Raw genomic sequence first — 72,089 nt, 5'->3', positions numbered from 1 at the left:
TCCTGAGAGATTGGAGCTGCAGAATAAAGAAGGCATCTGTACTCTTCCAGGTCAGTCATGCCCTGTTTGAGAAGGTTGGAATTTGAGATCCAAGGATAAACATCAGTTCCCCAGAGAGAGGACGGTTACTCATGTTCGAATGGTACACGGGGAAAATGAATCTCTCCACAAGCAAAACAACCATGAAGAACACTTTCATAGGCTCTTTTGGGAAAGTTAATTCTTAACCTGCAGCTTTAGGCTGCGCAGCAACTGTCTTGGGCTCATCTTCAGCCAGTTGTTTAAAACATCAAATACCTATCGCTGTGGAGAAGATGAAGAGAAATGACGATGCAAATGAAAACAGAAAGTGCCACATTTTTCAATGAAACATGCATTTTGCTTTTGCCAGCAGAAATCACTGGAGATGAACTTGAATAAGCAATTTCTCTGCAAACGTGTAAAAAAAAAAAAAAAGAAAGAAAGAAGTGTTTTGATGTGCTGCGCGCAGCATTTTCTATTCATTTCGATCACCCATCTCTTTCCCCGGGGGAGAGAATAATATCTCCATGGGCAGAACCAAGAGTAAACAGCTGTGTCTTTGTATTATGAGTGGCTACAGGTAATCAACAATGCATCCACTTACCCAATGCTCTTCACAGAGGGGATTGTTTTCAGCTGCACTCAGTGATTGAAAGCATTAGCAATGAATGGCAAACTGCTTAGATGGTTCACAGACTTTCACTGTGACCATGACCACGGCGTGATCATAAAAAAGAAAGAAAGAAGAACTACCGTTGTCGTATTCACTGATCTCTCACAATCAAGTAAAGCGGGTTTGAAATTGCATGCACGCTGGAGGGTGTTTGGTTTATATTATAATTTGCCGTTTTTAAGCTAATATAGTCCCAGGCAGTGCAAGCTAAATGAGAAGTGTGCTGTTTTGAGTAAACTCCAGGTGCGTGTTTGCTGTATCTGGAGGATAAAAAACATATTTCGGCTCATGATGCATCCAGTACCAGATGCACGGGGTAACACGTTAAACTTCAAAAGTGACACCTTTTTTCTACATTATTTTACTCAAGAAAGATCTCAGTTTTTATCCCCCCCCCCCCCCCCCTCCAACACACACCTGTTTTCAAAACAAATGTTATCAGATCAGAGGCCATCCAACCGATTTAAACAGACAAAGCTCAGCTGTTGTGACTTGTGGTAACATTTCTTGTTGAAAATAGCTTATTTCTATGAAAGTAAATCACACACTTAAAGGGCTTACATTAAATTGCCTCACAGTGGCTTGAGGGCATCACTTCTAAGCTTTGTCTCCATAAAAATATACACGCGTGTACTTTTGAGGAGAAGATTAATGCACAGGGAAATAAACCTGCACTTATTAGCCAATGTTGTTTTTCTGAGGAATTTATTTGTATTTTTACTGCTAATGAGCAATTTGCCACAGAAACAATGCTTTATTGTTACCGTCGGTCTGCTGAGATGCTTCTCAGAGAAATGGCTCTATCCAGGTTAACCAGAAGTGCAGCACAAAAATGAGACTTTGTGAGTGTTAATGAGAGTTTGGTGCTCCTCAGACCCTTGAATCCGTTTTGAAATCCGTTTTGTTGTCAATAATAGTAGATGAAGTTGTAGCAATGTTGCTGATCATCAGCTCTCAAGTTCATCTCTCAAAGGCTGAGAGAGTGAGAACAAGTAAGGATTGATTGCTTATAGACATGTGTCCAAATGCACCACAGAATAAGGAAGAAGATGAAGATGAAAATCTAGTTTCTAGTTTTGAACGTGTCTCTGTAGTAAATAACACCGGGGAAAGCAAGACTATTCAAAACGCTGTTATGAAGTTTCCTATTGAATCTCTTGCGCAGTGAATGCAGCTGTAGAATAAAATGATGTAGTTATATATATATATATATATATATATATATATATATATATATATATATATATATATATATATATATATATATATATCCTTTTTATTCATTATTTATTTTATACCTTTCAATTTGAGTTGAGTAACTGTGGTTGTTTTCGACTTGTGCACTCAAAAGCAAAAACACATACCAAGTACAACAAGAGCAAAGAAGAAGAGCTCTGAATCCCCACCGCCTCTTTGTCTCCGGGGTATGAAGCTCAGTCATGGAAGCAACCTGCACTTGTTTGGCTTCAGCAACAACTGCAATCAAGACTGCAAAGAAAACAGATTGTGTCTGATAACTGTCTATTGAACTGCAGTGCAGCATGTCATGCACGTGGGCTCACGATGTATGACATGGAAACGACCCAACAAAACAGAACTTTTATAAACCGCCATTTTGTCCTTCCGTGAGTAAGTTTGGGACTAATTATCGCTTAATAGAAGCTACGAGGAATATGCATGTGCCACATGAACTAATGTGATTGTAAGCAAGCCAATTATAACCTAATTACCCAGCTTACCTTGCCTGAATTAGAGCACAGTGGGTAAACCGATCATGCTTAGCAGAGTTTTAGTCAAGGCAAGTGTTTATTAACACAAATGAGCCGGGGGCTATCTTTATATAAGTTATATATATAAGGCTGTTGCTGTTTTTTTCCACCCTACACAGCACCTAATGAAATCTCCCCTCCTGAAGTTTCAGCTCAGTGAAAGTTTGAGTTTCAAACTCTCTCACACTGTAAAACCTGCATGAACAGAGTGGTATACGGATGGCATGTGGTTGTAGGTCAACCTCTAAAGTTAGCGTCGCATGGGACGGGCAGACATTTCAATACCTACAGGTTCTACTCAGCAAATACATTTTCACAAATTAACACCACTTTTGTAATTTTTGATGCGTGAATGCACTCGGCTGTCAGAAGCTAGCGTGAGGCTAAACGAATGACACTAAGGTCGCATGAGCGGGAGTATATACATGACTAACCCTATAGTAATCAAAGCCTTCACTATATACATGATGATAATATTATTTGTACTCGTGACTGTATAATACACTATAAACCTGTAGAAAAAAGCCCAGTCAAAGAAAACTGTGATATACCATGAAATGTCTATGAAAATACTGTGATACAGATTTTTGGTCACGCTGCCCGGCAATATATGCTTATTAAGTTGTCGATAACTGTATCTGTTTGCCATTTGGTTTGCTATTAGAGTTTGTAAAGTAAAAAACAGAATCTCTTATTTGGAAAATAAGGCGGATGAGAACCGTGGGAGTGAATCACAACAATAAAATAACATTAAGGTGTTCCAGTTATGTGATGAAGCATTTTAAAACGTGTGTGTGTGTGTGTGTGTGTATATATATATATATATATATATATATATATATATATATATATATATATATATACATACATACATACATACATACATACATACATACATACATACATACATACATACATACACAGGCTATAATATAAAAAAATATAAAAGCAATAATAAAAAAGAATGTGGCATTGCCATCCTAAGCTATTGTAATTCAGTGGGTGTCTCTCTTTTTACCCACCAAGTTTGTAGGTCGGACCAGTCAGCAGCACAGCCTGCAGCAGTGTGTCTCACAGCAGGCTCCAGTTGTGTTGAGTAATGCTGAATGAGATTCAGAGATGACAACCTGGACAAGTACGAGGCATCGGTTGCAGGTCTTATAGGGAAAACCTTTCATCCTTTTGTTTGCCCTCCGCTCGACGGTCACAGAGGTCACATCATTAGAATCCCATTTTTCACAGCCACTGCATTGTCAAAGTGTGTGTGGGTTTCTCTTCTTTGGGTGGTTTGTTTTGTGGTACACTAGTAAACAGACCTCATCCTTACATGAAGGTCAGGTAGAAGGTCAGGTAGTTGACACTAGTGCTTTACTAAACATACTGTTCGTACAAATAATCTCTTGTGGTTTTATCAATTCATCTCGACAATCAGGTGTTAAAGTGTTTTGTTAAACAAGAGACAAATCCATGTGTTTCTTTTTTGGAAGGTTAATCATGCTCTCAGAACTGTGTTTTTCTGTTTCAAAGGGAGACACATAGTGATAAATACTGAGTCCATAATGGTTGGTCCATGGAAAGGTAAAAATCACTGTTTGTTTTTAAAAGCGGCGAGCCAACACAGAGAGAAATCCTGTTTATCGCACTGAACTGAGCTGCTGCATGGTGCATGAGCAGCTGCCTAAACACTGTTGAAAATGCCCCAAGAGTGCAGCTGCACTCTGCAGCCGAACTCAGACTGTTCCTCATCAGGGTACGAATAAATCCACCACTTCTGTTCACTCTCAACATGCCGAGAAACACATGTCGATTCAACTGTCAATTTAATGGGGAAATAACGCTTTCAAGGCTGCTTAGCACAAAATGTCCGTATTGCCAAATGCTTCATAATACACAAACTGGAGGTACAGTAAACAGTAGAATTACACAATTTCACATTAGATTGTAATCTATCAGATATATACCCATGATTGTTGCCCTTTGATTGGCCAGCATGGCTTTTTGGCGAAGGCTGAGCCAGGTTAAACATTTTCGCAAGAGTCCACTTCATGAAGATACACGCTCAAAATGAACGAGGTGGCTGTGTTTTTGTTTGGTTTTTGAATATACGTACCCTAAAGACGCAGTCTCCCCACCATTGCAATATTTATTCGCCCTTCTTTGCAACTAGGTTGCCCCGGAGTGAGCGGGAGTTAGAAGTTAGCAAGCCAGTGGCCAAGACGCTAGCAAGCGTACAAAACGGCTATCTCAGCTTATTTCTATTACGTATGTGTAAGCAGCTAGATAATACGAAGCTAGACCATGGCCAAATATTCATTTGAATGTCCTGCAGACACTAAGCGGGTTACTTATGTATGCCATTTTATTTGCTGCTGTAAATGGTCAATTAGCAAGCTAGATAGTTAGCAAGCTCACTACCTCAGTCACAAAGGAGTTTTCACAGTTTACAAAAGGTGTATTTTTACATTTTCAGAACAGCATCACTCAATATTAAAATCCCACGTTGGACTGTTTTTAAATGTTTAATTCATGTGGGCTCTTGGTAGGATTGACATGAGCCACGTAACATGATAGAATTTCACAACACAAAATAGACAAGAAAAGACTGAGAAGCTAAACACACTGGTGGCCTCTAGAGGCTGTGCTGCTCTTTACATTGTCTTATTGGCGTTAAGTAAGTTCACCGTCCACATGCTTAACTAACGTGACAAAATGCATACTATAATACAAATTATAGTGCATTGCTTTTTGAATGTATAAGCACAAATAGTGGATGACACTAGCCGGACTACCTGGGGCCAGCTGGGGCATTGCATCAGTGCATTTATTGGAGTGAATTAGGAGATACAAAATACATTCAGTTCGAATAAAACAGACACTTTTAGGTCCTTCTTCTCTGGTCACGGGTGTCAAATTGTGATAGAGCACTCTCTCTCCTTGGCTTTCCTCTCCAAATCTCATAAAAAGCGGCATGGAAATGGGAAACATATTTCCTGGCAGAACCCTACAAACGAGCACTGTGTGGTGAACTGAGAATCACAGAAATGTTCTATATACATTTATCCTGAAACCAGTACAGTGCGCTGAACTTTTGTGCCCATTTAAATCAAAACATATACTGTATTTGCATAACTCTTTGTTAACCAAATGTAAATGAGAGAAAATCATTGAGCAGCATTTCATAGAAATGACACAATGGAACCTCTCTGACAAAATGTCTCGTCGAGCTGCTTCACAGCGCTGCTTCGGAAACAGAAATAGGAGTAAAACATGGCTTGTAGTGTTTTAGTTACACAAGAGCTCGAGATAGGAAAAGGGTCTCGGGTAATTATGCCCATGCTGAGTCAGAAAATTCAGCAGCTGCTGCCTTATGAATAATCTGCAGAGGCACATCAAATACACTGTTTTGACTCACATTTCTGTATATGTTTTAAAGTTACTATATTTCACTCAGTGTACAACCTATGTCTGGTAAAACCTTGTATTGTGAATGGTCTCATTAGCTATTTCAGATGACAAAACATCATTTTGTTTTTAAATGACTGCAAGTCACCCTTTGGCATCAAATTGTTTTCACAAAGTTTTTGATTTAAACCAACTGTCTTTTCTATTCTTTTCATTGATTTGACTGGTATGTTTTTGACAAGAGAGTTTTCATCTGTGTTTTTCTACCTTTTCGACCCGCGGCACAGTTTCTCCAACAAAAAAATCCCGCTACACACCAACAACCAAAAGAGCTACAAAATGTGACATTGTAGCGTAGTACAGTTTATATGGTTGGTGATTATTGAGCGACCTACTGGCATGGAAGAGAATTTAATTACTACAAAACGAAAAAAAAATATTATTTTGGACCGATTTAGTGAAATTGGACATTTTCCCACGGCACCTGACGATCTCTCACGGCACACTGGTGTGCCACGGCACAGTGGTTGAACATTACTGCTTTAGATAATGAACCAGTACAATAGACAGGGGGAAACACCTTGTTGTGTGACACACAGCCAAAGAGCAGCATGGGAATTGTTCAAATAAGAAGCTTGACTTCATGCAACCACCTGCATCCAAAAACAGCAAAATAGGTTTGTTTTAGTGGTAAATATTCTTGTTAGATCGAAATAACATTTGCTCGTAAGTTACTGTAAAAATCCTTTAAAACATCCAACTGAGCGTTCTTAAAAGCGTAGAGCCAAAACCTTCACACGAGAAAGATGAAAACAAATCACGATGGAATCGGCGTTTCTTATTATTAATTCAAAAGTTGAATGCTTTATTTCATTTCAGATTGAATGATCTTCAACAACCTTACTCTGTTAGTCTTTCCATTTGTAAGATATATTATTTAACAAAATCCTACTGTACCGTGTACACTTCTACTCTGTAGAGCTTGGTTCAAATACAAATAAAAGAGAGGTTCAAATGGTCTTAAATTCTCCTTTTCAGCCCACGGGTGTCAAACAATGACACACCATGCTGCTGCCCTCCAAATCTTGTGTAAATGGCATTGGAGTGAAAAAGATGTTGTCTGGCAGCATCTTAAACAAGCCACATGGCAATATCATGAATGGAGCAGAGCACACGTTCCTCTAATTGGCATGCTGTTGTATAAGAAATAATTGGCTCATTTTAGTCAGTTGAGTGATGACTGGCAAATGTGCCCTTAAAGAGTATCCATTCTGTTCTTTGGGGACTAATCTGAGAAGCATTCATATTTATTGTCAGTGCTCAGTTAGACATGGATTTCCTTGTCTCTCGTGTCAAGGGTATGAAAGGAACGGATGATTAATGATGCAAGTTTCTCTTTTAAGTGCCATTATGGGGCGTCATTCACCACTGCTATAACCTCGAGCACCACATATCTTTATTCAGTCCAAGCTGCCTCTGTGAAGAAGACAAAATTCAATCACTTTCTCCTCAGTAGTGAAGAGGACAGGCTGGAAACAACGTGGCTGTGTTTGGAAAGCAGGTGAAGTGGAGCAGCTATGTTGAATTCTGGGGTTTGAAAGAGTTTAAAGGGCCAGTACGAAGGAGCATGGAAACAAAATGTTCTTTGTTGTGCTACTCTAAGCCTCCACTGGATTTATCAGTTTTTCACTATTTGTAATGAAAATGTATAATGAGTCATTGTGACATTCAGTTTTGAATGCATTTGAAAAATGCCAGTTGTTAAACAATGCTTGCTTTGCAGGATCCACGTGCATTTATAAAACACTCTCTAAACTCCTATAGCACGCAGTTTCCTAGCATGAAATTGCCCTGCAGCAATTTCTCACACCGTAAATGAAGGGAAAATGTTCCAAGTTCTCCCACACAATTGTCCTCCTACTGTAAATAAACCCAATTACCAATTGCTACACTTGTATCTCCACACATGAATATCTCCCACAAATTACTGTGCATCCATTTGCAACTATTTTGCATTAGCAATCAGGCTTCGGGAGAATGTCTTTGGGTAATAGAATTACTAATGCAAAATAGATTGGATTTCTCTGTGAATTAAATGAGTTCTTTTCTGCTGAACATCGTGTTGCGAGGCAGCCTGGAACATAGCACAGTGTGTACATGTTGAAACCCTACTCTTATCTTATCTTAGGCAGGTAGTTTCACTTTTTTCCCTACTCCCGTGAAAACACCAGCGGAGAGTTTGTTCCACGGCTCTGTCTAGAACAGGTGAGGCTGAAACATTGTGTACACTATCTCTGTGTATGACAGATTACCTGAGACCATGGAGTTCACCGGCCTTCTGTTTATCTGCTCTAACACTAGTATGTTGTTAGCGCTTTCGATCCCTGTTGGATACTGTATCGTCCCTGTGCTTGACACCGAACGCCAAGAAAGGGCTATTGTGGTTGTGCCCTTCGACAGGCTGAAGATAAAGAACAATTCTCCACCAAACAATTGTTCTGGTTGAATTAAAAGATAAAGAGCAGATTAATACACCTCTATAGTAGCGCTGTTAGAATAGAGGTGCATTATTCTGCCCTTTATCTTTTGTAGTGTTCAAATGCATTTCTTTGGATTGACCATCACCCCTCTGCTATTTGTTAAGTTGAGACAAGATGTCTTACGGATCATGCATAGTTTGGGGAGGTTGACAAATGAACGGTTGGTGCGATGGTCAAATCAAGATATTTTGGGATTGATGGCCAGAAAGAACATCAATCCAATCCGTGTGTACATTCTTGTTCTCCAGAGTATAATTACCTCGGACTTTAAGAGCCACTGTCAGGTCAAAACGTCCCCGTGGCCAACACTAAGAAAAGAAAAGGCTTCATTTCCATAAAACAAATTCTGTTGTGGATATTCATGGTTTACAGACGTGACTTTTCCTGCAGCACCACTATCAGGCCAAAGGTTCCACACAAACTCATTTAAAATGTGCCGGGCAGATTCCTTTAACGATTACTCACTCCAGTGGTCGAAACATTTTAATGTTGCATCCACTGTAGTGGTAGAGTAGACTCTTGGTCTGCAACTTGATAATGCTTCCGGGACATACACATCACCTCATCCTGCAGGACACGCTGTGTTGATGATGAAACTAAACCCTCGGCACAGTAAGGCTGTCAACTATGTAATTATTCTGCACTTACTGTGATTTTACTATGCTATCTAGTGGTGGGGTTGCTGCAGCTTTGAGCTTTCCTAACTGTTAAAGAGCATCAATTCTGCTCCTAAAATCGTAACAAACATGGTCTGTGTTGCCAGGCAACAGACAAATGTATCAATGGATTTAAGCATACCCAGACACACTATTATAAATGGAGGGACTTGTTTGGCGTGACATCAGCTCAGTCACGACGGTTCCCAGTGCTATATCCTTAAGTTCTTTCCTTAAGCAGAGCAGGCAGAGCAAAATGTATTGCAAATAGGGTGTTATGTAGTGTGCTCATCTCTCTGTTTACACCTCAGGCAACACAACACAACACAACAAACGCTTTTAGTATTCCACTGCAGTAATAATGTTTTCCCTCGCTCAAGTTTTGCAATCCAATACCCTTTTATAGATATGGTAACATTAATACCGATGCTATGTGCATTAGAAATAGGTACAGCAACTCAGTGGCCTACAGTATGTGGATGTGTATGAAGAGTATGTATACGCGCATGGTCAATATGCTTTTGTCATGCTTTGTTTTCGTTATATGCGCCTCCTCCTTTCTTCACTTGTCTGAGGAAATCTACTTTGACCAGCTCTGATTTTAAGGAAAATGTAATTATTTGTACTGGTCGTCTCCCACTCCAGATATAATTCAACATTCCAACAAGACAAAAACACGAAAGAAAAGAAGATGTAAATTTAATCTGCGTGTCATGCGTTGGGTTTCCTGAGTCGTTACATTTCCTGAGTGAGTCTGACCAAGAGGCTTGAAAAATGGTGTTGTGACATGAAGCACTATGCAGCTCAATAGGAATGCACAGCGCCAGTAAGGAAAGAGAGACCATATGAGTGAATTCAAAAGGTATTTCTCATATAAACAAAAAGACCCATACTTTGGTATCCTCTATGAAATGAATCTGACATTAATCTGCTTTATATTCCAATAAAAACTGTATCTAGAAAATCCATACACACACAGTCAATGAATTTCCAAAAATAGTGATACTGTTATATTCTGATATCAGTAGAATTTGGCAAACTTTTACATAATTGCTCAGAATTGGCAGATTAAAATAACCCAAGCCAAAAGAAACATCCTGTTTCACAGTGTACTCAGGCACATGGCTCAACACTAGGGGAGATCTGGATGAAATGTTCAGATATAATTCACTATAAATTTACCACCACATGTGGTTGCCAAATATTAAGTAAATGAAGCAATACACGGAGGAATGCGAATGGAGATTGTAAACGCAACATGCATATGAAATCCATGTGATAGGCAAGTCCAAACATATTCCTTGCCACATCAACACAAGACAATATGCAGTGCAGGTATATCATAGTATAGCTTTTTAGTTTTAATCCACCTTGTAGTTAGGATTTATGTGTTTTAGTATTCTATTTAAATTCCCTATTATGCTGATGAAAGCAATCTTAATTTGATTCTTTCCCGAGAGGCGGTGAGTTAAACCAAATAGTTTCTCTGGATAATTGATCTGTCACTTCTGGACAGCAGTCTAAAGACTAAACGTTTGATTTTAAACTCATACTTGTGGTGCAGTGCGCGCTGGAGTCGTTCCGTGTGGACTAAGCCAAGCCGACAAGACCAGTGAAGCAGTGGAAATAAGTTTTTCCATAAACATCGGTTACAGTTACTGAGGGGCTCAAAGTCCTGCAAATACATGTCATCCATCCAGAAACAGATGAGATGAACAGCTGCGAGAAAACGGAAACAACTAATAATTAAGGACATGACATAAGAACATGCTCACATCAGGTTTTTACATGTTGGACCCCGAGGCACAATTTATCAAATGTGACAGTTTTCTCAACTGTAAATGCCTTATCTGGTACTGACTACGCTCAGCTGTTAACCCCTTCCAACGCTATTCTTTATTTATGAATGTGTTGTATAAATGCATTGATTATGTCAAAGAGTAATCCTGTAGTTGTCCTAACAAGCCGCCTAGCGGCGACCATAGCTCAGTGTATCCATCATGTATCACCAGCTGCGGTGTATGCACACAACTAGCAGGCTCCAGTCCATCCATCAGGGAGCGTTAACAGCGACCATGTTGCGTGCACCATCCCGTAAAAACGCAGCCTCTTTCCCAGCAAGGCTCTGTGTCTGCCTGGCACACTCCGTCAGGATTTCCGCCAGCGTTTCGCGCCCAGTCAGCGTGAACCGTTTGCCGTTGAATAAATGCTACAACTCCTCAAGACCTGAGCCAGGTTACTGTGTCTCGCTCGCCACCGGAAGTGAAAGGGTTTATCCTCGAAGATGGCATCATCTGTGGGCTGACCTGTCAGGTGGACCTGCACCTGTATGAAAAAAAAAAAAAGGATACGCATATGGTCAAAATTCTTATCGTCGGTTGGCGTTTAAACCTCTAATTAGGAACATTCCTAACAGTAACCTGTCTTTTCTCCCAAGTTCTGTCATTTCCCCACAGCAGATGGACAGCGAGCAGAGAGAGCCAGCGGAGCATGCAGGAGGCAGGCCTCATGATACCGTAGAACACGCAGCAGAGAGGAAGAGGAGCAGGGAGCGAGCAGAGAGGGCTCAGGTTCAGCACGTGTTCTGCTATTCTCTGCTCCAGATGTGCGCTCTTGCTCTTTCAGCATTTTTACCAAAAGCCTCTTGTGTTAGAACAGCGAGGTTTCCATTTGTTCTCCACACAAAGACGCTGCTGTTTACCAACACAGTTCAGCTGTGAGATGGAAGCGCGGCTCACGAGGCAGCTCGTAATGCATTTTCACGTATATTTTGAAATGAGTGTTTGTTTTTTTTCTGTTGGGTTCAGTGTGCATTTCATGTAGTTGTGGAGTGTGTTCTTTTCCCTCAAGAGTTGTGCACATCACAGCATGTTGACCTGATTCAATGACGGTTATGTTTACGACAACAAAGTCACGATATATTAAAATATTCATATTTCACTGGAAACAAATGTGAAATGTTAATAAAGTCAATAACACGTTTACTGAGTGAAGTTTATGAAGAATAAAGAATACACACCTTAATTGATATCAGTCATTCCTCTGTCCTGTGTCCTCCTGGCTGATGGTGCGTGCCTGCTTGTGTAAAACATATAATTATATAATCGCGTGTTCGTGTCTGCTTGTATGTGTGTGTGTGTGTAGTTTGAGGTCAGCTCGATGTCGATATAAATGGCTTTTTTTTAAGCTAACAAAAACCACTTGGGTTCTTAGTTTCAGGTGATTATACATTAAAAAATAATTATGAATATTATCTTCCATTGATGCCAATTAATCCACATAGATTGTACACGCTTCCTTTAAAGTCGATGAGATTAAGTGACATAAAATGAGATGAGAGCAATCAAGTGTATCCCTGTCAGAGGTCTGTGGCCAACCTTCACAGACCAAAGGTTACAACGTAGAACTATTCTTTCCTTCTCGTTGCCCATATTCTACCAAATCGTCAGAATTGAATAGTTGTATCTCAAAGTAATATTCATGAACATCATTGCAGGAGACGTACCGGGGTTAAAGAAGCGCTGGTCCCCGGGTGATCCTGCAGCTGACTCCGTGGCACCGTTAGGGGTGCAACAGGCAGAACTATCCAGCAGGAGCACCCGCCTGTACGGTCCAATGGGCAGCAGGCTTTGACAAGAAAGAATGTGTGGAATAAAAAAGTCGGTATCTCTGGTTCTGCTGCGTCAATTCCGATCCCTTTTCGTTTGTTTTTTTTAGCTTGTCCGACGATGTTTTAGAAGTGCAATTTTAAACCGGTAGACGACTCTATTAATGTGCATCGCCACTGTTCACGAGACAAGTGAAGATACCGTTGTCGACATCGGTTACAAACAGGCTCGGCAGGGAATGACAAGCTAACAAGGAGATGAGTTTAAAACAGACAGGTGGTGATGTTTTGCACCTATTGTTCTCTATGAAGTGATGTAATGTAGTCCTGGTAAATAAGATGTGCAGTGAGAACTGCGCAGAACTTTAAATGAAAGAAAGTCCAGGAGCAGAGCCTCGCTGTGAGCCAACACCATCATCACGTTGCTTTAGACCCAGGCCATGTTGCTGGGCCCGCTGAAGGCAGGAGAGGCCCGGGAGAACCAGAACCAGGACTGCGTGAGGCAGACGGTCAGTCGCTGCAGTAAAAGGAGACGTTTGTTAGTTCCTTAGTGCAGAAAATAAAACTAATAAACAGGATCATCCGATGTCATAAAATGAGGGTTTTCTAAACATGACAGTGTGTCTGTGTGTAAATTGGACTCTCATTTGTCATCAAACTAACCAGCAGCAGAACATTCTTTGCAAAGAATCAAATGAGTGATGTCACGTGACAAAGACATTGCCCTCCATTTTGTTTGTATTTCTGCCCTACTTTTCTACGTCGAATGGTACAGAAAGGGGGAGAGTACCTCCAGTTCAGAAGGAGTAGCGGAGCCATAGGGATCCTAGATCTGCTCACTCAGCCTTAGTCCTTTAACATAGGGTTGAAGGTGCTGGGTGTGGGAAGTATGAAATGGGAAACTAATTTGGCAAAAAATATCTAAATTGTAACATTGAGGTAAATGCATGGAAGGATAGCAACACACAAAGAATGGTTCATACCAGGTTTCCTTTTTACACTCATTGTGGGAAAGAGGTTATTGAAAAAGGTAAAAAAAAATCATTCAAAGAATCGCCTCAACTTTGTCTTCTGGGAGATAAATATCTAAAGCAGAATTAAAATCAGCGCTGACTGGCTGAATCACTGCAGTAAGAAACATTTTTTGCGCGACTAGATGAGTGGGACTCGACCAGAATTATGATGACTGACAATGCTTCCCTAATTGATGATGGCTTGGTTAAATAAGGGGAATTTCACGAGGCCTGGGATACGTTTTTCAATTATGTAGAATATATAATAGGTGCCTATAACATGTACGGGGGAGTACGACTATTATATAGTATCATGTATATATATATATATATATATAAATTGAGATGAAAAAAAAGGTGCAGAGCGAGGCGTTGCAGAGACTGGAGCTCTTACGAGGAGGGGGAGAGGAATCACTTTGAACTCTGCAGGAACACCAAACAGATGCTAATGAACATGATGCTTTAGTACAGGCCCCTGGCAACAGGATTAAAACAATTTAACAGGGAAGTAAGGACGAGGCGATATCCACATGAGCAAGCGTGAACACTGAAAATACTGTACTGATGATGATTCATACTTGGCCTGGTTAGTAATACCAAGACAGTGATTTTCCTTATTAACTGTTTTCAACAGTGGAGCCTTTTTAAGTTTACACTGATCCAGATCAAATGTTATTTTAAAGAGACATTTTCCATAATTTGAAATTCAGTAAATGCTGAATGGTATTCCTGCATGCAATTATGCTTTCGAGGTCAATCTGAATAAGGACTTCATAAGTAAATGGCTTTAATGGCTAAATCTCTCTGCCAATGACCTTTTCTCCATGAATTTCCATCAAGGACATAATCTAATGGGTTTCTAATGATCACTTCATGGTCTTTTGTCTCGAGCCTTGTGAAACAAATAGAACCTACTAATGTGTAGCATTAACATATCAATTGTGGATGTGTTAAAAACATGCACTGCATGGCACAAGGAAAGACTGTTTGTTATGTATCCACCTTGTTTACCTGACATTATGTCAAGAGTCCAATTGTTGTCCATTATTATAGTGAATAGAGCGTCACTGCCTCCCACCTCAGACCCTGTAACAGGAGAGCTCGCTGTAATTGGTTATTTGACCAGTGTAGTTTACCTGAGATGGACTGTGATGGATGCAACTGTGAAAGATGAGGCATAAAATTACATATACTCTGACAAGCGGCCAGATAGTTCTTGTACAAAAGGTTGGAAAATGTCATGAGCTTCGTCTTGGTGTAGCAATAACAAGCAGTAGCACAGCACCAACAGCATCATGAATAATGTATTTACATGTGCACACACAACCCTCATATGCACACGTGCGGAGAAACACACAGACACATGCACACACACACACACACACACACACACACACACACACCAAGCAAATTACGTCAAATAAATGCTTGATTATAATGTATGAAATGTTTCTGATCAGTCGGCTGAAAAACTAATTTCATTTTCTCATTAGAAGTCCCTGCCTGAGGCTCATTCCCATGTCAGTGTTTATTACTCTGAAAACAGAAAATTAAAATCATGAGGACGGTCAGAATCAGAGCTGTCAGTCACTGTGTATGGCTGCGAGAGCGAGGAGAAAAATATTAAAGAGTGGACAACAACTGACGGGATCCATCTCATTTTACGGAGCCAGTGGATCTCCAGCCTCACATGACCTTTCCTTCTCCTCCGATGTGCTGCCATGCTGTCGTCCCTCGTGTTTCTAATTTGGCAGGCAGGCGTAGTAGGTTAGTGGATAGTTTCCATTCCAAGTTAGTGAGTAGGTTTTTTGCAAGCTAAATAAATGGCTTTTAGCGATGAATTGATTATCGGCTGGGACCATTTTTATGATCAGCTCAAATATTTCCATGTGTGTTCTCAAAGAGGTTCCAGTGCAATTGAGTGCAGTAGCACCTCGTCACCATGACTCAAAACACGCAGTTTAGCTTCCGTTGAATACAAGCAAACCACTTCTGTGAAACGGTGACATATCGTCAAATATAGTCAAGCTTCTCTGTGAACCTGATCGTTCACAATGGAGTTGGTAGCTCACAAAGTAAGGAACTCACACTCTTAACATGTCCAGTAAAACTGCTTCAGGTTGATACCAATGTGCAGCCCTTCAGATGTGGCTTCCCTTCCTATGTCACATGTAAACTCATTAGAATAGACCACTCTCCAAACCAGCTTGAGGACTTCAACTTTGTAAGTCGATTTTGGCAAATTGGGGGCTTAAAGAGACAGGAGCAAAAACTGAGTGTTTTGGGGATTTGGGGGGGAATATTCAGACAAAACAAGAAAGATTACGTGTTTTTTTTGTTTTTTACATAAAAGTATGTAAATATGCTCTAGTAGAAACCCAAAATGCAGTATGAGCCTGAACATTGGCATGTGTACCTTTGTTGTTATTAATAAATTAAAAAAAAGGTTTTAATATAAAGTAAACCATTGTGTAAAATAGGTGTCACTGTCAACTTGAAACAACATGAATAATTTTGGAACTCTTTTCTTCATGGATTCGGCACACTTGGTCGGTATTTTTATCTCCTCCCCTCGGATCACACGACAGGATCCAATTTCCATGTGTGCCAAACACTGTGCTGCGGTGGTGTGAACTCCTGTAACCGCTGGCACACAGACCCACGTTCAACAGGCGTATGTGTCTCATTGTTTTTGAGGTAAATTTCAGGTTGACGTCAGATTTTGCTCCAGACACTTCAAGCCTTTTAAATCCTTGTGGCATAATTCAATAAAGATCACACCAAGTGTTCCTCTCACTGCAGTTAATTACACACAGGATTTGTATTTTAACAATGTTTACCTGACCTTACACAGACTGTAGCCTCCATGTTTACTTCTTAACGCTGCCATGACTATTTTTACATTCAGGCGACATAATCATCTTACGGAGAGATGCTGAATATAATGTAGCTATTAGTTTACTGCATTTACTGTATTAAAGCTAGCGCAAGGCACATGCACTACACTGTTGGCCATGTTCTATGGGGATGTTGCCGTTAGTGCTCGCTGAATGCTGCAAAATTGACATTTATACAAAAGGCGAATCAAATGAACCGCTCCCTGAATCAATTTAGTTCTGTCTGAGTTACAGCAGGTTAAAAGAATCAGGCTTCTCCTGTCTCCACTGAGGGACAGGTCTGCACTGTCCTCCCCTCAATGCACTCTGTGCTCAGTATTGACGGATCAGATTCCCTGGGCAAAATCAAGTTAGTCAGACACATTGTTGTTTATTACGATGCTTGGAGAAGTATTGCACCTGAGGCACTTATCTTCAACAAATCACTTCTGCTTTCAGTTGAGCGGACCCTTTCTCATATTAGCATTGACACAATGCTCCCAGATTGTCGTGCTGGACATAATCTTTACTTGAGCTCTCATATCTTCTCTGTTTTATCATCGCACACTAAAGGCTCAGACTCATCTGTAATGCCTGGTGAGGTTTTCCCCACGAGCTACAGCCACCCGATGCAGCTAATGATACCATGCATGTATACCAGACAGCTATAAACACGTGCAGAATCACAGCCGTTTTCAACTTTGATGATCATGAACACAGTATAAGACAAAGTTAAGAGTCAATGCTTGAAATATTTCAGGAAGTCAATATTTTTTAACCTCAGCCAATCAAGAACAGGATGTTTTACACATTCCTAAAGCATGACCATACAGCACATGCACAAAGTGTCTCACTGAGCCTGAATACGATTTGATTTGTTTTGGATTCTTCTTTGTATCGAGGCGCAGTCAGCCAAGCCCTACTATAAACAGACTTTATTCCACATCACAGGAACATGTGTCCTGACCTTTCCACCAAGACCTTTCATTTATTTTCTAATACAGTTCCCCTTGTGAGTTACTCTGTTCTCGTAGTCATAGGAAAGGTCAAAGCAAGCACTCATGTCTGATGTCTGCCTGCTGAATTAGCTGTGTCACCTTTAATTTCTCCGGATTCAGCCCTCACCACCCTGCCGGGTCTCATTTGATTTTAGCGTGTGTTCAGTATTCATGCAGTATTAAGCGTAGCGATGTGCTGTATATATGAATATGAATAATACTGGTGTTTTAATTTAATACTTACAGAGGGTCTCCCTCCCAGCTTAAGCTGTGAATGAATAAAAGCACTGGAATATTAAAGACTATTGTATTCCTGCAACGAGTGAGCACCAAAATAAATCTGTTCTGTATCACTCTCCACTTCATTCAGTGGGTAAAATAGATATTAGGAAACTGCAGAGAGGTGCATGTTCTATACAAACCCCATTTAAACAAAACACATACATGTCTTTTAATAACCAACAAATGAATGAGGGGGATGTGATTTTCCATTAATTACAAATTGCAGAGCACGCTAATTTGTATTGTTCTGCAGTGAAATTGTGAATTGAGGACGTTGTGAAGAAATGACCCCTTCATGCATGAGAACAGCATCTGAAAGAGGAGCGGGGTGGAGCCTGTCAGAGCGATGTTGATCGATGATGCTGCCTCCGATTATGAACACAGAATTAGCACATTAGGGCCCGAATGATGAATAGAGCAACCACGAGCCAGTTCCCAAATCACCTGAAAGAGCAGCTAGACAATTTGACTACGTTGATTTCAGCAGTGTGTTTGCATGGAATCTCCAGCTCAGCTCTTCACGTTGCCCCAACTGTCCACGGCTTCAAGTTAGATGAAGGGGAGGCTTGACCTGCAGGGCCCTTGAAAAGGTCAGGTGAACTGGGCCTCGCCATATCTGCTTTACTCATGTCAACGCATGCTGTCTTTCTTTACTAAACACTTACACGTAAACTAGGAGAGACTTACCTCCTGATGGGGGCTAGATATATCACTCCTTCAGCTAATAGTTTAGATCAGTAAATTCCACAACTCGTGGCCGACCACCCATGTTTGTTTTTCTCCTGGAACAGTTGCGTACAGAGCCGGTCCTGACCCGTGGGCCGTGGAAACCATTTGCCATTGCCACACAGTCGCACCTGACACCACAGTGCTCCATATTACAATCCTCCCTCATTGAAAACTATTCGCTCCATCTGTCAGTCGGAGAATGAGTATGACCTACTGTAACATAATGAGGTCAAAACAAGCTCTTATGTCATAGAATATTTTCTATAGGATCTTAAGATGAATGAACATTTAAGAAGAAAGTGTAAGCAATATACATTTTTGAAAATTATAAAATCATAACTGAAGTCTGGCTCTGCTGCCTGGTCATCTGCCCTAAAATGCCATGCATGCCTCTGGCTATACAATGTAAACAAGCCAGTTATATGAAGATAACATAGTATTCGGGCATCTGCCCTAATTTTCAAATATAAAATACTGTTCATAGAAGGCTTGGCTGAATACTTGTCACTCACTGAGAAATGTGCATCCAAATCTCCCTGCATATGCGTAGCTAATCAGCGTATAAAAGTCAGTATTTAATCAATAATGCATGTCCACAATTGCTCTCCATCTTGCATTAGTCCAGCAATGTAACGAGAGCCTAGCTAATCATTGACTTGTCTTCCAATGACGTGTGCCTCTGAGGAGTACTGCGCTGACTGCTCTCCACAGGGGTTGCCGCTGCTGTTGTTTCCTTCCGCGCTCGCGCACATAAAACGCATGCGGACGCCAGTTCGCGCGCGACGCTGTTTACTTTCCCGCGGTGCGGTTCATAAACACTCAACGCTGGCATTTCCATGCGAGGCGCCGAGTCACCGACAGGCCGGCAGCCAACACGCAGGAACACTAAACACGCTGCCCAGCCAGCAGCCAACAGGTGAGGAGGCATTCAGGCCTCCAGGGGGCGCACTGCGAGCGCGAGCTGTACGGCAACGTGACGTCGCGGTGCAACGTGACGTCACGGTGCTTCGCTGACGTCCAACTTGAAAAGAGAACGCTCAGTTCACCCCGATGCCTTTCCCTCAAATCCACTTTTTTTTGTTTTTCATTTGGTAATAGTTCTGCTTCCTCCTGTCATCAAAGTTAGAAACATTGGCACGCTTTGACAAGGAGGAGGAGGCGGGGCAAATTGTGCAGAGGGGGCGTGGCCTTTGCGTTGCATAGTGAGTGTATAGGGCTAGAAAAAAAAATCTAAATACAAATACAGGCTTTGCTAATCAAAGCAACAATAAACTCACTATTTCTTTTTTAGTTGTTTTAATGAGTAATTCAAAATAAAAGTGGGTCATCGTTGCGTTTATTTAATATCAACGTGATTGTCGCTGGACTTCAAAGGCTCCTATCGCGGCTGGGCCCTTATCCTCAATGTTGAAAGCATAAGATCGAGTGGCCCCTGCCAGAGCAGAGGATCATACAGAAGCCTAAAATAAACACTCTATGACCACCAGCCGGTTTGTCCTGCGAGGGATCAGCTGTGCAGTATCGTCTTCCCAAACTTCCAGATGGCCAGTTTTGCAGTTTCTTGCAGTTTTCTTTTATGCAGTTTCCTCTCTTTATTGAATGAAATGATGGACAACGCAGAAAACTAAATGACAGGAGGCAGTACTCAGCCAAGAGTAGATTTCATTCGATTGGGCATTATATTAATCCCAGCTCAACATTTTAGTGTTACAGAATCTTAGTAGAAAAAAAGACAAAGATGGAGAGTAACACAATATACAGTGCTGTGACCGCCCCTCCACGTGACCTATACGGCACAGTGAAGGTGGTGGGATATATTCTTATCCTACTTATTCAACAAGCTAACTCACAGTAGTTGAAGCAACGTGCTGTTCATTTAGTTGTAAGTCTCTGCATAATCTTTGGCTTGGGGCGGCACGCAAGTGTTTTCCCTCTATTTGCCTGATTAAACCTCTTCTCAGGATTCTGGGCGTGTACAGAATTAGACTGATTGACACCTCTCGCTCGTTTGTTAGTTTTGTTGCACCTGTTGGGGCGGGACAGTTTACACCTTCATCTTTCTCCTTTCTACATGGAGTTTGGTGACCTGAAGTAAATCCCAGCGTTACTCCGCCCGAGTGCAACCCGAGCAGCGGGTCTAATCAGTCAGAATAATTGAAAACACCTGTGTGAGAGTACGTCTCCAAGATCCTATTTGAAAAGTATTAGTCGGAGGTTCACTTTGTACAGATGCGACATTTATGTTGTGCGGTGCTGAAGCGACACAGTGATGTGACTGTGTGTGTCTGTGCCGCTCCGAGCCTCCCAGTAATGAACCACGACAGCGGAAGTTTGTCTGACCCGATAAATTGAACCTCAGCAGTCTGTCTCATCTATTGTCGTCCATATTGGTGCAATAAACTTGGCCAAGACACATCACCTGAAAGCAAAAGCTGAAAGGTTTTATGAGAGCAAAAAGAGGATAATTGGCTGCAGACACACACACACACACACACAAACTGCTATAAGGCTGGAAATAGGACGGTGTTAAATAGCTGACCTCCACCAGCCATGTGTTACTTGTTTCTTTAGTCAGTGATAAACTAGACATGTGAATTGATTTGGACATCCGTAACTCTTATTAATAGTAATGATACCAAGAGCAAATGTGTATACATATAATCTGTAATCATCTGAAGTAGTGTAAATGAAACCTTTGCCTGTATCTGGTGGGTGGATCGTGTTTGTGTGCTATCTCATTTAGTTTTTATGGGCACACCAACTTCGCCACTTCACCCAAGCGTAGAACCTTTTTCGCCAACTTCCAGTGTTTCCACTCAGGTGTTTCTATGCTCAAATTGAAAATGTGCATAGAAACATGTGGATGGAAATGCACATACTTTGAGGTTCATGGTTTATGTATGTGGGAGCAAACCTACATAAACACCAGGAGAACGTGGAACCTCCGCCCAGAAATGCGGGACTGTGAAAGCTGTTTCTCCGTTGAGCCAGCATGCAACCTCTCAGCATATTGCATGTGGAAAATTCCTAAAAGCTTTTATTTTTTCATGGGTAAAAAAGGGCAAGTTCATCACATTGATAGCTGAGAAGTTATCTTTTGCATCCCTGCAGATTCAACTTTGAATACATCATTTGCTTGCAGGGTTTAAAAGCTTTACGGAGGCAAATCCCACAATTGCAACCCTAATATTATTTACTCGTATATGAAGTGTTTACAGTAGTGAGACCAGTCTGCTTTTATACTCTTTGAGTATCATCACAATGAGAAAAAAGAAGAAAAAAAAACAGTCTATCTTGCCGGCCTCGACGCAAGCTATTTTAAATATTTCAGCTGCCCCTGCGTTGTAAGTTTAAAAGTGCAGCGTCTTCAGTATGTGCTAAAACACTGGTACATAAATAAAAATTAGGCCGCATGGCCTTTTAGGACTAAAAGGACGGTAGGTGAGAATGTGTTGAGGGTAAGTGCAGACCCCTGGCACCCAGCGAGACCCCGGCTCTGCTCCTTCCCTCCCCTTTCGCTGGCCCCTTCTCTCTCTGCAGGCACCGAACAAAGAGAGGACCCAAACAATGGATCACTCTGAGCGCTGAATGGCTTTGCGGGTCAAGCACTAACCCCCCTCCCTCTTTGACAGAAACACAACCCACACTTGTTCTGCTGAAGAGAGGCTGACCCTCCCGGCAAAGAAATAATGAACGCTGCCTGGGCATTAAACTGATAAAACTACCGGGACCGGGATCAGTTTGGCAGACAAATCACCTCTAATGGCGTGAGGCTGGAGCCTGTCTTCTGTCCTGTCTCTCCCCTCTTCATTACAAGTCCACTGTACACTGTCCAGGCATCCACGCAGCCATGTTAAGCTGCTCAGCAGAGTTCATAGCTCAGGATGTGACCTGAAAGAGCAGCTGTCTGTTCTCTCTCTCCCCAAGAATCGCTCATTTTGATCATTTATTTTTACTCTTGTTTTGCTTCAAGTGCGCTTGAGACGGTGTCGCAAATAAAAGGGCCGTCGTGTGCAGCCAACTGAAAAGCTATTTGTTAGGCAAATTGACTGATCAACTGCCATAGGAGCTTCTGTTTATAAATAAAAGCCCTGCCTATGAAATCCCTCAAAGCATCGAGGTCCAACCCCACAGATTTGCATGTTTCATAGTCAAATTGGTTAAAAATACATTTGCAAATCATCTCCAGCTTTGTTGTTGTTGTTTTGTTATTACACTGCTCCTTCTTGGAGTCCCGGCATCTGGAAAAGCAGGTGATGTCACTCCATCTCATCATAGAAATATGAAGAGTTTATTCTGCACCGCTTTTCCTGCTTCTCGTGCAGATTCACTTGTTTTATGGCTGCAAAAACACACCCGACCATCTGGTACCGTGAGGTTAAGGAATTATTTTAATGTTATGAATTATGCCAAGATGCAATTAGATCCTGGTCTGTTCATCGTCAGCATAAGGTACGATAAGACACAACTTAATTATCCCCATGGGGACAATGGGTATCATCATCATTCACTGGTCCCTCTCTCCTCCTCTTCTTCCTCCACTTTGACTTTGTTCCTCCTCGGGCCGCCGTCTCACCGGCTCATTGTATATCAAGGTGCATTCCAGTTCCTGTGGGCTTTGTGTGTGGAGATGCCGTGACACGGCTATGTGGCTCAAACGGTGGTTTTACAGCTCGCCCTTCTGCATGGGCAGCTGAGGTCTAGAGGCATGCAAGCTGTTCGGTCTTTCACCTTCGCTCGCGGCCCCTCCCCCCCAGGTCAGCAGCCATACATTAGATCAAGCCAGGCCTCACAGGGTCGACGAACCGCTGCCAATCACAGCACAATAGCATAAAGCACGGGTGGGCGGAAACTATAAGCCTCGCTGAAGCGATGTCACATGTATGTCTGTCTCTTTTTTTAAAATTGTTTCTTTCTTTTCTCCTCTGTCATTAAGGTTTTCTTGTTTTTTAATCATTATTTTAGTACAATCTTCACCCCAAATTGCCACCCGGGTGCTTTACAGCAGCGCATTGCTCCTAATGCTTGGCTTGGATGTGAACGCAGAGATTTCATGTATGTACTTTCTGTAAAAACAAAGTTATTTGAGTTGTTTATGAAAAGAAATCAGCAGTGGAAAATACTAGTAATTTACTTTAGTTGCTAGTATTTCAAAACTATTTCACAGCGACTCTTTTCAGACGAACATTTTCCAAAGAAAACATTTGATGAATTCATAAAATATTGTATGCATTGTATTCTTCCAATCCTTACATTGAAACACAGAGTTAAATAAACAGTTAATGCATTAATGATAATAAACCAATTGTTATTATATATTGTAATATAGTAATCTGAAAGGCTCAGTTCCTCTACACAGTGAGTACTTTCACCTTTGACACTTTAAAGACACGTTGCTGATAATATTTCTGTAGTTTCTGACCTTTCAAACACCAAAGAGTATTTTATAATGAAATAACTTGTTAGTTGCTGTCATGAAACGAAAGGCAGTCACCTTTTCTCCTGCCAACAGGTGTGTTCGGTATGGATGGAAAGCCCGCGTGCATCTATCTATCTATCTTCTGCTTCTGCATGCACTCCAGACAGCAGCCAGTCACTGTGGGCAGACTGGATGGCTCATTTGCGTCTGCACCCTGAGAACAGACTGTGTAAAAGAATCATCCTCAGCTTGAATCTATTATCACCTGATCCTGTACTGTTTCAAGTCTGCCAAGCCCACAGATTGAACGCCTCACGTTTAACCCTTTCCCCGCCGCTCTGCTGGATGGCATCCCATTTCCCGGACTATTACCAAGAGTAAATGTTTTCCTTCACCCTCTCCAATGAGTAATTTTTGGTGTCGAACTTGTCTCTAACCTTTTCCTACCCCCTTTTGTTTGGCTTTTGTTTAGCAACAGCTGTTATCATGGATTTCTTTTTTTTTCCTCTTTTTTTTTTTTTGGTCAGCTGTGATTGCTCCGGGCAAAACAGGAGCAGATGGTGTTTTGCTATGCATGAATGGAGCGTTAGAGGAGTTGGACTGAATAGGCCAAGTTTTGAATGGTGTCTACACAGCACCTGCCTCTTGTAGCAGCAGGGACATCCTAGTGGCATGATCTGTCTTGGCTTCGCTGCCATCGTAAAGGATGAAAGAAAGAAACAGAGGGGGGACCTTGTTGGGTACCGTCCATATTTATTGATTTTCCTGCAAGTCGTGGCATAATGTGGTGTACAGTCAGTTTGAGTTAATTGGATGTGACACAGCGTGCACGTGTAATCTATCACTCCAGTCTCCTGGTACACTTTATCAGTTTTGTTGCCATAGAAACATGTTGGCTCTGTAATAGCCTATATTAACAGGGTAAGTAAGTTGCAATAAAAGGCAATTTCAGTGACGGGATCCTCTGCTGAACACAAAGCCCATAAAATACTGATGAAATAAATCGGTGGCAGTGTGGTGGGGGGGTTTGGGGGCCGAGCTGGATTTTACATTCTTAAACCAGGCAAGTCCAAATAAAAAGGGACTGCCGTTGCTTTCCATACAATGCGGGGACATCTGTCAACCTCTGGGGCATGATGATCTGTCACAATAGAGAACGCTTTCTCAAATTACTGACAGTGTGCGTTGTGCATTTCTTTAGAGTGACTGCAGAACTCAACAGAGAAAAAAATGCTCCAGATGCATTTGGTGCGCACAATACTGACAATGCACAATAACACTCTGAGGGAACCATGAGCCTCTGAAACAAACCAGCTCCTCGTACGCTCGCTGCTGTTATTGTTACGGCGACGACTGCTTCTAAGAAACACTTTTTGTCTTTGGGCTTTCAGATGTTTATTCCGTGACCTTTTTAGAACGTTGACAGCAGCCGGATGGCGGCTGTAGCTTATCTGCTCTCGTTCCAGCCCGTGCTTGACTGCTCACGATTCACTCTCAAATATGTATTTAAAAAAAAAAAAAAGCATTTGCATGAAAAATTGCATTCTTTGAGTTTGTGATTGCAAAGTATCTAATGACTCTTGAGGCATGTCAACACAATCACAAGGCGGGCTGCGACATCTCAATGACTGTTTTTTAATCATTGCATAATTCAGATGTGGTGCTTTTACATTGTCGATCCATGTCAATCCTCTCATTATGATTACATAGTGTTAATCATTTACAGGAAATAGGCTTATTTACAGTCATTAAGAGCCACAGCAGTGCCTCTGGCGATATTAAACAGCAGCATCAATCATAGCGGCGTACGGTTTTCTGAGTGTGTTTATCGGAATTGTGTTGTTGCCAAAAGACTGGCAGATCAGATCTACCATAACACAACTCTACAAAAGAGGGGGCTAAGCCTAATGGCTGAATCACTGCGTCACCAAGGCAACATCATTGAGCAGAAATCCGCGGATGGAAATTGTGTGTCTGTGTGAGTTTGCACGTTGCGTGCGCGTGCACGTGGCTGTGAGAGATGAAAAGGGACAGAGAGGGAACAAAAGACTGCAAATGTGATTATTTGTGCTTGGGTTCATATTTCCTGCAGAATAGCAAATCTGTATTCCTTGCTTGTGTTTATTCTTCCCGATAATTCATCAAAATTAGCACAAATCAAAATGAATGGGTTTAATTGATTTACCAAGTTAATGATGAATAGAATTGGACGCTCAACAATAAGATTATCAGAAAGATTGTGCGAGGCCATCATAATATTTACACTCGCCCCCCCCTGAACGTACCATTAACTTAGCTCGGAGGCACCGTCGATGGCGCTCCTTAAGTCTGCCGGGTCAAAAGTTCTCTAAACAAACGTCACCATTGGTCAGGGATGTCAACAGTCCAGCCAGCCAGCAGCGCTCAAATAAAGTTCACTATTCATCTCAGAGGTCAATAGTTCTCTTCACAAAGCTCATCATCGCAAGGTCAAGAATTCCTGAAACAGAGTCATCCATTTGACCGGAGGCCCTCGTCGTTCCTCCCTGTACAACCGAGGGCCGGCATTGGAAGAGTCGGCTCGTTTGTCTCTGCACTTCCCCTTAATCGCTAAGAAAAGGCCTGTTTATTCGATTTTTTTCTTCTTCTCAAGGCGTAGTATCCGGGCAGAGCGGCGGGCCCTGCATCTGCGACCTGAGTCCAGACTGAGGGGATTGGCTGCAGCGTGGGTCTGCTGGTCAGATGGTCAGTGTCAGCAGGGCTTTTGTTCTGCTCACATTGTTAATGTGTGATGAACGGGAAAACAACAAAAGAGCCAAATAAATCATTAAAATATAGAATCCCTTAGCTTCCACATCTGACTCCTTCGTCATCCTCGGCACGGTGCCGAGCAACTGACCCCAGTGGGGAGGTGGAGGACAATTAGGTCACCTCATGATTGCATTACTCAAACGACATATTAATGTCACAGTGCCCTTCATCAGCGGTAGTTAATGATGAGGGCAAATAAAAAAAAAAAAAAGGAGGAGAGCATTGATTGCCTCCTGCTTCTGTGATAATATCATGTTGCACTCTGGGAAGAAATATTTATCTTGCACATACAACAGCACAAAGCAGGGGCATTTATTTATTCACCTATTCAAATTAAACCAGTCCCCATTATAGGAGGAACAGTGTATTATCCTTGTAAATTATGTGTGTGTGTATAGCAGTGTTTTGAAAATATCTGTAACCTTTTTATTGCAGAGTCCCATAACTCCAACCCTGGCTGTGAGATATTTGTACACACAGTGACCGCAGTACTGAGGGGTTATGGAATAACAAGGAACCCCATGCATTATTAATGGGCTCTGCTGTGAATCTGTTCAGAATAATAACGGCGATTTCCCAGAGCCTCATTACTGTGTGTTTTTAAAGCATGCGTTTGGTATCCATGGACAACCGCTCCCACATTCTCGTCTCCTCTTCCCCCGTGTTAACATTCAGGTCATGCGCGGCACTTGCTGTTTTTAATTTTCATTTCATCATAAGCACTTTAAGACTGTTGCCAGCGCTTATTTGCAGTTTTCCCGCAGACCTCTTCACTCAGGCTTCTGACAGGACAGATGCTGTAATTAATCACGGCAGAGAAATGGCCATCGTTTTCCACACCGAGCCCAAGAGCCAATCACCGCGGCAGCAGCGATGACGCCGGGGCCAAAATTACAAATGCCTTCCTCAAAAACTAACTAATTGAAAACAAAACCCCCCCCCAAAAAAAAAATTTAAAAAAAATTGAAAATTCTATCAAGCCGCTATCACAGAAGCACAGGAGCAGATTGTCTCTCCTAATTTGTAACTAACATTAAGCCATGTCTAAAATGCCTCAGCTGCCTTTGGAATATATATATTTTTAAAAAGGCCCTTCTCTGGGCCAGTGGATTCACAGCCTATTGTGAAGATATGATAATTATTGTTTGCCTGCCTTCCCTCCCCCGCTCACCATTTTATTCAAGGGAGCTCAGCAAACCCCTGGGGATGTCTTGGAAATGAAGCGATTTTGAAGGGAGTAAGGAAGAGGCAGAATCCAATGCACTGGTGTGTGAGAAGGGGACTGTTATTGAGACAAGTACCAGTTACTGTACATGCTGACCTTGTCCAGTATCGACACTGTTTTACACGCCGTTACAACGCACTTCCGTTTAAATCACCGAGAAGCAGCACACACTAGAGCGATGCCAACGCGGATGCTCGTAGACCACTGCCAATTATGTTTCGCTCTGATGTAACTACTCCATGGAAAACAACCTTTTTTTTTTTAGAGTGGGTAATAATAAAGCTTTTGAAATAAACAGATTCCTTCAAATAAATATTTGTGATTGATAGTTTAATTTTGAACAGAGACACAAAGAAATATATAATACTTCATACAAAATTATGGCTACTATCATATTAGTGATGGAATGTCTCTGGATTTGTCTTCATGGCCGAGCAAAAACTCAAACATTAAATTACTTTTCCTATTGTAAGCTGAAAACAACCTTTCAAGAACTCCATACCGATATGCGTTTATTCTATGGACAGTTTTCAAAAGCAGTTGGTTCGTAAGCAAAATACAAACAAAATGAATTGCTGCTATTGTAACTCATAAAAAAGTATAAAAGAGCAGAAATGCACTATGTGATATAGCAATCCACAGGTCGTTTAACAATGTTTTAATTAAAGCCTCACATATTAAAACTTTACAACATGTGATATGAAAAATGTACAACAATTTCTTTTTTTCCAGGGACTTCTGTACAGCTGGCAAAAATAACTCCGATGCCTTTTTCAGTTGGCTTTGGCAGTGCAAGAAACTGGCTCTGCTAGTTCTTTTTTTCCTTTTTTAAAACAATGACGTATCAAGGAGCAGAGTAAAAATACATCAATCCCCAAACCATCTGCCTTGACATTTGTATTTACCATAAAATATCCCCTTTGTTACACAAAATAAAAACATAATTTAATTGTTAAACATCTGAAGTAAAAACAAATAGAATAAAGAAGATCATTTTGGGGGGTGTGGGTGGGGGAGGGGGGGGTTGCCAGTTACACGCTTTTGGGCAAAGATGATTGGATACGCGAGGTCTCGTCTCCTCGCTCTACAAAACATGTACAGCAGATTACAGCTACGGTTTGATGATGTAATGAGATAAATGATTTATGGCAGTTTCTGTCTCAGTCTGTTCAGTCATTCATTCGGACATCTGTGTCCCTGGCCTTTGTATTTTTTTTCTTCTTCTTCTGTTTCCCGTATTCTTCAAGACAAGTCCTGCATCTGTGACATGATATCAATGTGTTCAAATATCACTGGGCCTCCGACGTGTGACGATTTGATCAACCGGTTCCTCCACGCCTCTGTTGAACGGTTGCATCGACGACAGGTGAAAGAGAAAGGTTTGTGGAGAGAAAGTCTCGCTATTTACTGGCCGGTGAGGGAACAAAGATTGATGTGTGGGTTACTGGTTCCCAGCAAAGATCCTCCGAGTCACTCAGTCCAGGTAAGAGCTATTAGAAATCCTTTTGTTGAAACGCATTCAGACTGACAACTCTGGCCTCATAAATAAAGCTTTATTGTTAAATAAAACAGTGAAAGACACGCGTCCTTCAGCATATTGTGTTCCCAGTCAGTTTAAATTGACAACTGACAGACCGCAAAAAAACAAACAACTCAACCAACACCGGGCGCTCGCCTCAACAGGCTTCTGTCATAGCTCAGCCTATTTTATAGACAAAAACCCAGTTAACATGTTTACCCCCCTGTACACGCGTGTGCATATCCGTCTATAACAATGGACAAGTTCTTTGTATAACATTCTAAACCTTTCACACTTTTTAAGTGCAACTTAGAAAAGCAACGTGGAGTGATGCTTTTATTCTATTCCTGCTCTGCGAGTTAGGATTTCCATTTGGCTCAGTAAATGCTGACTTGGGACAGCGCCTGGGCATGGGCCTGGATTTGGGAGGGGTGTGGTTGCTGCTGTGAGGCCGGCTGGGGGCTGCCGAGCGATGCAGAGCCTCCCACTGAATGGGGTGTACCAGGAGAGTGCTGGGGTGGGGAACACTGGGACTGGTGCTGCTGCTGCTGCTGCTGCTGCTGCTGCTGCTGCTGCTGCTGCTGCTGGAGATGTTGAATCTGCTGCTGGTGCAGCTGATGCTGCATCTGCATGTGCTGCATCTGCATCTGCTGTTGTTGCTGCTGCTGCTGCTGCTGCTGTTGGTGGTGCTGCTGCTGTTGTTGTTGATGCTGCTGCTGCTGCTGTTGTTGTTGTTGTTGTTGGTGTGGCTGCTGCTGCTGCTGCTGTTGCATGTGGTGCTGCTGCAGCTGTTGCTGGAGGTGGTGTTGGAAATGCTGATGCTGCATCTGCTGCTGGATCTGCTGGTGGTGCATCTGCTGCTGCTGCATCTGATGGTGCTGGAGATGCTGCTGCATCTGCTGCTGCTGCTGGAGCTGCTGCATCGCGTGCTGCTGCACCGGTTGCATCGGTGGGCTCATCTGAGACACCGCTGTGGACTGGGCGCCCGCCACCATGCCCCCTCCGGCACCCATCTGGCCGAGCAGCTGCGGTGACATCCCGGAGGACATGTTCTGGTGGGAGACCGTTACCGAGGTCACGATCTGATTGCCCCCGAGTCTCATCTGCAGAGGTTTCGGGGCGATGGCCCGTGGTATGGCTTGTTGGAGCGCATGTGCAGCTGCTGACATGGAGGGGTGCTGGTTGAGGGGTGAAGGCATCACCAGACCTGGGGACAGGCTGGTGGAGGCCAGGGTCTGCTGCACCGAGCGGATAGTCTGGGCCTCAGCTGATTCTGCTGCAGCCTGGATGGGGAAACATATCCAAACTTATCTACACGGCCACAGTTTCCCGTCTAAAGAATACCATGTCCTCTATCTTTAGGTACACTGTAAAGTGACTGTACATCCAATTGCTTCAGTTGTTTTTCTCAGTGCAAAACACGTTTTCTGTACTTCATAGTAGACAATGCGATACGAGACATTCTGACGAGATGTAAGAATACATTCTGTCAAATTCACAGATTTTTGATGTGAAAGGAACAGTTTCTCACCTTGGACACCAGGCTAGCGCGGTATGCGGCAAGGGCTTTTAAATATTCTTTCTTGGCAGCTTCTGTTTTGCTTTTGTAAACCTGTGATGACACAAAAAGGTATGTGTGAATGAATAAAGCCTCATATCAATTAAAGATATTTTGTTAAATGTGTGACATACAGAGTCAATTACACATATCACATACTGTACGTACATTTCATTTTGACGATGTAACCTCTTGTAACCAGACAAGTCTGGGGAATCAAACTGTGTCGTACCTGCTTCTGCTCCTCTCCCAGACCGTCCCACATGGAGGCCACAATCTTGGACACCTCTCCAAATGTGGCGTTGGGATTCTGACCCTTGATAGCGGCCTGGGTGTCTCTGAAGAACAGAGCATAGGCCGAGACCGGCTTCTGGGGCTCATTGGGATCCTTCTTCTTCTTCTTCTTCGGAGTCTTGGGCTTCTTTATTGGATCGATGGGAGCTGGTCTCTTCTCTCCAATGACCTGCCATGATTGAAATAAAGACATTTACTAAACTATGTCCATCACGCCTCAATGCCCTACAAATTATGACTTCACACGCTGACAGAAATGAATTCCAACTCGGCTCACCCTGTTGCCTTCGTCCTGGTCGTCTTCGTTGATGGAGCTGGAGGGAGACGGTGTGGCGGACTTGCTGGCAGGCGGTGACGGGGAAGTGTGGGTCATGTTGGGCCCTGCCATGTTCAGGCTCAGCTGCGCGTTGAGTTGGGATTGGTTGATGGTGGTCAGCTGATTCCGGGATAACATCCCATTGGGGCTGTTCATGCTGATGATGGACTTCATCACCATGGCTGGGATGGTTGGGTACTGGCGATGATGGCCTGGTCCAACATTCTGTAAAGAAATGGGTACGCAAGCAAAAAAGACATTTGTTAAGCAAATAATAATCAAACTAACTATTTGATTAATCCTTTGCCCTTGTATACTGCTCTCCAAGGTTTCTCCAGCTCAGAGTTACCTCTGCACTCACTACGACAACCCACCGGCCACGGCACAAAGCTGTATCTCCGTACTAGAGAGGAAATCGGGCCATTGGATTCTGCGGATTGTCATGTGGCAGATCACATGTCACTATGTCCCGGGTCTTAAATGTCTCTATTACAGGGCACGATGAATTATCTCGACACCCGAGGAGCCAACTTTATAAGCCAGTAATAGATGGCTACACAGTTCGCTTGATTCATTTCAAAACGCTATTGTATGGAAATCTGTGACACAGCTTTTTGACTGCCCGGTCCCTGGAGGGGAACAGTGGACTCGGTTCCCCGGCGCTGTGGTACATAACTTCAAATGCCACAATAAAAGGAGTGTTCGAGTCGCAGTTTGAACGCATGCACCTAAATGACAGTTAAGTTTTGAGGCGGCCACAAGCCTGTATGCTTTAGTGTGACGTTACTTTTAGGTTATAACTCCCAGGCACCTTTCATAGATCATGTTTGACAGCCAGAGTGGAGAGAAAAAAAAAATACTGCTATATAATCAACTCCATAAATTAACTGAGTGAAGGTATGGAGCTTAAGGGCTTTGGACAGCTCCCCTCACCTCCACCACACAGCCTGCAATGTAATAACATTTTCAAAATCTCTTTTGCGGTTTTTTTTTCTTCTTTTTTTGTGTCCTGGGAAAAAAAACAAAAACGTTTGGTTCTGGAAAGAGGCTCAGAGAAGGTGCATGCAACATGTTTGCATTGATTGTGGCGAGGATGAAATTACAAGGACTGCCAGCTCCCCGGAGGGAAGACTGATCAGAGAGCAAGCAGAGCTGACATGGAACAGAGGAACACAACAGAAAAAGGTGATTTGTTCTCCCTGGCTACTTCCATCTGGTATTCAGCAGCACAAACTCAATCTCTCCCAACATCAACACATCATAAACCCACACACCTGGCTTTATTGAAAGAACCTTATGAATGTGCGTCTTCAAAAACAATATAGTAACACCATTTCTGACACAAACATATTGGATCTGCAATCCATTTCTCTCCCTCTCATATGCCATGTCTACTGCTTATCATAAATACAATCTATGAAGTGAGGGCGGATTTATATTTACATGCGTGCGAGGAGCAATCTGCAAAAGGTGAGCCGAAGGTGGGGGTGAAATTGGAGACATATTGTTGCGAGGCTTCAAATATGGAAGCTCTCCGTTTCCTCGCAAATAAAAGCTGCAATAAACAAGCCTGTGACCAAATGACTGTGATTTACATATCTGCAACACGGCATGTTCCAAGTGCTATTGTCATCTTCATTACCGAGAACACGATGGCTCGCAGTTTGCTCTCTGCTCGCTGCGAACATCAAAGACGCACACACTGAGCTCATTAGTCTTGGCCATCTGTATAATAACACTTTTGCCGAATCCCAATGATGCAGTTTTGACTTGGAGCAATGGTTCATTCCGCCGTTTGTTTGGAATATGGTGATTTCTTCCCAATGGCCCTTGGATGTTGTGCATTTAACAGAAACGAAACGTGCACTGATGACCACAGTTAAACACTTAATCATATCACATTCAACAGCCTGCCAAATGTCTCACTTTATCACATATCATAGCAGTAGCTGGAGTCGCAGTCGTTTTCACCCCGCGCGACGAAAGAACGACGACGGTTACGCGGAAGAAATGCCGACATCAGCGCGTCTGATTTGAATGAAAAGATAACGGCTCCTAACACAGCGAAAGAAATAATCTCAGGTAACATTTGCCTTGATTGTGAATATAAATCTGGTACTAGGATGTTTATTTATGTTCTTCTACCTTCTCATTTGCATTTTGATTGCAGTATTGTCAGCAGTCACAGCAGACATCTAACTAGATATTTCGATAGTCATCGTAAATCTGCAAATAAGTCCTTATCTTGAGTACACAGTGAACAGATGTGCCCCGTGTGTGTGTGCGTGTGTGTGTCGTCTGCCTGTGTGTTTGTACGGTCAAACACTAACAAGCTAAAATCTTCTCCTAAATCAATTTTTTTTTTCTTTTTTTAAATAATATGTAATATTCCCCATTGTGTTGCTTTCAACGTGGAATCTGAAAAAGCTGGCAACATCATGATGCTTTTCACAACGTCCTGCAAAAAGAAGAAACGTGGCTTGTTTTTGTACATTATTGTTGGCCTCATCCACACTTAACACAAACACTCCACACAGAGCCAGAGAAAGCATTCGGAAGACCAGCAGATGAGAAAATAAATAAAACAACAAAACACTATTGACAATGTGCAAAAGCTTTCCCACAACACGGCAGGAAAAAAAAAAAAGAAACATTATGCATTCCCCAAGTGATACAAATCTCAACACTGATGTCAATGAAAGCAGGCCTCAGTCTGTTCTTTAAGATATTGGAAATCAGAATTTAAGGAGAATTTATGAACAGTGGCACCATGTACTGAGCTGTAACACGCTGAAAAGAATGTTAACAAGTTCAATTTCCATTCAATCAATGCCAGAGCTCTTGGAAATGTTCCATGGCAGGAGAGGGGTAAAATCATCTATATGGTAATTATAAGGATGAATCCCCCAGTAACTTTCGCCAGCATGAAAGGTCAGTCCTATTAAAGATAGTTTATCAGTGCTCTGCACATATTCCTTTACTCGCCTTCTAAATGGGTACACCATTTTATTTTTTTTCCCCCTCCATTTTCAGCAACCTGCTGAAGTCTGTGCTTAAGCCAAATGAGAAAAATGGAATTTTGAATGCCGGTAAAGGCTATAATAGCATGAAGATAAATTGTTTTTCTTTCCCCTGCCCTGTCTCAGTCAAACACACTTCTCTCTCTTTCTCCCTCTGTGGTGTTCAAACTCAGTCCATCTATCTTCCCAACCTCTAACCCCCACTTAAAAACAGATCTCTCTCCTTCTTACACCCCCCCCACACACACACCTTCCGCCTGCTCCCTCAGACTGTGAGGCCAGTCGGTTCCCTCCCCTTGGTCCGGTACAGCCACTGACCCATACCCTTTTTCTCCCGGTGCATTATGGGTATTTAAAACTTGTCCAACATGACATCATTTCATTTTGAGAGCAGCCTGAGAAAAGTAAATTACAGAATCAATCATGCAGAAGGTCAAGCTGAGACTTCATTACAAGTATTGCATGCCTGCATGAATATCTTTCATTTCTGACTGACCCAATATGTCACAATAGCCGTCTGTCGAGGGAGAAAAGAAAAAAGAAACGGAGCGAGAGAAGGGGGAAAAAAAAAAAAATCCACTCTCTTAAATTGATGTACAACTCATGTCAGTGCTTCTTGGCTTGGAAGGGAGATAAGAGGGAAGTGTAGAAAAACATGCTTTCTGCAACAGTGCTCACATGTTCCATTTGATCCAAGATATAGTGGTTTTTGACCAGTCAAAACCCAGCGTATTATACTCTGGCAATCTACACAATATCAGGGCATATCAAATCATGTGAACAACAAACCGCACATCTCTTCTCCAGCCCCACTTTCATCTCGCGTGATGCATGTGCTGCAAGCACACTGCTCTGTGCCAGACATTAGCATATAGTTGCTGCTGCAGAGCTAATGACATGCGAAACAGCTAGTTGTTAATGAAACATATATAATGCATCACCACATAGTGGTTAATGTAATAAGACAGCAGGGCTCATTTCTCCTAAATATTGAAATTAACAATTTATACAACTAGTTACTGTAGGTTTCAAATCCAATCGTGGAGGATAGTTCAGTGTATGCCAACATGTGTCAGGCAAAGCCTAAAGTGTGGTGAAGGCACCAGGTGTTTTTTGAAATGGAACCCAGAGACCCTTGCTGTGCAGCGGGGAGAAAAAGCGAGAAGAAATTGTGAATAAAGCAATACTGGCAGCTCCAACTCCAGTACTATTTGGCACTATTGAGATTCAATCACAAATCAGGAGGACACATGCTGGGAGACAAAAATGAGAGTCAGAAGCTTGTTAGGAGAGCAGATTAAATAAATAATGACTTCAGATTCATGGCTTGCCAGGCACATTTCAGCTGAGAAAATGCATTTCTCTTTGTAGAAAGCCCGGCATCTGTGGCCAATTTACAAGACATACGCTGAACATTATGGGGAGAGGAATTAGCAGAACACTTGGCAATGCAATGGCATGGAAGAAGCTTTTGAAAATTGCCCAGGTATATTCACTGCTTGGCTTTCTCATTAAGTTCTGATAAGAAGACAGGCTTCCACACACTAAATATTCTCCACCAGTAAGCTTGTATAAAGAAAGAAACCCCAAGACAAGTGTTTGGGAAATATGAGCATGGCGGCTTGATGAAAAATGTAATTGCAATAGTGCACGGTTTATTTGTTTGCCCCTGCAGCCATAACAAATACCACAGAATGTAATCATGTATATAAGGTTGTCATTCCTTTATCAGTGTGCTGACAAAATGACAAAACACCCCTCTTAGGGCCTTCGTAAATCATTGTCTCTGTGTATAGAATGCACCGCAAACAGCGCGGTTACTTATCTTATTTAAAAGTTGCGTTCTCTTTTTAAAAAAAAAAAAAAAAAAAAGGCAAAAGATAAAAAGCATAGTTGAATAGAATTTTCCAGAAGAAAAAAAAGGCATCGTCACAAGACTTTTAGAGCTCAATCCCATTTAAAGGAGAAATGAAGGGCCACCACGAGCTCCAATGTGTGATGACTGATAACAAGTGAGTAGTGTGCCGGCGACAAAGCCACGAGGCAAGGAGCAGAAACCCACATTCTCCCCTCAGTTTTTAATAGAGTCTCCGCACAATCAGAGACATGAGCCATGCAAATGGTGTTAAAGAGGAATAATGTTTGAGAATCAAATCTAATCCTCCAGCAAGTCGTGAGAACAGTCAGGAATGTAATTGTGTCAAGGTTCCGTTTCTTCCAGATGTAGAAAGCTTAACTGACCATGAAATGAAAATTCTTTAGGCAAAAGCCTTCCGGGGCTCACTTACTGTATGCGGCGGAGATATTTTAAAAGCAGCAATTATTTGACATGCCCGCAGCATGGAAGCAGGAAAAAAAAAAAAAAGAGCAGTAAAATGTTATGGCCTCCTTCCCATAAGGAATGTAAATAAATGTATCTAATATCAATGTGATTTACCAAATGTGTTCGGGGAGGGTGAGTGCAGGTGGTCTAAATACATTTAATCTACTCACACAGTTACAATTATCACGGCGCCTCTTCTTAGTGCAACGTGTTTTGTGGTTCACAAAGCCAATCCAGTATCAACATCATCATCATCATCATCTCTCTGCTTGTGCCTTTGTCCTTTCATTTCTTTTCTTCTAAATGAATCTTCCATTTTTGTAATAGGTCTGTAAGACAACTACTCAGCCGGTGACATTTCCATTTTTCCTCCTCAATGCTTCTAAGATTGTGGCATTTGAAAATGCCTTTCCACCCCAATACAACAATCTCACAATCTATAGCACAGAGTAACATAAAGAGAGTGATTATTTCATCTGCAGTCCCATGTTTGACCGTCCGTATCAGAGGAAAGGAGGCTCAAGCTAAAAGTAGAGGGTTATTCTATACAACGCGAAGACAAAGCTGATTCTAAACTCCAAACAAAGCATTGGCCTTTTTTTCTTCTTCTTCTGAAGACCCCGTGTGACATTGGACAGAAGCATGCATCAGCATTTACAACAGAAAAAAAAGCAGCTTCTGGAGGAAACATGAATTAAATATGAGCATGTGGAACGGTGGCACTTTTGGGTCCTATTTTCACTGTCCTTCTGGGGCTGAATGGGCTTTGTACTTCAACACCTGTGATCTATTCACATCTGCTCACCTTACAGGGGGAGATCATGCACACTCACACTTTAAAAAGATGTGCTTCTAAAGAAAATCCTCACAGTAAGTAACATAATATCATGACATTTACTTAATGTGATCATACACCTCCTGTGTTGTAAACAAGGCCAGATGCTGTGCCAGATGTAGGGACAACAGGAGGCATACAAAAACTGTGAAGGTGACATTTTGCTTTATTAAAGGGCTCATTTGAGGACTGCGTGCGTCTGGTATCGGGGGTGTCCAGTCGTGAATTCTTAAAAAAGGAATATCGTTCAGTTTGGATACATCATCAAAAACCACATCTGGAGCTGCCGATACACGTAGGACACATACCGGAGCGGCACCATTGCAGGCCCTCTTTTGTGTTGACAGATGAGGAAAACATTTCTAAAGACAGAAAATAAATAGACTTCTCGATTTGCTAGTGCCGTCTATGCGTCGCAGCGCTCACCATGGGCTGGCCGTTGTTGACAGACACCCCTTCCTGGTCCATCATGTTGCGTGAGATGGTGATAGAGGGCAGATCCAGGCTCTGAGAGGGGAACTGCGGGTTTAAGAGACCCCTGTGAGGAACTGGGGGCTCTGGCATTGCTGGGAAAGGGGAGTCCACTTCCGATAGACCCAGACCGGACTCCGTCTCAGGCGGAGGCGTAATGGGAGGAATCTCAAACTCCTCGTCTCCCAAACTCGGTGTGTGAAAAGTCTGCGAAGGAAGAGGAAAAACATGAAATCCGGCAGCACAGAAGAAGCAGGAAACATTCTCAGAGGTGGGCCTTATCTAACCTGCCGGAAGGAAACCTTCCGGGATTAAAACAGACAACTTTGTTTAATACAGGGAGTGTTTTGGTAGAGTGGTAATACACTTGTCTGTAAGTGCACTAAGATGTAACATTTCCTAAACCTATTAAAGTCCACTTTGAGGAAAAAGAAGGAAAAAGGGCGAGTGCAGAGGAAGACGTCAAAAGCAAAAATATCAAGCGGCAATCACGGGAGAGAGAGGATACATGATAAAAGCCCTTAATCTTAGGGATGGAAGATGTTGGGTTGAAGTGCAGTGGAAATACACGTCACAGGGAGATGGGTTTAAAGAACATTTTCAAAGATTATTACGCTTGGCCAGAAGTGTTTCTTTATGTTCCCCTTGCCTGCACCCTTAAATCTGCTCATCAAACAGCCTAATCCTTCTGCCTTTTCGAATTAAAGCTTTTGGTCACACTTAATTTGCTTATGTGCCTTCTTGGAGATGGGACTGTTCACCTACTCGGGTCTCGTTTTCATCCGCACATTGCATTAAGCTACTCTCTGGAGTAGCCAATATAGTCGCATCATCCCGATGACCACAGTGCAGTTCCACATACATGTATGCAGACAGGATTTTGCATCAAGAGGCTACTGTGAAAACACAAACACTGTGTGCTCCGGGGGTTGATCCCACACACTATACTTTCTAAGCCTCAGTTCACTTCTTTGGTACCGTTTTAAGACCTGCTTCCAACGGTCGGCGTCAACTATTTGAAATGCGTCGTACAATTCCTGGCATGAAAACAATTGTCTCCGGAGGCCAAAAAACAGGAGTAAATAGGAATGTGTGCCAATTCAAACAGTCTCCCGCATGGCGGTTTCACCTTTTCACACACCTGCATTTCATTATCAACAGGACTGCGAGTCCTGGAGATGATCACGTCTCACTTTCTGAGATAAACCCTGCTTCTTTGAAAGGGGAGCTGGCTTGTCTCACTCTTTGTTGGCTCGCTGTGAACAAACGTGACAGCATTACATCGTTTAGGCACATGTTAAGCATCACCGCTTGGCTTGCGCCATGGGAATCAACCTCCTACCCTGAACAGAGTGACGCTGGACAAACCTCAAACCCATAAACCTGAGATTGAGAGTTGCATGATCTGCAGGCAGAGCACACTATGGTCAACAACAAATCTAACCAGGCGTGTCTTCCATGTCTTCCTCGGCTCCGGTAGGGGATAGAATAACAGAAGGGAAACAACGGAGGGAATATGCCAACAAAGCCCTTGATTAGGGAGTATTAATGTTCCCTCTGTTCGCTTTAGCACACAGACACTTGAAACTAATTCATTGCCTACTCAGGGCAGCTGTCTTGACAAGCACTGATGAATTTCAGTGGCAAAGGCAGCAAATAGAGTTCCTTCCTTCCCTCCCTCCCTTCCAGCTTCCTTACCCCTGTTTCACTTTTCAGTGCTTGTTTCACGGCGAGAGAATCAGTTCTCCTTTCAAAAGGAGCTAAGGTCATATTCATCACAGCCCTGGCCTCTGGCTCGCAGAGTGCAGAATAAATCACGAGCACCTTCAGTAAGAGCCATTTACTAGGAGTCCTCTGCTGTCATATTATGCTTCAGTCTGCTCAAAAGCCTCCAGAACTTAGTTCACAATAATGCCTGTTCAGCAGCATGTGAATCAAAATGCACTATCTATCTATCTATCTATATATAAACAAAATTGTTATAGTCGTTGACAAAAAGTTCCAGTGGCACATCGGGAGGATCAGAGATCGTTTATCATCACAGTCTTCATTCATCTTTTACAACATCCCCTGCGGTGTGGGGTCAACTGCCACACCAGCTTTGAGATCTATGGCTTCATCTGTATCCTATCATGTAGCAATGTGAAAACACTGGCAGAGTCTCACAATATCTGTGACAGAGGAGTATCAGCCGTGTCTTGCTCCTGCCTTGTCCTGTACCTACAGATCCGCTGCACCGGCTGCGATACGACGAGCACATTCATCCACGCGGGCCCTTGAAGGAAACGCATCACTTACATGGTGTTGCTCTTGCGCTACTATGGATACTATTTGCTGATGTAAGGAGGTTTCCTGCGGTGTTACACTGTGTTAGGTAAATCAGGGCAGGGCTAAATTAGGCCACTGGATCCTACAGGCGGGTGCATTGTGGCCTGAATTACAAAGGCAACCTGGAGATTTGAGATGTCAAAGAAGAAGGTTGGCTGAGGTGAGCTCTACTTTTGTAGGCGCGCAGCACAGGCATGACTGTGACCTTTAAGCAAAACACAGACCTGGAGGAGAGGATTGCTGGCGTTTAGTGTCTGCTAAACAGAGTGGAAGTAGAAGATAGAAACAGAAAAGAAAACTGTGGGGTCGGGAGGATAGAGCAAGATCAGTATCAGAGACTGAGCTTGTGTGCATTGCATCTCTTTGTTAATGATGATACAAACTAACATCTGCACCAGGGGCACTGATAATGGAGACATGGCGTTTGTGTCTCTTTGGGGGTGGGGGAGTATGGAAGATGGCAACTGTCTGCGTAGAAAAGGCCCTCTCCTCGGGGAAGAGGAGCCAGATTTGACTGAAAGCCACAGAGTGTTACAGTGTTGCATACCGTCTAGTGTCATTTCACATAAAGCCAGTCTAATTCTGCACCAGGAGCAGCTTACGGGGCTCTGATCGGAGATTAAGAGATGCACAATCCACTTTCTTCGCATCACCAGCCTGATTATCCATTTAAATTGTTCTGAAAGGCTCAGCGGAGCCAAGCGCCAAGCCAGATGCTGGCATGGGATATGCAGGCATGTACATGTTAAAGGGTGGGCAAGGGGCAGCGCAACATAGCGAGAGAGACGGTTGTGTGTGTGTGTGTGTGTGTGTGTGTGTGCGTCCATGGGCAGCCACAGGGGCCAGTGGTATGAGGGCAGAGCAGGGCTTGTAACCGAGAGGCTTGATGTGTTTAGCGTGATGATCCTGAGCAAGTGTGGGGGGAATCATCACTACCGTCCTGCGATTCATTCTGACAGTCGTTATTTATTGCCTGAAACAAATCCAATAGTGGGGTTGATCTACTATGTGGTGATAAACAATCCTCCCCTAATTATTAATAATAATCAGAATTGCATGATGACGCACAGACATTTCACAAAAAAAAAACGTGAAATGAATGGTGGCATTAGAGGACATTTGTTGAGGAATCATCAAAGTCGTGTACATAGTCAGGGAGCATTTTCTGCCATCCATCTGTCAGATGTTGAAATATTTCAAGAGATAAGTAAAAACATGTCTGTAATATCGCCTATAAATGAAAAGTCAAGGAAGTCATCCTCTTGTCAAGCCATCCTAAACATTTTCAAGACACGAAATACACAATATATTTCAGTCCAATGATAGACAGACCAACATAGCCTCCTCTTGAAGGGAGGGCCACGAGCATGGCTAAAAGTGACTTTAATGCAAACTTGTTTAAAACGTGCAGTATATGCCGCTTTCTCTAAGCATATTGTATTACTGTAACTCCATCTGACACAATTAAACACTGAAGCAATGTTTACAACAAAAGAAATATGGAGATGTGTATCAGTGAATTTTCCTTTCTCATATTTTATCCTTGTGCTGCCTTGGTGCTCTTTCAATATCAGCACAAAGAGCAAGAGAAAGCTTTTCAGGCAATATTCCCAGCCCTTCAATAAACGTAGTAATGCAATTCACAGATGCAATAACCAAGACTTGTTAAAGGCAGCAGCATGCAATTACTGCACATAATAGGCCTCAGAATCAATAGAGGCAGGATTGAGGATCCAGTTTCAAATATCTAGACGGGCAGAGTGCAGCTACTCAAATGACAACATCAACCACGGCACCCTTAATCAACATTATTTCAAATTTGGATCATTTGTAGTCCATTTCTACATATTTATAGTTCATTACACATCTCTAATTTGATTTGGAAAGTAAAGTGATACATCTGAGTGGAACACAAGCTCAGTGTACAGTATCTTTTTCCCCGAGGGAAGCAGTCAAGCTTTCCCTGCTAGAATGTATGCTTTACCAGGCACAGCAAGGTCATCTAATCTCATCCTCTAAGTGCATAAAGTAAATGATACACCAGCCATCTAAACGTCAAATACAGGTCTGCTGTTCTGATGTTGAAGCATTCTGCCTCGAGCACAATACATACTGTCATTGTACATGTAAAGTATGTTATGTGCAGACAAACAGTAACTGGATGGAGATGGCTTCAAGGAGGTTGCTTAATGTACTGCCTATGTTCTTTAAAACAGAGTCAAATCTAAGTAAACTAAAATATATATACATATATATGCACAGTATGTAGACATTTCCATATAAACGGATATGAACTCTGTCAATCCACACTTTACTGACAGGGAATGAGTTGATCACAAAGCATTCTGGTTGTTCCTTCAGGATGCTTTGTGATGTATGTATGTATGTATGTATGTATGTATGTATGTATGTATGTATGTATGTATGTATGTATGTATGTATGTATGTATGTATATTCATTACAATACTTTGCTGCTACAGTCTAACTTGACGTGGTGCTGACATGACCTGCGGCTTCTGGTTAGGGCTGCACAATTAATTCAATGTTCAATCAATCAGGATTTTCGCTTCCCACAATGAAATAAATATGAGAGACTGCTTATTGACGCATAAAATGTGTGCTCTGCTCATAAAAAAAAACCAACTTCTGCTGCATATCAAATCAAGCTTTTCCTAAACTGACAGCCAGCCACCAGGGGGCGATACCCAGGTTTTGGCTTCCCTTTCGGGGGAGCCGCCATGCTGCTGCGCTCACGCCGTACAGCAGCAGCTGTACCTGCAAAAACGTACCTGCGTGTTGCGGCTGCAGACAAGAGTCGAAGAGTAATGTGTTGTATACTTCATGGGCCAAACGACAACGCGCTGAATTCAGGTGAAGAGAACTTTATCTTCAGTTATACTTTGATGCAAAGATTTGTTAATTAGCAGAAACGTAGCACAATGTTAACATGAAGGCAGTGCTTTGTTTATTTAAAAGATGATATATTATTGTACTTTTGTCCCTAAATACAACAACTATTTCAAGAAAATAACCAAAAGTTACATCGTCTTACTAAATGATAGGTTAAACAACTGGACACTCGCATTGCAATTACTTCCTGTAAAACAACAGCTGGTTGGAAAACAAAAGGGCCCAAAGTTGCTGACCCGTTGTCATCGTTGTCAAGCGGTTCAATTCCACCAGATTGAAGCTAAGCACTGGCGCTAACTGATGCAAGCTACAATACTATTGCAGGAAACATGGGATGCATTTCGAAGAGCGGTCAATGGTGGAGTTTATTTTTTGAAAAAAACAAAAACATTTAGAGCATGTTAGCGTTGTAGCCTTGCTAGCAACTGAACCTACAGAACAAGTATTTATGCACGAGTCCAATTTATAACTCAAAGCTAATGGTCCTTTAATCCGATGTCATTCGAGAAAGAGGTGACGCCAACCACAAAGTGACAGTGAATCTTCATAAAATACACTGAGGATACAGCTGGTTTTGATTAGAAAATAGCTACGAATGTGGTGGCATAATTTAGCTTGATGTTGGTTGTTCATCATGGAACATGCTGAAGGACATCCCACTGTACCCTGCAGTCGATTAATATAGCGTTACAGTGGAGATAGTGCGAAACCTGAAAGTGGAAGTCAAATTAACCTTAATTTAGCAGAAAAGACAACCCTGTGCTCAAGACTTATTCTCTCTTTCTCTCCGAAGCACAATACCATCTGTGCCCTAACATTGGAAACAGTTGTTCCTTTTGATGAAATGCAAATGAGCTAGTCTGTTTTTATGAAGAAAAAAAAAAAGAAAGAAAGAAGAAAAACCCTGTCCATCGACCCCGTCCCCTGACTGCCACAGTGGGCCCTCACAGCTGGGGGTCAGACGCTCTCCAAGCAGCTTGTGTCGGCGTGGTCCCCCGTTACAGTGGGCCCCCGAGCAGCCACTGCATACAGAGGATGCGCCCACTCGGCGTAAATGTGTGTGTGTGTGTGTGTAGGGGTGTGGGGGGGGGAATTAAACTCTGTAGCTTCGTGAAGCGGCCACTTTACGAACACACAGTCAAAACACTTCTGTCCGGGCTTGAGCGTCGCCGTTGCATTCCAACTGTGGCGTGAATGAAAACAGGAAGGTTAACAGTGACATGTATCTCACTATTTAGGAGCGGTGTAATGATGCTTCGCTGTGCATTTTGAAGCCAGATCAATCTCCCCTGCTACACTGGAGGAGATTGGCCCGTTTGAACCACAGAGGATGACGGGTATTTTTGGAGCACTTGTCTCTAATGACAGGGCAGTGGAGTGGGTGGAGGGGGAATAGAACAAGTAAATTTAGCACACTGTTAGGACTACTATGGCTCAGAGAGGCCATTTTATACCTCCAGAGAAACAACTCCTCCCTTCTTTCTTCCAATGCCTCAGAACAGTACACGCAGCTATTCCAGAAAGAAGATTGTTGGTGACATTGCACTTTATGTAAGTGCCAGCCGACAGAAAGTGACAGAACTATAGTACCTCTTTGGGGTCCTTCACTATGTCTTTGAAAAGATGAAGAAAACAGGCGTATATAACCTTAACTGTATATGACATCACTTTATCTTACGGAGTGTAGTCAAGGCAGTCGGATCACATCAGCGTCAGCTCTGAAGTTACTACGAGAAAGTATAGAGTGAGCCTGCCTCATCTTTCTGAAAGCTTATTGTCTTTTGAGGCTCTCGGGAAAGGCAGCATTTGAGAAGGCGGCGTTTCAGGAAATAAAAATACGGAGAAATTCAAATTGGAATGTATCATTATGGATGTTACAGAGGGCTTCACAGTGTGAAATGTAGGGTTTGTGCTTTAAATACTGGCTTTAACTGTTGCCCATCTACAGTTCCCTAAATAGTGAATCCTGAACTGCAGAGAAATATAAAAAGAGAAGTATCATTCATAAGCATGACACCGACAAAAACTACTTCATTGTACTCAACTGCAGGAGTATCTCTGCATTGGTTGAATTTAAGTCTAACATTGAAGTCTAACATGAGTTAAAAGCAAAGTGTACTTACATCTCCGGCAGCGAGCAGAGCACCGTTGGCCTCCGCCATGTTCATGTAGTTGTTGTTGTTCTGGAACTGCAAATGACAAAAAAAACAAAAAAAAAACACAATCAGCCTACAAGTGTCCAGATAACATCCAGTGCAACTTGAGCGCTTCCCTTTGATAATGGACACCTGTCACTCAAACAGATCGTCACACTTGGCTCCGAATGTCTACACGATGACTTTTCTCTAGGTGCGTGCGCATTGTGCCACTCTGCTATTATCGCCACATGACGAGAGGCTTTGTGAGAGGCCCAGGCCGATTCAAACCAGGGGAATCAGAATCTTGGTCCGGCTATTCAGCTCACATGGGATGGCAATGAAGGAAAATGTTTGCGTCACCAAGCCATCAAGATGCAGTGGCAGGTTATTAACTTCAAATAAACTATGGGCGAGAAGAGGTACTGAGGGGAAATACGGAGGCAGAGAGTGTTTTTAAGAAGTGTTTTCACAATTCAACAACATGATTTGGGCATGTATCCATTCTCATGAAGGATCGCTTTTCAACCAACATGCATTTAGGATCCATCCTGTTTTAGTGCAACAAGTAAAAGTGCATTCTTCCCAAGCATGTACCTGTTAATATCAGAGCTGATAGAGTAATAACAGAGTAACCAAGGGTGATACCATTGTGCCACGCTATCAAGAAAACATTTATAAAACAGTGCGTAAGACAGTTGATCAGTTATTAAAACCCTGTACTTTGTGGGATATGTTTTCACAACATACCCCGCCCTCCCAACCCACACAGAGCCTGCTGGCAAAATGGCAGCCACTTCCTTTCTTTGGAGACACAGCCATGCTGACAGGTAGGAACAATGGGACATAGAATGAAGAATTATGGGCTAGCAGCTGGGCCCAGGAGCACAATGCACCTCTCTGTGAGTGAGGAGTGCAAAACCCCAGCCTACACGGCACGGAGGAGAAAGAGTCACAGCGCGTTTGCGTCTTCTTGAGGTTCCACTGAGAACACAATTTCAACAAAGCTCGGCCGTAATCTCTTTTGTGTGTTTATTACAAAGTCACTCTCTTAAAACATTATGAGGGACGAAGAACTCCAATGGGCGGGAGAGAAAGAGAGAAATAAATGGCTTCTTATTCTGGCAGAAGCCAAACAATAGTGGAAACAAATTAAGATCAGAGCGAACTGAGAAGTGCATTCATATATTTTCTCGCCCTTTGTGGTTTTTGCCCTTCTCCCTTTCTTTCCGAGTGGTTAGCATGCGAATGTAATTACCGAAAGAACTGCTGCTAATCAACTGCGAATGGTATCCATTAATTAGTCTATGCCCTGGAGAGAGAGTGGGGAATCAGCAGCAATGTTAACAGTGTTATGCACCAATGAGTCGGGGAGCCACAAGCTCTGCTAGCGGTTGCTGGAGCAGGTGGTTTGTGCCGTCTCGGCCTCCGGTGCCGTCTTACCTGGAGCTGCCCCACTAAACTATATCTGACTGGAGCACTGGGGGTTTGCATGTTTGCAGAAATGCACACACACACACAAATGTAGAAACATGCACACCTTAAGTGAGAACCATCTGTCAATAGCGGAGCAGTCCTTCACTTCCCAGCTGCGCGTAACTTGGAGACATGACATGGCTGGGTTACGTCAGCCACTCGGCTGGTAATTAACCTTATGCTTGGCTTATCTTAGAAGTGTTACTCCGTCCCTCTTCTTCCTTCAGATAACAAATTGAAGTCTTGGAGATATCCTTCTCTATTCAAGCACTGGGAACATTGTTCTGATTGTGGGGGGAGATAGGGCTCTGTGCAGTGGCGTCTCTGTTTCCTCTGTCACGGTGTCTCTCCGGATGTGAATATGGCTTTTTAAGAGTGGGCAGACAACAGCTCTTCTGTGTAAATAGTTCTCCCACAGTTTAGGAAACACCCAGTGCAATAGGGATAGATCTGAACTTGCTATGCTACCTTTTAATATAGTAATATAGATGCTTGTGCACTCTCCCATCTGTTGTTAAAAGAAAGAAAGAACGCTGCGAAGCGTTTCTGCGAGCAGAGTGTCTTTGTCTTGTTCTTGTTCTGTGCAAACTTGTCCGCGGCACTTCTTGGTCACACATTTTCAACTCCATTACTTGCCATGTTACACTGGTTGAGGAAGCATGGAAGTGTTTCTAATTCAGGAGGCAACAAACTGTGATGTATGGTGGGAATACGTCCTGCAAGTGCAGACATTACGCAAATCATATTAGCTCCATTAGAGGAAACGCATTTAAGTTCAATCCACGGGCTGATTAGTGGTGTGAAACTCCCTGGCCTCCGTCTCTGTGAGTCATGTTTTATTGTGTTTGCAGGGCCCTTTAAGAGCAGTTCCTTATCTCCTCCGAGAACTGTGACTAACATCCCAAGAAATGTCCCCAGCCACCGCCGGCATCAATCTTCACCATTAAAAGCTGTACCATGCCCAGGCCAGAGGCCCCAGCGGACAACCAGGGCAGGGAGTGGCGATTATTATTGTTAGTCCCATTTCTATTTTTTGGGGTTGGGGGAGGCATTGGCCACTCACGTTCGCAGCAGCGACGATTGAGTCAAATGCCAGATGAAATTAAGTGTGATTGGAGGGACCAAGCAGCTAAAATGGGTCAGTGCAGACAATGAAGGCTCTGTAATTAAAATGATGTGACGAGCTAGATGAGAGCTGCCATGTGAAGGGCCAAACAACCGTCTGTGTGTGTGCACTGAAAAGTGTTTTGGAATTAGAAATGCAATAATAATAAAAAAGTTACTTGAATCTTTGCTAAATAAATGCTCATAAACACACAATAAACTTCCCTTTTACATCTAGTGAAGCACTAGAGGAACAGCTCAGGGAGGCGGCGATGTTCCATGCATTCAAGAAAAAAAACAGCATCCCCCCCCCAAAGAGGAGCCATATAAAAATGTGCTTTAAAAAGTAGCCGTGAGGGCTTTTATTAACAGAGTGAATTCACGGTTAAAAGGTGCTCTGTAATATGAGTCGCTCTAAGAGTCAGACATGGCTACATGGCAGAGCAAACACTGGGCGCTCAGTGTTTTTATTTCTGCTTCTGCAACACCAGCACATTTCTTCAACAACTGTTTAACAGGAGAGAATTAAGAGCTTACATGGGCCCTGATCCTAACGTGAAAAGACTCCACTGTCTGCATGATCGCAGGCAGACAGAAAACCAAGCAACTTCGCAGTAAATGGGAATTTCTAGGGCTTTTTTTTTGTTGTTTAAATTACTGCACATTACTGCTTTTCTTTATATTCTAATTCAGATCAAACGTCAAGGATACACCTTGAATCAATGTGAAAGCTACAGTTCTTCATTTTCAGACAAAACCACTTCCGATCACATTCAAAGCCACACATATCAGCTTATTTTCTATTTTTTTGACTGTCGCAAGTGTCATTTTGATGCTGTTTTTTTTTTTCCCCTTCCACATTTTAAATCCCAGTGCAAGAATATTTGTATGAAAGGATGTCCAGTGGGAAATAAGGTGTTTTACAGCTATTATAGCAAACAAAATTATTTCAACCTCAGGGTGAACACAATATTGCACCAACATGACCCCATCTCATCCCCAATATGATGGAGTAACCGCACAGATGCTATCAGTAAACATGAACTGGACAACCAAGATCCACAGAATACACGGCTGAAGAGCCTCTGATAGCACAGCTGCCATCTCTGCATGCATACAAATGGAAAACAAACATGCACTAGCCCGTACTTCATCCAAACATTGCATACTGCCTTGTAAATGGCGATTAAATGATAAAGATGTGGAATGACACAGCATTTTAAATCGCAGAAAGAAAAAAAAAGGAACGAAAATGAGATAAATCTGTATTTTCAAGCCTTCTGACGGCTGTTCCTCGGGTTTTAAAGTACGATCACACGTACGGTCACAATATCAGTGCTGTCTGTCAGCAGGTAACTAAATTGGACACATTCTTCCTCCCCACTGAAAACCACCAAACTAATTCAATCAGGAGCCCGGGCTTTTCCAGAAACATATCAACTGCTGACAAGCGATTTTACAGTTCAGCTTGAGCTCAGTAATCATAGCCTAGCGTGTGTTCTCTGGAACATGACACTTGTGCTAATATGTTCTCCAGTGGTCTCCATAAAACACGGCAAAAACACCACAGTTAAAAACTCAACCTCCAATCCAGAGAAACCCGCGGTAATTTGCTGTGTATTATTTTATGCCATTTCCCTTAAAGCTTGGCCTGCCACCAGACCTCTCATTCAGTGACGGCGATCAGAGACTGAAAAAGAGCAGCACTGTTTCCTTTCCTGTAAACCTGGTCACGCCTCCGCTGTAGCCTTTGGAAAAGTTATCTTCTGACTCCCAAGGTCCTCCTCAACAAATACATGCTCATTTACAACCCGACTCAGCATAAACACTCTGCGGATGCCTCTCTGGCGATCACAAGACCGATTCGCGCCCAGCGGGCCGTCGTACATGCAGCGCCGAGCTGACACATAGAGATATATTCCCTCCTATGTGTGCAGCAGTCAATTTGTAAAGCGACTCCGCAACACAGCAGGTCCACGCAGTCGGCTCGCAACCTGTGTTCTGATCTGCGTCCCGAATCGATTGGTAATTCAGTTTAAAGCTAAAATCATTACTCTACCCTCCCACCCCCCCTCCCCTCCCCTCTCTGCCCAGCTCTGTCTTCCACCATTAGGACTGCTAGTCCTCAACTACATGAGGTAGAATTGAGGGGGAAGTTCAATGTAAGCATCTCACTCTTCGTCTGCCTCGCGGCGCGAGTACCACCACCGCAGTCGTGCTGAGGATGTGGCGTGAGAAAAAGTCTCGGTCTTATCTGGGATCTAAATCAAGCCGATGACAGTTTTGTTCAGGCTGCGTGCCGATTATCTCCTCTCGCTCACACCACGATGGCCACTGTGTTCTGAACTCGTGTAATCATTCTGGACAGAGTTTGTCACCACGAACCCGAAAGCAGATCTTTTGTTATTCAAATTACTCTACATGGTGCAGTCACCGGGCATGAAACAGAGTTTGCATATCCAACCAAAATGACAAGCTTAACTATCAAAATAAAAGCAAAATCTTAAAGCGATTTCACAGCTCGGCAAATATGCATGATGTTGTTTCAAGCTACCCAGTCATTATGGCAGTGTTGAAAGACAGGGAAAGGCAAACTATAGCTTGTGCGTTCAGCATATTCCTCCGCCAAATTTATATTCAGCACAGGCCGCTTTGTACAAGTGTGATAGTGTGACAGACCAGGGTGAAACAGCAGATCATTCCTTTTCTTTTTTAAGTAGTTCAGGACGAGATTATTTGAGTTTGCTGCATCAGAACACACATCAGTTTAGGCAGAAAAGCTGTGAGTCACGAGAAAGTCAACTCCCGACACATTGCATCGTTGGAATCCAGAAACAAGTTAAAGATGCTGTCAGTGTTTAAGCAGCAATGCTGTGCCGCTCGGTTATTGTATTGAATGAAAGAGAACCCAAAGCCAAAGTCATTTTGGGATTTTTAGCTATATGTGGGAATTTAATAATGGGTTTCCCAATTTAGAAGCACAATTGCAGCCACGCTAGCGGCTCTCCAGCTGTACTTGCTAAATGCTAACATCAGCATGCTATCAGACTCACCATCCACAGGTTGAGGTTTCGCAGGTACGTTTCATGGCAATCCATCCAATAGTTACTGGAAATAGAGTTATTTCCATCTGGAGGTGGACCAACCGATAGACGACTGTAACTCCCCTCATTTCTATTCATCATTTTGTTTTACTAATGCTAACATTATAGCTTTTCTGTCACCCACTTTTATGTATAAATGTTGATTTTAAGAGAAAACAATGAAACACAGTCAGACAATACTTTTGTAGCATAGCCACATCCAACACAATGTTACACAATGGAACTAAAACACACTGAGGTTCACCATAGCTATGTTTTCTCTCAGGCCTCCGACAAGCAAATGCTGCCAAAACAAAGATGGTCTCATCATTTGTCATAATGGATCCATAGCCAGAGCCCAGAAGTCTCAATTTTATGCAGGTCAACATCCAACATCCCGTTTCTTTTTCCCTTGCTGTTCAGTCTGCTCTGTACTCTCAAGAGCAAATCCTAAAAGAAAGCGCAAGCTAAATGGGGTTCCATCTTTGATCTGGCGGGGTGCAAAGCCATTGGCCCACAGCCACAAAGGAGCTTAGGCAATGGAGAGGGCCTCAGAAACATGGTGTAGCTTTCTCACAATGGCTGCTGTTGCATGGACACACAGCTCTTGAGGAGGCAACATGAGAAAGACTTGGCTTGGTGATGTTGTCTTGCTTTTACAGCTAAGCCATGTCTCAAGGCTGTTTACTCTCAGCAGCTTTGAAGCAACTCCAACTCAAGATGCTATCAGAGGTGTGGATTTTAACCAAGCTTACGCTACTCTACTTGTCATTCTTTCCTGCAGAGCAAGAGGCTGCTATGGGGTTAAGGAGGCTGATATCTAAAAAATGACATGGTTAACTGTCATACAGGAGGAAAACATCTTTCAGCCACAGGGAATGGGCTTGTTCTTCGTGGCACTAATGGTGATGGTTGTGCTCCTCTTGGTTCGTCAGACGGCTATGAGCTCTGGTACTTGGATTCACATAAAGCTCAATTGAAACCTGCTGGGAGTCGAGCCCACTCATATTGCTCCAGCAGCACGTATGCATTTTTCTATTCCCTGTACCGCCGTTACCGGCTAAGACAGTCATTATAACCGGCTTTGGGACTGTGCACAATCAAGAGCTTTTAGTGACGGACTCAACATAATCCTCCGTTTCTTATCTGGTGTAGGCAGAAGAGAGAAATATTTGGGTCAAAATGGGTAAGATAACATGTATTTAATTCAAGAAAACAACAACATCAAGATATTCAAATCAGTAAAGGCCTTAATGCAAAGTGAAGCGTCACCTCGACCTAGTTTCCAGCTTGATTTTGTTTCACTCGTTTTCAAGTTCAGTGATATCAAGTCAAATCCTTTAAAACCGTCATGAAAATACCGTAAAAAAAAAAAACGTATGTGGCTGAAGTATTTTTGTCCCTTTCGGTTACTTGCGGGTCAGAATTTCTTGCGTCCACTCACCCTCCCGTGTGTACAATCACAATACCTTCCAAGTTGGTGTGTTACCTGTGACTTTTCTGTTATTCTTACAATAAGCTCACAGTAAGCACAAACCGAACAGTTGTTCAATCTCTATAAATCTGAAAAACACAAACTGCTGAGCGGTGACTCATATATCAGTCTATTATATAGTACAGGGCTGACTGTATTAAACAAATGGCTAGGCCTGCAGCTGGAAAAGAGAGGCAATATAGAGAGAGCAGGGGTTATTGTCTAATTTAAATCTTGGCTGCTTTCCCAGAGCTGTACCACATTCCAATTTGTGGCTGTGTTGCTTGGCGCTACTGACAGAGGTCCGGCTGCAAATACTCTCGGGCTCCTCTCCAGAAATGTCTCGGAACTGACGATCAACAAGTTGGCATGGATTAGCGATTAATGACAGGAGGCATATTAGGTGAGATAATGAAGATCCGCACATAGAGATGCATTTCTACACGTGCCCGCCTCCCGCTTGCTCTGTAGTCTCAATAATGTATCTATGATCATTATGACCCGATGTGCTTCATACAGAGGCTCGTAAAGAAAGACGGTGCGATGCGCCTGTAATGTCTTTGAGATCCATTGTGAAAGAGCAGCTGGAAGAGACATCTGTGAACACGTAGTAGTTACAGAATGCTTGAGCGGGCTCTTAGAAGCAATTAGCTATTTCAAGCATTTTTCCTCGTCCTGGCATACTATTGTCCGTTCATCTGGTAGATTGACAGCACACCAGGACATCATTAGCAAACCTGACGGCTGTCGAGTCGCAGACATTGTTTTTCTTGTGACGGCAGCCATCAGGCTAAGTGCTTCACTAATGTTTTTAACAGTATTTAAACTAAAAATGTCAGGTTAACATTTCCTACTTCAAAAGCAGTGCGAGATTAAGATACTAGCTTTGAATAATTACAAACACTGAGCGTCCACTTTGATTCCATATCATTGCGCTGACATTTAAAGAGGTTCAGAACAAAGACACGCTATACACATCTTTTAGTCCTAATGCAACAAAAAAATATTGCTTTTCTTCCTGTGAAATGGCAGGATGGAGATCAAAGACACACAGAAACCAGGAGGTCTGCGGTGTACTGAAGCGGTGCTTTTTTAGAAGAACAAGGTAACTTAGCAAAGTGTTCACAAATAGAGAGGAAAAAAAAAAAAATAAAGCTCTATGCAAAAAAAAAAAAACCTTCTCAGTTGATGACCCTTGTCAGTGTGTGTTCAATCAAATGCAACCATTTTCTCCACACTGAATTTCCCTGCTGATGCTATCAGGCAAACTAGTGAAAATCCATTCGTCACACAAATATTAAACCTGCATTTACATCACACACACACACAAACAGGATGATAGTAAAGCACAAATAATGTACACAGAAGGGTCCGTCTTAATGTCTTGTCGAAGTGATTTAACATGTTGCGTCAACATTACTGCTCAATCTGACTCTTTTTACAACTGAAAAGAACAATGGGCGTTGTATTTGTACAACCCCCTTTTCCTCCTTTGACCACAGCTCCCTCCAAGTACTTTTATCCCATTGCTCCAATCCAGTCCGCTTTTGAAGAAAAAAAGAAATAAAAAAATGGGGGTCACTGACATTTTCTGTATTCGAGCCTTGACCTCTAATTTAGGACCATGCTGCGAGTATCTCCACTGAAATAGGAGAGCGGGGCACAGTCTGCGCTGCACTCACACCTTTCCGTGCACATGTTTTCCAATCACTCTTCATTTGTCTTCACTCGGCTCATGGTTGACCCATTTTTCCCAATTCTCATATATATATAAAATCTGCAGAAAGCATTGGAACGAGCTATTGTGGTTGAAAATCACCTGGTATCCTGTTGTTTTATAACAGCTAAATGTTCATAACGTCTGACTAACACAAGCAAACGTGTTTTACTCTGAAATGCATTTAAGAGATCCGTGATTGATCCAATTAATGTATGGAGTAGACAATAATCAATACACAAACAAAGCGTATAATGACAAAAGCTGTGATTTCGAACAGGGGTGCCATGTTGAGAATACTGACTGCGGCTTTAAAAATCGGAGAGAGATACTGAATTCCCACCGTCAACTTGTCATCAGCTAATTCACCTGCAGCCAGCGGGGCGAGATACACTGGACACATAGGGAGAGTTAATCTCTTCATTCATCTTTGCAAAAGAGATCGACCCAATTAGCTTGCCTCATTGACTGACAGCCCTTGTGTTTGCTATTCTCTCTCAACTATTCCCCCTCTCTCTCTCCTTCTTATATCAGGAGTTATGCAGTTTATGCTGGCTCCATCTGAAGGCCTTGGAAATTATTCGAGGGAACTGTATGACAGTGAAATAATCATGATTTCTTCATTCAGCTCTGGTGAGTCTGAAATATGCACCACTGCAATTTACTGTGACTGATCAGCCAATAGTACGGGGTTGCTTAGGGATAGCTCTCCAGAGTTCTGTAATTGAGAGGATTTGACTTGGGAGATTTTTTTTTTTTTTCCTGCTGATAACTACACACGTTCCTCTTTTTTTTTAATGTGCTTTTCTTTATTTAGCCGCTCCTAAAAGCCAATGGCCGTTCATATTTTGATTGCCGTCCTTTGAAAATGTGATTCCACGTCATGGTTCGTCTGAGGGTTTAGCAAAGTGTGTCTGGCTGCAGCCCAAAGAACAGTCCATGTCAGTTGACCTGCTCACTGCCGAATTGTCGGATATAGAAACTTGAAGATCAGGGGCGACAATGGCCCAGAGGACTGCCCCCGTGACCTCTGACATCCAACGATACACACAATATAAAGAATGTTAATGCGAATGTTTGTGTGCCAACACAATATTGTATTACTCATATATACATTTTATTAGCAACTCATTTAACAACTGATTTAGTGAATGATTAAGTTATCTTGCTGAATTTATAACTCTTTCCTTCTGCTAATTATAACATGTACATTATCTTGTACTTCGTCATTAGTCTTCACAACAGGTATCACTCGCCTTAAATGGCTGTCGAAAATGTATCTTGCTTTATAATTGATGCTTGACTTCCTTTCACAGGTCACGTCCAATACATATTAACAAGTGATGACCTGTGACAGTTTGACAAAAGTATGGTTATATTCTGTCGCTGGCACAGACGTACATGCAAGGCTTAAAAAAAGGGATAAAAAGGCATCAAATAATGAGCCGTTTCATTATAATCCTGTCTTGGTAATTATGAGATTAATATGTCAATGCTGATTTTGGCAGGTTCTGCCACTAGGAAAGGCTATATTTACCACAGTCTTTGTGCCACAATGCACTGAAAACAGCTTTCTTTCACATTAAATCACGTTATATATTGTAGAGAAAAAAAAATGGAGACGCTGTTATTCTATTCCAAAACACCCTACTAATGCTCTGGGGCATGATTTGCCATTGTTATTCAGTGCTCGCTCACCTACACTTAAAACATGATCCTTCTAGATTTTAATTAAGCACCAAGGTACCTCCCAAGGGGTTCTGGCATGGCAAAGGAAACTACTTTGATTCATGTACTACTTTGTTGTTCCTGCTTGAAGCGTGCCTGTTATGAGAGACTGTGGTGGTGATGAATGAGAGAACCGTGCAATTATTCTTATTTGGTAATTAGTTCCTGTAAAGAATGTATTCTTCTGACAATATCAATACCCAATAGTTCAGCGGAACATTAAGCTTTCTATGTACATGTCATCTCCTTACCTCAAAACAATCAAAAACATAAACCAACTGGCTACACTGGGAATCTCACTGTAAGCTGGGTAGTTGTTGAGACGTGTTCAAACTAAATTTGTTTAAAATTACCTGCTAAATCAACAAAAGCTGATCGGGATTTGCCTCAGTGTGTTGAGCATGCCAACTGGATAATGCTTCTCTTTCTGCGTCCCCCACACTGCAGCACATAGCACAGAACAGCACATGTACTGGCTGTTAAACCAGTAATCATCAGCAAACATTGTGGCAGCTTAAACCCTGAAACAGAAGTGTACATATTTGTCAATTATCAAAACGCGCAGATATCCGGGTATGCTACTAACACAGCTTCTTAACACTCTATTTAATTAAGTTCATTTGACTTTCCGGTTAGACATATAACTACATCAGACAAAACAATAAACCACACTAAAGACATAGTGGTTACAAGTATAATATCCCAAAAGTACTATAGCCTTTAGCCAAACCTAATATTGCAGTTTCTCTCCTTAGATAAGCGTTGCTTATTCAGTCATTGTATAGCGTGGACAGCAGACGGTTTTCAATATAAAACTTGACGTATTGGCAGGAATATGATCCAGACTGCCCAGGTGTACAGTATGCAGCTGTTTGTAATAAAATACCACATGCCCTGCAATATCATATGACAAATACTCATGAGCGATGTAATAGCGGTCAGACAACAATCTTTCTTTTAAGAAATCCGGTTGCAAAAGCGCTGTAGCTGTCCATTGTATAATAATTATTTCCCTTTCCATTTGTGCGTTTCCCTGGATGACTGTCAGCTGATTGTCTCTCATGTAAAACAGTATGTAAAACTTGCCAGGCCTGCTGCGGCACATAGCCACACTGACGAATCAAAGCAGTGGCGGCAGATGAAAGTGAAGACGGTCAGCCACCTCAGCAACACAAGAACGGTTAGAGAGACAGACCTTGTACAAGGTCTGCTCTCCGAGATGCGTATCAGAAGGTAATGGAGTCTCGAAACTACAGGGGAGCTGCAGGATCGCTACGATTAGCTTGTGGAACTGCTGAAGGTCACCACTGCTGAGCTGAGCAGCCACAAGCCCTCATAAAACCATGCAGCGTATCATTATTTTCAAAGTGTTTCATTATGGACGGTTAACCTTGGCTAACTCCGACCTCACACTTTAATCAGCTGCCTGTAATGCCTTTGAAGCAGCGTAATCATTCAGCTTCTTTTCTTGTTTGTCAGCGGGAGAGACACAAATGTTGTGGAGCTTATTTTTTTTAAAAAGGAGAGAAAAAATCCCTTTCCACCAGACTGTGCAGGTATTTGAAAAGTAACACCGTGAGTCAGAAGCACCAGACATGAAGAACTAGATCAGTTTCCTTGGAAGGAATGTCATTTGAAAGAAATATTAGTGGCAGTCCAGAGAGAGAAACCCTGCCAAGGCTGAGGCCTCACAGACCATGATCTTGTTTCTACTGCTGCCATCCCGCACTATGACCACATGCGAGAGTCCGCGAGCCAGCAGAAACACACACATCACAATAAACAAGGGCATGCTGTGAATGAGCCTCGACTTCAACTCCCGAAAATATCTGAAGTCGGCTCAAGAATTTCATGGACCCCATTCATGATCCCAGTCGAGGTTTCAGGGACCGGACCTTTATTATATGGCTGCGGCTTTTACCGAGGCCATGTCCATTGTTCCTTTGGATCAGGCAACTGACTTAAAACCAGACCGATTTGTGAATACTGCATGATTTTTATCCAACTGGAAATCTGACATTAAGAATCCTCAAAGCAGTGATACTTTAGTAACACGTTGAGAGCTTTTCTCATTCAAATGGTGATGATTGTTGGGCAATTATAGCCAACAGAAGGAAGTAAGCGTGATGTCATGAGTCGGCAGTCTTTTTTAAAGTGTTTTCTGCAGAACATCTTTCAGATGTCTTCTTTACAATATCAGATCCTGGCGACTGCAGCGTGTGGTAATGTTCAGGCAACCCAAAGCTCTTGTTTGAGGGTCAGGAAAATATTACGATCTTAGATCAATATTGCAAAATGTCTGTGTGAACTGCCGCATGCTTTAAGTAAAGTTTCCAGTTCGTTCAAAGATAAACGTTCATTATAGTGAAAAATGGTTCTATAAATAAGTGATAAGTTAGTGACTCGGCGTGAGTGAAACAATAACAGTAGATTAGAGGGCAGAAATACAAAGACAAACAGTAGCAGTTGTTGTAAATTGCTTGCAGAAGGGCCTTTTACATGAACATGTTGTCTACAATGGATACACAAGATATTTTTGACAAAGTATAGGGAAGACATGAAGGGAAACCATTTTCTCCTAAGAAACAGCTGTTTTATTCTCCTCCGGGGCTTCACGGTACAGCGAGACAATCTTCCGTCAGTGCATTGTACTGAGATCTTGATATCATCATGAGCATGAATTATGGCAAAGCACAAAAGTATACATGCCAGAGAGCATCAGTATAATGCATGTCCATAAAATATCCAATCAAACTGTGGCAGAGTGAGATGGCAGTTTTCCAATGTAAAAAGATTATTAAAGCTCATTTAAGGGGGTGCAGTGGGGGGTTTATAGGCTGCCGTATTATTGCTATGCTAGAGTAACTGCTGAGAGAGACAATAACAATATCCAACTGCCACAAACAGACTATGTTTGAGAAGGATGAGTGTGTAGCAGCATGAACAGAATCAAGCAAAATGGGAACAAAATGGTGCCTCTAAGCAACAAATTAGGGGCGGCTGTAGCTTAGGGGGATGAGTGGTCGTTATCATAAGGTAGCCGGTTCAATCCCCAGTGCCTCCATAGTTCACATGTCTCTGTCCCTCAGTGTCCCTGAGCAAGACCTCCTAACCCCTAGCTAGCTGCTCCCCAGGCGCCTTAAACAGGTTCAAATGCAGAGAAGAATTTCTCTGGATAACTTGGTTTACTTTCTTTAAATACATTATTTTAAAGCTATGTTTGTATGCGATGCTCACACGTTTTGTGACAAACAGGTCGTACTTTAAGTTGGTCTTCCTTGAACTTTGACCATTCAAATAAAACTTGTATTTGCCCTCATTATTCGAGCTCTTTGTTCATCGGGTCTGAGGGATATTTGCACACCTGCTACTATTGTTATGACGTGCAACCTGGTAACATGCTGCATTATGGGAATGTGTCACGTAGGAGGGGGCAGGTGAAGAAGGGTGGATTAATCACACTGCCTAACGTGTTATATACACACACCTGAAGCCCAAACACCTCTAATGAGACATATATTCACATTAAACCTGATACGCGAACATGTGCTGGAACAGTGACTAGTATTCCTACAAGTAGGCTGCTTTAGTCAGAATGGCCACACGTGAATTAGAAAAATAAATTATACACACAATAATGATTGCTTAGTTAACAGGACTAATTTCTACAGGAATAATTACTTTTTGAAAATGAGATATTTTTGCGCAATTGGTACCCGACTTTAAAGTAAATATGAGGTACAGCAAGAGGAAAGAAGTCTAATAAAGAAATGGCAAAGAATTCAATTCGTCCAGACCTGGAAATATTCCCCATAAGGAGGACATTCGTCAGTGGCCTATGCTCCTTGAAAAGAGCTTAGGAGAGGGGCTTAAGTCAAGCAAGTCAAGTTAAAAGGAAAACAGCTGAATGTTTTTGATACAGCCTGTGAGCCCATGAAGAGAGTTGGACATTAGATCTATGAAACATGGAATGGCTGCCTCTCTGGAAAGCTTTAAAAATGAATGTGTCTTAACAGCGAGGCTAACCACTAAAGGGACACAACACTTATTGAATCAGCCAACCAGAAAGTGATTGACTGGTCCTTTTCAAAACTGCTTAATTCACGGTAAAAGCCGTTTTCAGGGGCGCTGGGAGTTTTTCCCCTTCCTTTTAATAAGTCAGCAAGGTTGAGGCTGTAAAAAGATGTAGCGAGCCAAAACCAGATTAAAACGGTTCATCATGGTGGAAAAATATATCTTGTGGGGGCTCTGCTTTGATTCAAAGGAGCAGAGTATTCACACAAATAACAACTCCAACAGGAGGTTCGTTTTACCTCCGACCCTACAAGATGAACTAACCCAATCAGTTCATATACGATTTTTCATGTCAGTGACATATAAACAATTTAGCAAAATGTGAGTAACTTAAGTGCCTCTGGTACTCGAGTCAAGAAGTATCTCAGTCTTATCATAAGATCATCATCCAGTCCTAAAACTCACTCCCTCACTGACCTGTCTGTGTGGATCTATGACTTATGGGTGTTCTTAGAGTGGGCTTAGCTTTTGAAGCTTTGTGTATATCCTCAAAAAAAAAAGAAGAAAATACTGAAATTGAACACTGTGTGTTCCTTTATTCTGCTATATATGGTTTAGTCATGAAGATCAAAATACAGTAAACATTAGAGTTATGACTCATGTTTCATTCACAGCGTCTTGATGGTTGAAATAATGACATTTTAGAGAAAAGTAATAACAAGGCAAGGTGTAACAGATTGTATTGTACTGAATCTACATTCTCTCCTGTGAATGTGATGCTCAACATTGTCTTAAAGCTTTCAGATATAGAGCTTGTGTTTATTTACACTTCATTTAAAAATCACCCGACAGCACTTTAAGTACCACAGCTGGATAAAAAAAAATAAAAAAATCTTCTTTCATGACTTTGAACGTGGAAAATAAACATTTTTTTTTCCTCAGGCACTAACATGGTTTGATGGATGATGTAGTGTAGTGATGTTGTGTACATGATCAAAATCCAATAACAACTGTGCTTCTCTCGCGGGTTCATCCACTTTGAACCACTGACATAGATGTTTGCGAAACAGCCACGCAGCTACAAATAGTGGGGACTGTCAGTGTTAATCCTCAAGGAAAAACGCAGAAAAGGTAGACAGCTGGTTGGCCGACAATGTCGGCATGTATTCTTCACTGGTTTTACACTGGAGCTCCGACGTCTTTGTCCACAAGTCCTATCAGGTGGACATGTGATGCCCGCTGGGTTCACAACGCACCAGTTGAGAAACAATTCAAGAGCGTGAGGTCTGCCTAAATGAGCCACGCTGAGTAATGTAATGAAGTGGATTTATGAGCAGTGATGGCAGCATTACAGAAGGTCTTTACGAGTGCTGATCTGGGTAATGGTCTATGTCTGCCTTAGATTTCAAAGCCTTTTCTCATATCCACCCCATAAACAACGCAGACAACCTGGTATTGCGTTTCCCACAGGTTCAGACTGTTGCTTCAGCTCATCAGATTATACTTGTAAAACTAGTTGCAATGGGACTTTGGGTGTGTGTGCGTACACGTGCATGTGCCCCGATTGTCAACATTTCAACGTGATCAACGACATGAAGAGGGGCAGCCGTGATAATGACGTGCCACAGGAATCAGAAACCATCAGGCTCATGGATTAATACCAAGCTTACTTTAGCTGTATTTTGGAGTTGCTTCTTTAGAAACCATCACTGTGAAGTCCTTAACAGTCAGTTTGCATAAACTATGATGTGGTTCCCATCAATATGTCTCTATTGCTAGCACACCACTGTATGCTATCGTTCAGTGTCAAGACCTCCTGCTGGAAGTGGGGAGCTGGGCATTAACAAAATGTTAACATCTGCCCCGTGGAGACGTGCGTGTAGCGCAGTTAGTCAAACAGAGTAGTCACTCCTAGAGGCAGGAACTCCAAGTACAGTGTGTCTTCCAGCAGGCGGACTAAAAATAACACCGTCTAATCTCAGTGGGAAAATTGGGTGTTTAATAAATCTGTTCGACTACATCTCCTGACATGCTGCAATTAAAAAGACTCCGCAAAACACATCAGCTATTCACGTCTTGGACATTTAAACATTTAGCATGCACCTTGAAGTCATATCCATCAACTGCTGAGTTTGACAAAAGCAGAAAGCCTCTGAGCTTACACCCCAGCCCCCAGTACAGACAGACACACACACACACACACACATTTAAAGCTGTGTTTGGATATGTTTAGAATGTGTGTGATGAAATGGCACCAGCTGTGTACACTGGAGAGATGCCCCCCCCCTCCCCACCCCTTCACAGGAGAGCAGAGCGTTAACCCCTTCCCTCCCGATGAGTCCGAAAGGACAGCAAAGACAAAAGAGGCCTGGCCCACGATGGTTTGGAGACAACAAAATGTTCCCGCCTGGTTGGTTGCTGCTGCAGGAGTACAGTTCTTCACTAAAGTTCCTTAAATCTTAAGTGTTTTTTAGTTTCCGTGTATACACGGGTCAGAAGGAGCAGGCTTCTGTAAACTTCACCACATTTTACAGGCTTAACTAAATCCTCTGATAATTGCAGCTGCACTCGTACAGCATCAGGTCAAGTCTTACAGTCTGAACAACTTCCTAGTTATTGATTAATAATCACAGGTGAGTAGTTGATAAAATACAAAATAAATGGTAAATACGTTCTCATGAGGGCTTTTTCCATGTTAAGTTTAAAAAAAGTGGGGGGAAAATCTGAAAATTCTGAAATACTTAGTTGATTTGATGACAACCAGAGTTACGGTGTTAACAGCACCAAACACACTTTGAGCAGCGACTTTCTAAGAAACACAGCAGAGAAACAACTGGTGTTTTTGTTTACGACGCAAGCAACCAAACTATTAAATGTTGATTTAATAAAGAAGTCAGTCAATAATAATTACAACCGCAATCTGATTTCATGCTGAACCTGGCACTTGGAGTCTTCCCCGACATCAATGCTCAGCAAAGTTGCTTTCCCAGCTGGTGGCGTGCAGCCTGTTGCCTGCAGCTCGCAGGATGAGAAGAAAATGCTGAAAATAACCTTTTTTTTGTGTGCAGTGTTATTACTAACTTTGATTTAACACTTCAAAAAAGTTGACATTTGATGCCATTTCTGATAACACGGGGAATACTCAAGTTGTAGATTGCGATTACACAATAATTACCTGACGTGCACGTCAACTCACTCTGAGAGAAGAGTGAGCAGGAAGCACAGCTGGTCCCATGTAGTTATATTGATTTTTGAATCCACTACCAATACAAGCTACAGTAACGCGAGTGGCCAAACTATTGTGGTTTGATTTCATTAAAACAGTGATTGTGACGTTGACACCAAAGATGCTGAGTATTGATTAGATCTGATGATAACATGCCTGTTGAAATGTTTCCCAAGCACAAACGCTGCATGTCCACTTACACAACATCAACACTCGTATCGGATGACTTTAGTTCAGCTCGAACCTTTTTATCTACAATGTGCTATGAAACTATGTGCTTGTGCCATTAAAATACTCTGATGTATGGTCAATTCCCAAAGAATTAGGATGTCTCAGTGGTGCTGGTATTAGTTTTGCAAATAAACCTCAAGTGCAGGTGAAGAGTTTGTATTACCATCTGTTGTTAATTTCAGTCTCTGCGCCTGGAGGCAATGAAAGCCCACACTAAATGGTTACTGTATCTGAAACATTATTAAACCTTGAAAGAAAAGAAATAGACCAGATGGCCATAAATATGGGAATAACACTGAGTCCATTTCAAGAAACCATTAAAGTCAAATACATATGACTTTTTGCAAATATCAAAACCAGTCAAATCCAAGCAGCTCCTTGTCTTTTGGTCAACGCTGTGCATGACCAAGGAGCTTGCCCAGAGAAAACCACATCGCTTAAACTGTCTCGCGTCACTGGCATTTACCAAAATAAGAAATTGGATAAATGAGGATTAGATGCCAATACTCATTGAAAGTTGTCTAAACTTTTAAGAAAAAGGCAGCTCAGATCAATTTTAATGACAACAACTAGGTGTTCTTAACACAAGAGCCACAGAGCCAGAGAAACAGAGTCATTATCACAGATAAATTGAAAACAACGCACCATGAAGCAGCAACCAATCAGTAAAACTACGGTCCTTGGCAGGTGTGCCCTTGAGCATAGCTGATAAGTGTTCACCCTTAAGTAAAGGTAGCGTAAGAGGAGCGGACCCTGCTTTGACCGCCCGGTCTCCAACCTGAATGCCCTGCATTTAATGATAAAAAAACTCACAGAAATAAGCCTTTATGTTGGCTGTAAGGAGGTTTTGATACAAGGAACGGTGTTTATTTCTAGCTGATTACAGCAAGTGATCTTTCCTGAATTTATGCTACCAGTATTATTCAGCCGTGTGAAGTTGTGGCATGTTGCTCTTCAGCACCACTGTTTCTTCCTTCATCTCGGTGCCAAAAGAAACGGCAGCTTCATTAGTCATGACTGCAGCACCTAATTAAGTTTGTGCCACTCGTTTGGATTTTTCTGTAAATCTAAAAGATTCTCTGATGTTTCAAAGTGCCTCTGGGCTCGTCTGTCTCTGTTGTCATTAAAATTGAACATTTCCAGTGCCAGCGGTTTTTGAGAGTATTGCCTCTTTTTAAAATCAAAAAAACTGTGAATGTCGTGAAAGTTATGATGTTTGCAAAAAGGTGCTGTGACAGCCTATAAATAGATTAAAGAAGTAATGCCTCAGTTCGGTAGGACTTGTAAGCATGCCACATGTCTTGGATGACTAACTGCTATGCATTGTGCTGCCTTTCAGCGAGCTGATTCAAATAAATTGAAGGCTGATTTGAAACATGCATGCAAGAGAAGCTATTTGTTCACCATGGAAAGGCATTGTAGTTAGCATGAAATGCATGCTTTGTACTCTCCCTCTCTCTCTCTCTCTCTCTCTCCCCAACATAAATGGGTGGAGATACTGGATAAGCACCTTCTCACCACCCTCCCTCTCTCTCCCTCCCTCCCGGCCTCCTTTTGCATTGTGGCCAATTACTGTTACAGATGGAAAATCTCACTTGACCTGGGGAATTTATGAGCAGGAATAAAATTGCACTTCGACTTTTACACCAATTCAAAGCGATGTAGTTAAAATTTCTCAAGGCTGATGAAGACATGATGAAATTGGGCACATATGACAACTTGGCCACATGACAAAGAGCTGACGAAACAGTGAGACAAACCTGGTAACTGTTTAGAGCGGCATCAGATTGCGAGGGCAAACAGCACTATAGGGCTTGAATGCATTTGAGAGGGGGGTTGGTGTGCGTGTGTGTGTGTGCGTGTGTGTGTGCGAGGACGGGTGGGGGATGCATGCCGGGGCGACCATTGTTTAAACTTTGTAAAACGCTGCACTTGTGTCATTCGTCTGTCAAAGTGATGTCCCCTCTTGCTGGGGGACAAGGGGAGGGAGGTGGGGGGGGTTGCAGGCTCCATGGGGATAACGAATAGTTCAAGTGTTACGTCGCTGAGGAAATATCACAAAGTATCATCAGTGTTTTACTTGACCTCTGCCTCACGTAGTTAGGGAGTTAATAAACATGTCATACCTCGGCAATGTGAGGAAACAAGGCTGCTTGGGCCCGACACAGATGGAGGGAAGTGAATAAACCAACTTGTAAACAATGCAGGCTGTCGAAGCTGGGAGCGAGTAGATTAAACGGCGCTGTACATCATGTGGCTGCCTCTATTAGGATGACAGTCTGAGGGGGTTTACTGACGCCACGTTGGAGATAAGTGCTCAACACAACACAATGCATGCCTTCACACTGAACAGATCAGAAGTGTGCCGTCTATTTTCTTTATGTACGTTAGTGAGTCCATGAGTCTATGCAGCTTGTGAAGTTCAGTTTCAGCACAATCTCCAACAGCAACCTGGAGGTGCTGAAGCTAGTTCAAAACTCAAAATAAAAAACTTCTGAGTGGCCATGTAGAACAAGGAGTAACTCGACATGCCCAAACGGTATACAAGGTATACCTGCAGCATGTTGAGGTTCTTGTGACAGGAGTCCAGGGGAGCAGTGTCATATTGACACTCGATGCACACTGTGTCTCACTTTCACCACGTTGTAATGAACGCGTGGTCACACTATGGCATGTAGATCTCTGATGTCTGGGAACATGGACAACTGTGTACAGCCAACAGCGCTCATGACGGTGGATCCCATCACTCTGGTGAGAGTTTAGCGGTGCAGCGTGGCAGGTCCGAGGCTGCACTAAAGTAACGCGGAGCCGCTGCACTTGTCGCGTGCTCTCATTTCCATGACTGATTCACGACAGCAAAGTTTGTGGCAAGAGATGGAGGGGAGGTGTGTGCAGGAGGGGGGGGGGGGGGGGGTATTAATTAAGCAACTCCACAGACAAGAAAAACAGTAGTGATTAGTGGCTAATTATTAGTGAGATAAAGGGGCGGGGGGAGGGGGGGGGCACACACACAAGCGGAAGCAAATAAGAAAATTAAAATGTGATTACTTTTGATTCAAGTTAATTATGGATGGATTTCGGCAGCCCCGGTTTACGGCGCACCGGCGCGGTCACAACTCGAGCCAGACGTTGTTCCTCACCTTGTTGAAGTTGTAGTAGCCCAAACAGTGGGCAAAATCCAGGTTCGCCGGTTCTCCTGGAATAGAATTCCCACCAGCGGTCGGATAAAATCGTACATCCATGGTGTGTGTTTATGTGTGCGTGTGTGTGTGCGTGCGTGTGTGTGTATGTGTGTGTGTGTGGAAGGGAGCCGCGCAGCTGTAGCCTGCTCTGCACGGAGATCAATTTGTTTCTGCAGTTTACAATCCCAGCGCGTGCACACGGAGAGAGACGGAGAAAGTGACCCAAGCTTTGTTGGAGGGGGGGGAGGGAGTGGGGGGGTGAATAAGACACTGTGGTCGAGGGGTAGGGGAGGGAAAGGGGGTGAGGGGGGGGGGGAGAGTTTCGATATCCTTCTTCTACACCTGGTTCGGCCGCTTCATCGCCGAGGAAGCCCGCGTGAAGGCTGGACGGAGCCGAATACGCTGTCCGTCAAGCAGCAGCTCGTCGAAGCGGTGTGCCCATGCATTTACACACAGCTGCTGCTGTATACAAAGAAGCCACGAGACCGGCGACTGAGCGTGGGTCCACCTCCTTTTCCTCCCCCTTCAGACGCAGGAAGAGGGAAAAAACGAAGAAAAAAAGAGAAAAAACTGCAACAAAGTGGTAATAATAACCACGAAGTAAGTCCGCACGTCAAAGCAGCACCGTGCTCGGAAAGCTGTCCCTGTCCTCCGCGGTGTCTCTCAGAAGTTTATTTTCTCCAACTTAGGAAAGTCATTGGTGAAGCAGTTTGAGTAGGAAGTCGCGAGCTGGCTGCGCGAGCCCCTCTGCTAAATGCAGCAATTTTGTAAAACAAGCCAAACAACACTCCACAGATGGTGCAATTAGTGGATATGATGTAGTACAGTGTGTGTGTCTGTGTGTGTGTGTGCGTGTGTGTGTGTGTATTCGGGTTCAGCCCTCGGCTCTGCCTGTGGTTGTGATGAACAAGGCAAAATGTGTGAACACGCCGGCCACGCCCCAAACACACTTAGCCACGCCCATTGGAAACACTGCATTTAAGTCCATGTGACATGTTGGCTTATGATAAGCACAACTACACGAGTGTTTTATTTATGCATAGGCATGTGCATTTTATTATTTTCACCCATGTTTAGCCTACAAGGATTCTACTCCAGTCTGTGGGGGATGACGGCATGCTTGTAATGAAAAAGTACAAATGCTGATGCTAAGAGTATTTAATGATCCAAGACAGTTGTGTTTCTGGAAATTCACTTGTATGCTGATTGAATTTTGAATTCACTTCTGGCTTCATTCATATTTGACCATCAGAATGTTTTTTTTCATTTTCTTGCAGTCCGTGTTCATGCACCTCAAACATTCAATATTAATGTGCACGTGCACAACTACATGCTATTATAACTAGCTAGCGAAATAAAGCCTGGTGTGTCTGTGACAGCTTCACACAGACTTGTACTCTCTCTTGTGTTCTTGTGGTGTCTCTCTCTCTGTTACCGTCTTGTTCCCGTTTGTTCATGAATCTGAGTCATAAAGCCCCAGGAAAAATTGGAACATTTTCAACTTGTGCAGGCGCGTCTTCCCCTTAAGGCAAACGCAAACTTGCAACTGTTCATGTGTACTCACATCTTTCTCTTGATTTTTGCGCCACCACTAAGATGTACTTCATGTTCTGCCTGAATACATCTCTAGTTTTAAACCACCATAGCGCCATAGATGAAGTTCTCAAAGTCGAGACATCTGTACGTCTTTCCAAAGCACGTCCCTGTATTTCTTTATATCTAGGTCTACCGAGTGTACATTAATACATATACATACTCTGGATAAAAGCAATTTCGTGGTAACTGATAGAAAAATGTACTTCACACCTGGTGGTAAAATCATTCATCAGGACATTTATTTGTTGCAAAGAAGAAGCAGAGTCAGTAGTACAGAAGATAGACAAATTGAAAAGAATTGTTTCTTAAATACCTTAGGATAACCCCGACCCTACCGCCATGACGTCTTTAGATTGACTTGCATCGCCATGGTCACATAATAACAAAGAACTGCATGTCCTTTCAGACAGAGACATACAGACTCCCCAGTCTCATGACTATCAGGAGACACGCCAAGTTTGTGTGTAAGTTTAAACAAGGGAGGTTTCAATGAGAAGTCACAGGCCTTACAATAGTACATATGATTAATAAACATACTATATGATTCTGAATATAACAGTGAAACAGTAACTGATTGAGAGTAAATATGTTAGTAGTACAGTAGTACAATATGTTTTAGGATACAGTATACTTGCACTACTCTTTATATACATATATATATATATATATTCATTTGCACTCTTTATATATATATATATATATATATATATATATACATATATATATATATATATATATATATATATATATATATATATATATATATATATATATATATATATCTGCCCTGGCTTCAGCCAGTTTCAAACTACATATACAATAATGGTCATATGCAATGTTAATACCAAAAGGGTGCTTAGTAATTATGAAAAAATGAGGAGAGAAAAAAATACGAGAAAGTACCAGGTCTGCCCTGGTACTTTCTTGTAAGGTGGTGATCGGAGGTCTCTAAGAGAAAAACACTAAACACTTGTTATACTAAACTATACTAAGCGTTTGGCCTTATTTTTATTTAATGATATGAATAGACATGTGTTTTAAACAAGTCCCCATACCAAAATGTGAGTCATGACATTTCAAAAACCACTGAGTGTTTTCTTATTCAACAGCAGTATGTCTCACAAATGATTAAGTTCAAACAGACTTAAGTACGAGATCATATGGGCACCTTGTGGTGCCAAAATAAAGTTTACATTATCCACTGTTCATTTGGACGGCTTTTAAAGAGACATCATGCATTGTATTGGAGCTGGTCAAACCACGCTGCCATCTCCAGTGACAGCGCTAGTCTATATGTGATTGGAGGGTGTCAGCTTTCTAATTTAAACTACTAACATGAATTAAATGTCAACAACTGATCACAATTACAGCCGATATAACATCAGAGGGGAAACGAAGGAAAAAAAGTTAGCGCTTTGATGAACATGATTTTAATCTCCTGCGTTTGTTTGTACTCAGACTTGACCTTTGACGCTTAGAAATGAATATATAACTTTAGTATTGCAGTTGATCTCTAGAGTGATGATTCGAGCAAGCAAATTTTATCCCTGCCCCGATATAGAGTTCTTCAGGGATGACGTAAATTTGAGGATTAACCCAATTTTGGATAGTTGCAGAATATAAGGTCGGTGGCAAACACAAGTTTATGATAATTCTTCTTATCTTTTAATATCCACCATTAACCAACCCCAGTCATAGGGTTTTTGAAGCGGAAATACAGTAGCCGGAAGTAAAAATGTTTGGCTATAAAGAAACTACAGCGCGGTCTCATGAGCGCGAGAGTACACCACGAGCTCTAAAGGCGAACTCGTCAGCAATGAAGTTTGGTCGTCTCATTAAGTCTCTTGTTAGCAACCGCCCTTTTCAAGACACGGAAAAGCTTCTACATTCGTGAGACGTATTATTTATTGAGCGTCAAAAAAAATAGCAACGTTCTGTAAACCACAGACCTTATTTTAAGCATCTAACAAAAACCCAATAAAAAAACGATTGACTTCGAGTTGATGGAACTGAATGTGTAACATGCTGAACTTTATCTGGGTTTTCGGACTCATTCCTGCAGCACTCCATTGCAAATCCTATAGTATCCAACCCTAATTTTGTCTGTGGAAATACCGCATAAAACGTATGTGTCCCTGGCCACCTGACGCAACCATATACCCTTCAACACTCTGCTGTTTTACTGCAATGCTTACAGAGTGTGTACAGTATGCACAATTCCCCCAATAAACTTCTGTTTTTTTTTTCCTCTGGTTTTTTTCCCTCAGTTTCGGAGTCAGGAACGAGACAAGATTGTGCCAGTGTTAGTCTTTTAGGCAACTGCTGGAAACTGTTATTTCCAAACAAGCAGATCAGAGATAATACTTTTTAGTAGAAGTACCACAGCACTGGGTGAAAATAGCAGCAGGCATCCATAGAAGTCCAGTGTAAGACTGTCTGATCCGATTTAAAGGGAGCCGTACCGTCTGTGTGGAATACAATAGTTTGTTTGAAACTGTTGAAAGGTTTTTGTAAAAAAATAAAGTCAAAAAGGGATAGAAAACAAATACAGTAAAAACCACAAAATGCAGTAAAAATATTGACAGTGTTGGAGGAAATATGTTACTCGTTGTTGGAGAGTTTTCAGGAACAAAACCATTAAATAGGAAGTTGCTTTTATTGGAAATTGTACTGCAGGGGCATTCAATTAAAATTCAACAATGTCCAGTTACACAGAATATCCTCATTCAAAGGTCCGTAACATCACAATGATGTTTAATTTGCGCTGTGATTTAGTCCCTTTAGTTGGAGTAGCTTAACGGCTCTACGCCTGTTTGTAGTCAACAACTGATACGTTTAGAAAGTTCAATTAAACAATATTTATTGTTTGATTTCAAATTGAACTGGATGAATTATGCATCCTCGAGTAATAAATAAAGTATCCTCTATCATTTCAAGTGAAATAAGGACTGGATTAAAAAATTGAATACAGAACAGAAAGCTTTTTCAAAACTATGCATCATAAAATAAAGTACTTCATCAAAAAAGTAAAATGAACTGAACTGAATAGCCCTAAAGCTTTAAATTCCATTTGTTCAGGGTGAAGTGATGTCACCCAAAAAAGCCGTGATATTATTCCCATCTTCCAGAAAGAGAATACTTTGTGTGCAGGGACTTTATCTGAGGTTATTCAAGCTACTGTTTCAGCTCTATTCTCTTCTCTGTTTATATCATGGTTGGACAGTGAACTACTTTTTGAGCTCTTAGGTTTATTTTTCCTTCATTTGGGATGTGAGTGGATGTCTGCTTTGTCTCACAGTGGCGCTTCACATTGACGCCTTTAAAAGTCTCCACGGTCTCTGAATATGAGACATATGGCTTTTGAACATGGTTTTGGGAAGACTGAACATACAAGAGTCCGTCCGTTCTCGATTAAATTATCTGGTTTCTCTTTTTTGGAGAACGTCATGTGATATAACTTCTCTGACTCACGTTCTTCCCGCCTGCTGGCTCTCTCTCCCAGTCTCTCTCATGTGTGTTTATCTCACTGGAGTCGCGGGCGATACTTA

The 72,089-nt window shown here is 42.3% G+C and overlaps 1 protein-coding gene across 1 annotated transcript; it reads right to left on the bottom strand.

Moving 5' to 3' along the window:
• Nucleotides 1-28,330: 28,330 nt before the first annotated feature.
• On the bottom strand, nt 28,331-67,812 carry tox3 (TOX high mobility group box family member 3). The gene is made up of 7 exons (XM_068567049.1): nt 66,904-67,812; nt 45,699-45,764; nt 38,292-38,543; nt 31,649-31,912; nt 31,310-31,540; nt 31,051-31,131; nt 28,331-30,802 (listed from the first exon to the last, which is right to left on the bottom strand). Exons 1-7 carry the CDS (start codon nt 67,003-67,005, stop codon nt 29,897-29,899), a joined length of 1,902 nt encoding a protein of 633 aa, XP_068423150.1. The 5' UTR covers nt 67,006-67,812; the 3' UTR covers nt 28,331-29,896.
• Between the last annotated feature and the right edge of the window lie 4,277 nt (nt 67,813-72,089).

Source organism: Clinocottus analis, unplaced genomic scaffold, assembly GCF_023055335.1.
Source record: "Clinocottus analis isolate CAN_PGR_092001 unplaced genomic scaffold, fCliAna1.0.p SCAF_1, whole genome shotgun sequence".
Taxonomy (NCBI): Eukaryota; Metazoa; Chordata; class Actinopteri; order Perciformes; family Cottidae; genus Clinocottus; species Clinocottus analis.
This window is presented reverse-complemented; position numbering and strand designations above follow the sequence as displayed.

Coding starts and splice junctions, on each gene's coding strand:
- tox3 (XM_068567049.1), bottom strand. CDS start 67,005: ATGGATGTACGATTTTATCCGACCGCTGGTGGGAATTCTATTCCAGGA. Junction 45,765..66,903: donor GCTACTACAACTTCAACAAG/GTGAGGAACAAC, acceptor TGTCATTTGCAG/TTCCAGAACAACAACAACTA. Junction 31,132..31,309: donor TGGGAGAGGAGCAGAAGCAG/GTACGACACAGT, acceptor GTGTCATCACAG/GTTTACAAAAGCAAAACAGA.